Consider the following 72,089-nt stretch of genomic DNA (forward strand, 5'->3'; position numbering starts at 1 on the left):
AACACACTAAGATAATATAACTAGTGTAAGGGAGTATCTTGGATACTTCCCCTATTCGACGTATGTCTTGCACCCCTAGTGAATGAATTACGATCCCCGAGCATATAAAAAGACGGGTCTTAAAAAGTGCATGGGCAAAAAGATGAAAGTAACAAAATAGCGTAAGCCCTAAACCTAGAGAAAATATTATTACTCTTAGCTGGAATCGTTTTCTCCGAACGCAGCCAGACCTGAAAAAAAGAAAGTTAAGGCCCCTAAGACAACAAGTAAAAAACACCCTCTCTCTTTAAACGAAGGAGACAAACGAATTATCAGATAGATTCCGGCTGTTACTGTGTGGACGAATGAACTAAAGATGAGACAGGGGTAGGAGCTGCTATGACTGCTGGCAGCCATGCAGAAAAAGGTAGTTGAGCTCTTTTGGTAAAAGAAGATAAAATAAAGAGGAGCATAATTGATAGGGAGAAGTATCTTAAGAATATGTAGTCTCAACTCCTGGAGTAAAATATCAGCCCTAGTGACCATAAAATTAATACATCCCCTACTCGATTTCTTAAAATAATAATTATTCCTCTAGAAGAAGAAGTATAATTTTTGTAAAATATGATTAATAAATATGAAGTAATGCCTAACCCGTCTCAACCTAATATTAGTCTTAGTCCATCCGAAGATATGATTAACAGAACCATAGATGAGATGAATCCTAATATTATGTGTATGAAACGATTAGCAAAAATTTCGTCTCTTATTTAATAAGAAGAATAAATTATCACTTGAGAAGAGATTAAGAGAACTAAGAAAATAAAAGATAGTCCTAACCAATCGAGGCACACTTGATAATCCAAGGGCAAGAAGGATATTTTTAATAAGTAAATTTCGTCTGATAAAAACAATAGGAATGAGCAACAGATACTAATTACTCCGGTAATTAGTAAAATATAACCTAATACGAAATATAACAATACTGTCAGAGATGATTCTCCTTTAGTTCCACAAACTAATATTCTCTTTAAACTACAACAGTAGACGAGAATTAAAGTCAGTAGGGGAATCAGATGAGCTCTTCCGATTAGATATTCCTTTAAGTTATATTCTAATCAACTAAAAATATATAATCTTTCCCATGATTTGTGCTAGAGTATAAATAAATACAATAACAAGATGAAAAAAAAAAACATAAGGTTCCAGATAAAGCTACTACTATCCAGTCTAAACTGAATGCACCGATAAAAAAATATATTTCGGAAAAAAAGTTAAGTGATGGGGGCAATCCTATATTGAAGAAACTAAGACCGAGTCATCAAAAACATAGATATGGAAAAAGAGAGATTGTTCTGCGAGTAAGAAAGAATCTACGACTTCAAATACGCACATAAAATAGATAACTTAAATAGAATAATCCAGAGGAACAAATCCCGTGAGATACCATTATTAAAATTGATCTTATGTTGGTGTAAGTACAAGATATAAGTATACCTAAAATAACAAATGAAATGTGGGCTACAGAAGAGTAAGCAATTAAGGATTTGACATCAGATTGACGTAAGCAAATCAAGCAGCTGAAGATCCCACCTACTAAGCAGACCCCTATTAATGTTGTTTCTCTATAAATGTTTAGTCCTTGTACCAAGTAGAGGCCGTAACCCCCTAGCTTTAGGAGAATAGCAGCTAACACTATAGAGCCAGTAACTGGAGCTTCTACGTGAGCCTTAGGTAATCAAATGTGTGCAAAATAAACTGGAAGTTTCACTAGGAAAGAAAGGATAGCTAACAAGAAGATTGTCTTGTCTATGAAATTTTCCCAAAATTGCAAGAAGGATGACGAATAAACGCTCGTGTGAGCAATAATGATGAAGAGTAAAGGTAAAGAAGATAATAAGGTATAAAATAAGAAATAATAGGAAGCAGGTAGCCGCTCTGGCTGGTAACCTCACCCGAGAATTAAAATAATTGTGGGAATTAGAGAGCACTCAAAGAAAACGTAGAACAAAATGAATGACTGCGTAGTAAAAGTAAGTCATAAGAGGACAAACAAGCTTACAAGGATAATTCTACAACTTAATGGCCAACTTGGCTTTAATCTAATAACTATTAAAAAGAAAATTCCTGAAGTTAATGTTAATAAAGTAATCCCTCACTCTAAATGAAATTCTGATATTAACTTATATATTAATATCAAATATGCTAAACTTGAGGTAAAGAACCACTTATTCATTTAAGAACTGCACTTGATCTGATCCTGACAAACGTACTAAAGATACCAATACTGATAATCCTAAAGCTCCTTCACAAACTGTAATTCTAAGAAAGATGAATGCGTTAATTATTCTCATATAATTTGAATATATTAATAATCCAAACAATAAAAGAATGAGAAATTCTAATCTCAATAGAGTTACTAAAAGATGCTTATTTCTTGAAGAGAAGATTAATAATCCTAAAAAAGTGATAAGTAAATTATTATAATTGACTGAGTAATTAAAAAATAATGTCGGTCTTGTAAACCGAATTTAGAGGAATCTCTCGGTCTTCAAAAGAGTTATTAACATCTTTAACTTCCAAAGTTAATATTTTTATTAAACTACCTTTTGACATCCTAAGATCTATTGTTGTTATTTCTATATTCATACTTCTAATAAATCATCCTCTTGCTTTTACACTCTTGTTATTCGTTCAAACTTTATTGATTTGTATTATACTTAAAAATGTTTCCCTGTGAATTTCATTAATTCTTTTTTTAATCTTTTTAGGAGGGATTCTAGTAATATTTATTTATGTATCTTCACTGAGAGCTAATGAGAAATTTGCTATTGATTTAACCTCATTCATATGAGTGCTCCCTACAATTATCTTCTCTTTCTTAGTTTTGAATAAGAATTTCATGTTTATCAGCTCTTCTTCGGGATACCTCTATCCTGCAGATTTCATGGTCATCAATTTTAATGTTAATAGACTTACTGTATTAGCCTACTCGTTTATAGTGGTGTATTTATTTTTATCACTCCTGCTGGTTATTGATTTTTTGAACAGCAATAAAAAACCTTTACGGTCAATGATTCCGTGATCTTAGAAAATAAAATATTATCTCTAAGTAAGACGCAACCTACCCTTAAAATTATTAATTCTGCCTTGGTGGATCTGCCTGTGCCAGCCAACATTTTTGATGAAACTTTGGGTCTCTCCTGGGTCTGTGCCTTGTTATCCAAATTGTTACTGGGCTTTTTTTAGCGATACATTACACAGCGAGAGTAGACTTAGCTTTCTCTAGAGTAGCCCATATTTGCCGAGATGTCAACTACGGTTGACTGCTCCGGACTATTCACGCCAATGGTGCCTCTTTTTTCTTTTTTTGCATTTATTTTCACATTGGTCGAGGAATATATCATGGTTCTTTTCATTATTTTGAGACATGAATGACTGGAATTGCTCTTTTATTTCTTGTAATAGCCGCTGCTTTTTTAGGGTATGTTCTCCCGTGAGGTCAAATGTCCTTTTGGGGAGCTACTGTAATTACAAACTTAGTATCTGCCCTACCTTATATTGGTAATGATGTGGTGCAATGATTATGAGGGGGATTTGCTGTTGATAATCCCACTCTGACGCGATTTTTCACTTTTCATTTTTTAATCCCCTTTCTAGTGGCCGGTCTAACAATGATTCACCTTTTATTCCTTCATCAAAGAGGTTCTAATAATCTTCTTGGAATTAACGCCAACTTAGACAAGTTACCATTCCACCCTTATTTTACTATTAAGGATACCGTGGGATTTATAGTCCTTATCTTTTTTCTTGTAGCTCTCTCCTTAACTAGACCTTATCTTCTGGGAGACCCGGGCAATTTCATTCCTGCTAATCCATTAGTTACCCCAGCCCATAACCAACCGGAATGATATTTTCTATTTGCATATGCTATTTTACGATCTATTCCTAATAAACTAGGAGGGGTAATCGCCCTTGTTTCTTCTATCCTTATTCTTGTGTCCCTTCCCTTTACATTTAAGCCTAAGTTTCGAGGTCTTGAGTTTTATTCTGTCGCCCAACCTTTCTTTTGATCCTGGGTATCAGTCTTCTTGCTTCTTACATGGATTGGAGCACGACCTGTAGAAGACCCTTATATTTTTCTAGGACAGATTCTTACATGTGCTTACTTCTCATATTTTGTATTTACTCCAATTATTATTAATTTAAATGACAAAAACGTCTAGTTAGACCCCTTGGCCGATTAAAGCATCTGTTTTGAAAGCAGAATAAGGTTGATTATGCAACCAGGGGTCTTTATTTTTAACCCCCTTGAGAAAAGCTTCAATAAAAACAGAGGAATATTAAAGATACCGGTAGAAGACTTTTCTAGCATAAATATATTAGGTTTTCATAACGATAGCGAGGGTAAGAACCGCGTCTCCAAAGATAGAAGTACACCACTAGACAAAATATAAAAAAGCTTATATCCCCAAATACTACACTAAATAATAAAGATATAAAAAGAATGCTAGCATATTCTGATAATATAATTAGAGCGAAGCCGACTCCTATATATTCTGTATTGAAGCCCGACACTAACTCAGATTCCCCCTCAGCTAAATCGAAGGGGGTACGGTTAGTCTCTGCCAGAATTGTAATAAATCAGCACAGTCCTAAAGGGAGACATAAGTATAGAGGTCAACCTAAGTAAGAGGATTTAACTAGATACCCTTCTAGATCAAGCTTTTTAAATAACATTAAAGGGGAAAGAATAATAATAATCAGAGATACTTCATAGGAGATGGTCTGTGCCCCTGCACGAATTCTTCCTAACAAAGAATACTTGGAGTTAGAGGACCAGCCTGCCACCATAATTCTGTACACTCTCACTCTCATTGCGCAAATGACCAAAAGAAATGATAGGTTAAATTTTGCGCCGTAAGAAATAAATGGGACTAGAGTTCATAAAAAAAAGGAAAGAAATAAGCTGAACACAGGAGCAACGAGATACGGTATAAAATTAGAAATAAGAGGAAGTGAGACTTCCTTACAAAATAGTTTGATCCCGTCAGAAAAAGGCTGTAGGATCCCCAGAAAGCCGACTTTATTTGGACCCTTACGTAATTGAATATAGCCCAAAATCTTTCGTTCTAATAGTGTTAAAAAAGCAACTGAAACTAAAACCATAACTATTTATAAAAAAATAAAATAGATCATTTAAGCTAGTGCTATCAACTAAGGTCTCCTTATAAATAGATCCTAAATCTAACGCATTTATCTGCCAAGTTGACATAAAATCTCAAGAGGTCCTTTCGTACTATCATGAGTGGGTTTACCTTGGGGGTAGAAACTAACCTGGCTTACGCCGGTCTGAACTCAGATCACGTAGGGGTTTAATAGTCGAACAGACTACCTTGCTAGGCTGCTGCACCGAGTAGGGTCCCTGAACCAACATCGAGGTCGCAAACTCTTTTGTCGATTTGAACTCTCAAAAAGAATTACGCTGTTATCCCTAAGGTAACTTGGTCTTTATTCATCTAAGGATTAGTGGTCATTTATTGATGTATTTATGTTGTAAGTGTTTGTTCTGTTCTCACCGTCACCCCAACCAAACATTCTTTTACTTTGTCTAATTACCTACCGTAAGACAAAAAAATTAAATGTAAAGATCTATGGGGTCTTATCTTATCGCCCTCCAAGTAAATTTAAGCTTTTTCACTTAAAGATTAACTTCATTTTAATCGAAGAGACAGACCATCTCTCGTCAAACCATTCATTCCAGCCTCAAATCAAAAGGCCAATGATTATGCAACCTTCGCATGGTCAGTATACCACGGCCCTTTAATTCATCAGTGGGCAGGCTCGACCTCCTAAAATTAGGAGGCGATGTCTTTGTTAAACAGGCGGAGATGAGTTTTGCCGAATTCCTTTGGGATTTTATGAGGAAAGTTATGTTAGGTATATTTATAGTTCTACTAATTCTATCATTATGATTGCTAAATTTATGTAATTAGCATCGGCTAGTCTGAATTAATTATTTTGAAATTATCATTTTAGTGACAATGGTTATTAAACCGAGGCAACTTTTAAGCCTAGTCATGTCCTTCTTGATATTATTTTTGGCTTAAAAACGGCACTAGAACTTTTAATTTCCGTTTGAATGAGCCATCTCGGAAAATTATAGGACCACTGGGTCGATACGATCACCCGTGGGGAAAACGTAAAAAAAAAAACAAAAAAAAACACGCATCCGTGATCTTTCTTCTGGCAAATAATACAAAATTCCGCATTCATGTAGATGGAATCTTTGAAACTTCTTCAACAGGGTTCTCGAATTTACAGAATCTGATGGTGTGATTTTCATTAAGATTCTATGACTTTTAGCGGGTGTTTCCCTCTTTTTTCGAAAATAAAACAAATTTTGTCAGACTCGTAACTTTTGATTGGTGGGATTAAACTTGATGAAAATTATATATTCAAAATCAGCATAAAAACCCAAATCTTTTGGTGCATCTATTGGTATCAAAGTTCCGTTTTTTAGAGTTTCGGTTACTATTGGGCCGGGTCGTTCCTTACTTTCAGTCCGTTACCACAAACTGTTTGACAGCGACTCAAAAATGTTTGAATTTTTGTCCTGATTCTTCAAGAACGACAACTAATACACAAGGGTAGTTTAATTAGAAAAAGAAGCTTTTTAAAAGTACTACAGAACTTAGCGTCAAGAGCGAAGGATTGAGGAGGGGACAAACACCTAATATACGGAATAATTTCTATTCGTTGCAAGTTTTCATGTTGCTCCTTATCGTCAGTCGAAAAAAAACAACCTTTTTTTAGTTTAGTGTAAGGGTCAAAACACTATATATATATATATATATATATATATATATATATATATATATATATATATATATATATATATATATATATATATATATATATATATATATATATATATATATATCAAGAGTTGAGTTCCCTGTCCCAACTATTCCAATGAGTGAGAATAGAAGAATTATAAAAATGAAAAAAAAAATCAAAGGAAATTTCAGCATTTAATTGGATAGAAGGATGAGTTTCAGTAATAGAGTGATATCAAAATTGGGTATATCAAACAAATTCAAGCAAATTTTTGGGCAAAAAAAACAACAAACTCCTTAGTCCCTTCCCCCGACCTAAAGTCGGGGGTTCCAATGGTCAGAAAGATTACATGCAAACTGATAAATTCTTCGTACGTCAAATATTTTAAATTGGATAAGTTTTCTTCACTTGAAGTGAAAAAAAACACCCGAGTCTGTTCCTTGTGAGTGAAAAAAGAGGATTTAAGACTCTTTGGAATAAAGACAATACTTCTAATTAACTTGAAACCCGAACAATTACAAGAAAACGGGTCAGGTTAGCCAATAGCGCTTGTATAGTATGAGGGGATTGGGTACAAATCCCAGCTTAAAAGTATTTAGGAAATGAAAACAAGAACACTTACCCCGCCAGGCCATCTTAGGTTTCTTCATACCTGACAACTGCGATTTTGTGCAATTTTTCTGTAGGTTCTTTCAAAATCATGAAGTTTTTAGGGCAGTATTATATTTTCGTCAGTGTTGCAACACTAAATTGCACTGGGCTTGAAATCCTTTGTCTCTCAGGACGGCGTTCGGGTCCTAGTTATTTGGTTTAGAACGTGGGTCACCGGTGTGACTTTCTAAGCCTAGCCAAGAGTCGACCTAGCTCAAAACGGGAGTCCTCCCCTCAACACACATTGCACTCCCGGACGAACGCAGAGAATCAGCAGATCTGTACCTGCACTGCGCAGACCATTGGTCAGCATGAGAAAGTTGTTGTTTTTTTCTGTCGCATTTAATTATGAAAAAAAAAATCAGCATGAATAATCCGTTGATTCGAAAGACAGCTACACCTTAATTTTTTCAACGACATACTTTTTAAGCACGTTTTTTTTGCTGTATATTCCGCTTTTGATGGCCAGTACTACCTAAACCATACCTGGTATTTTTGAAAAAAATTATCTCAAAGTTTTTTTTTTAAATAGATATGGTTGTACAAGTGTCCACCTTACCAATTCAAATGTTCCAACTTCATTTTAATCGTCCTTGGTGCCTACCAAGTAACGCCTTATGAATTGCAGAAGTTAAATTTAGCCTAAATTTTAAAACTAAATCTAAAGGCTTTGACAACGGCGTTATGTCTGAGCCCTGGGCAGATTCAAATAAGCCCAGTCTATGGTGAAATAATGCAGTACATTTAAATTATATTATAATGTTCACAAATAGCCCAAGTAAATACAAACATGGCCTAAAGACTGAAATAATAAGAATACAGTTTAGTGGGAGCTCTATTCAACGTCGTTTTGTTTTTTACAAATTAGTTGTATAAGTTACAAAAAAAACTGGTACTAATCCCAAGATAAAAATGTATAGGCGTTCTTTCCTTGGACTATCTGGGGATGACAACGTCAATTCTCAAAAAGGAAGAAACCAATCTTCCATAACTTTATCACAAGCCTTTCTCCGAATTGTGATCCTAATTAAGAGTTGAAGTGAGTATCGTCGATTCGCAGATTATTACGTCCAACACAGGACGCGTACACAGGGGCTTAATACTTAGACAGTGCAAGAGAGGGGAGGAAACAAAACAGTGAATTAAATGAAAATAACATGTCAAGGTAATCATCTGGATATTTCGAGCATCCAAAGTACTCTATCCCACTCCCTCTATGCATGTCCTTAGAATTGCATTGCAGTGACTAAGATTTAATTACAGAATCTTCAGTATATAATTCATCTTTTTGGAAGAGCCTTTTAAAGAAGTAAACCTATTGATCCAAAAAGAGAAAAGTGATGTGAAAATTATGTATGCAAAAATGTTGTAATAAAATAATACAACTTAGTTCCAAAACATCGCAAAGAAAACTATCCTAGATATCAGCTGTTTCACAAACAAAATACTCTTTTCACCTTCATCTTTAACTGTCATTCACGTTTGACTGGAATGAATCCATAGAAATAAATAAATTACGACACAAAACCTCCTAAAGCAACGTGATTCATATCAAAGTTCGTCCCGTTCACCTTCCTCCTCAGGCATCTCAGCGCCAGCACCGCCACCTTGTTGATAGAGTTTTGCGATAATCGGTTGCACTATATCTTCAGCTTCTTTTTTCACCCGTTTGAATTCTGATGCCTCGTTATCTTGATTATCTTCTAGCCACTTTATCTTCTCTTCGACCACCTAAAATAGCAATTTCGTTAGCTACAGATAGACTATTTGATGCTAGGGATGGGCAATACTTAAAAGTATCATGTATCGATGTTCGATTACTCGTTTTCGATTACAATGTTCGATGTTGGATCAATATCCGATTACTCCATAAAACTAACAATACGAGTATGTTATAGAGTAACATGAAGCTAAAATTTGTAACAGTTAGTAAAATTTGTAACAGTTTTTGAAACATTTTGCAAATCTCTTAATGCGAATTTGAACTAGTTTATTTTATGGTCTGGTCGTATTATTTATGTATTTGAAATCCCCCTGAAACAAGCAAATTTGCGAAAAGCTTACGGCCGTAAATAGTTTCAAAAATTAGGAAAAACTGTCGGTTTTTCAACGATTTAACCTGTTTTCAACATATGTTTAACCTTTAAAACCTTTAAATCATTTGATTTTTCAAAAATGCAGTTTGGTACACGGATAGAGTTGAAACTCAGTTATTGACCGATAGTGAACTAGTCAACCATAAGAGAGCATCAAAATAGCTTTACGAAAAATTACACGTAAAATTAAGAACGTGCTAATAACCTTAGGCAAAATAAGTCTTCTGGTTCTCACTGTGCACAAGATAAATTTACGGATATTAAAAACATCAAGACCTTTGAAAGTATCGATACGAGAAAAACATAAAAGAAATCAGATATCTGAACAAATTTTTGCATTAAATTTAATTTTGTAAAGAATTTTGTAAAAAAGAGAAATGACCAAAAGAACTGTTTATTTTAATATCAAATCCAAAGCCCTTCAGAGGAAGGAATGGAATGACAATAGAAGAAAAATTAATAATAGTACTTATAGATAATGTTCCTGGAATTTCTCAATTAAAATTCAACCCTTTATAAAGAGACCTACAAAAACGCTTCTCCCTACCCCCTTTTTACATTTCGTTTTAAATTAGACAGTATAAACAATAAATATACAAAAGTAAAATAGAGGGAGAGAATATCGGGAGCTAGCAAATAAAGGATGTCTAAAAGGGAAATAAAATAGTAAATTAAAGATAGAAAAATGGCAATAAAGATAATAGAATTTAAAACAGCCAAAGGGAAATGAAGATGGTAAAACACAACAATAAAATGAATAGGGCAAATATAAAAAAAAACTAGCAAATAAATGATAACTGAAAAGTAAACAAGAAAAATATGCAGTAGATTCAAGTGATGAAGATCAAGCGTGGGCATACCCAGCTTTGACTAGCAAAACCTCTGTATTTGACAATATTGGCAAAACACTTCTACAACGTGTCATTGGATTGCTGGCGTTTGCTGATAGGATGTGGATATCTTGATCATCTTACAAAACATATTAAAAAAATCAAATTTAAATTTTCTGGACCCTTCTAGAGCTCCTCAATTTCCTATACTTGTGATTTTCTCCGTAACTTGTAATACCAGTACCATTTGAAATTGTAAAATTTCTTTCACATATATCTTACTCCACTTGCTCAAAACTTGTTTGGTACAGAAAATTTGAACATCCGTCTACCACCGTTTCTAAATTCTCAAATTTATCAGGAAATAATGACCAAATAATTGGTCAAATTGGGAAACAATTAGTAAAATAATGATATTGACTAAGTTCTTCTGGAGCACGATATAACAAGCTATTAACGTTGGTCTATTAAACAGGGTATTCAATAATAGCATTGAATCAAGGATGTCAAATTGAATGAAATATTAGTCTAAATCTTCATAATTTCATAAGAGTAGGTCACATTCCTAAGGTGATTAGGTATGTGACCTAAGTGTGAGTAGAAGCAATCAGTTTTAGGCTATACATAACATACCGATAGGTTTAGGCTTAAAAAAGAAACGCCACTAAAACAATGTAGACCCCCCAACAATAGTTTATTAAACCCCCAGTAGTTTATGAACCTTTAAAGTACCAAGGACAGAGAAAATTAATTCCGATTGTTTGAATTGGTTAAGTGGCAACTCACACAACCATATAATAGACATTAATAAAATTGAAAAAACGACAAGACTATTTTTGGTGGTAAAGACCTCCATATACGATTTGTTTGTAGCAGCATGAGCTATAAAAAGCCGAGGTAATAATCAGCAAAAAAACATCTGCACCCAATTCAAAAAAAGCACCAAAGAGATTAAGAAGGTGCAGTTATTTTGGGAAGTAAATACATCGCAGATGTTTGAACTGTTGGGGAGAACAGCCTTGTGAAATTTATTGGTTCAAAGTGACAACCCTTACGAAAATATGGTACTGCCCTAAAAAGAACCCGATTTTGAATCAACCAAAAAATAATCAATGGAAACCACAATTTTCGGTAATGAATAAGCCGAAGATGAGCCACGCGGGGGTGGGAGGGGTGAAACATTTTTTTATTTTGATGCCCTTGGCACTCCAAGGCATTTTGATACCATAAATGGAATGAATCACATTTTAAAATTTTGCTGTAGCCAAAGTATCCACACATTATAGAGAAATTTAGAATAGGGTGAGGAGAACAACAAAAATGTTCGGAGGGGGGGGGAGGGGTTGATACAGGCTAAGATTTTTTGAAAACAAATTTACAAGTCAAAGACACATTTCGAGTAGGGGAGGAGTCGTAGTTTCCAGAATTTTTATTTACCTCTTCAATTTTGGATTTATCATCATCTGATAACTTTGCTCCAAGTTTATCCTTGTCACCAATCTGATTCTTCAATGAATAAAGATACGATTCAAGTTCATTGCGAGATTCCACCTTTTCTTTAAGAGATTTGTCTTCATCTGCAAAACGTTCGGCGTCCTTGATCATGCGTTCAATATCTTCAGGGGTGAGACGGTTCTGATCGTTTGTGATCGTGATCTTTTCCTTATTCCCAGTTCCCTTATCCTCAGCCGAAACCTAGAAAATAAAACATAGGTAAAGTGGATCGCCCCAGTAAGTGCAGAAAGTTTTAAACCAATGGCTTTTATAAATATTTTAAATTAAGACTTCGCGGTATTTGTTAATAATTCAAAATACACTCAAAACTTTGCTCTGCAAAATCTGACAAAAACCGGTTTAGCTATCTGTATTCGGAGACAATTAACTTAGGCTCAGTGAAAATACTATGTTATAGGTATATTTTAATTAAATATTTAATATAATAGAGTTGGTATTTTGGCTAGGTTAGGTATTTAGGTATACTAAGTTCTTGGCGGGTCGCTCTCCACAATTTTGTTAATAAAGTATTGTATTTTCCTCACATTTTGGTATATTTCATTAGAATAAACCTAACTTCACTTCTTGGGTGTGTTCTGTATAATTAACAAGTACCGAATCTGTAAACGAAAAGGCGTCTAATGTCGCTGTTGCGAAGACACTAGCTGAAGATACGTGATATCAGGCTCGGCTACAACCAAAGAAAAGAGAAAAATACTTTCAGGGAAATAAATTCAGTTTTCGGACGGTTCTAGACGACGATTTTACATTTTTCGGATGATTTTGACACTACAGAAACTCCCCATTAGCTGCAGCGAATCAAAAAGCGTCTAGTAATAGGAAATACATTTTTTATGACAATAGATAAACTGAAAATTGAATCTAAAGTTTCTAGACTGTCAATGAAAGCTATTCGTTTGAAAAACGAAAAGTCCCAAAAATCATGAATTATGAAATGAAAGGCTCAATATGAAAAGCTCATTTTTCCAACACTTTCAGAGGAAATAAAAGTAGATATTTGGCAAAAAAAGGAGCCAATCGATTTGACAAAAGCTGTAAACTGGTGATTAAAATTAAACATAATCAAATGTACAGGTAAATACATAAAAGTAGAAAAAAAGCTTAAAGTAATCAATAACCATGCACCAATCACGAATTATTGTTATTATTTATTGAAAATTCATCTTTGTACAAAAAGAAAATGACGGAGCACTACAAAGACAAATAAAAAGAACCAAAATATCGCTATACAACTATGACAAGGTAACTACAATTGAAGACGGTGGCTCCAAGGAGGTCTCAAAATCTCGTGGTCGTGTTTCTTCATAAGTTTTAGCTATAATAGGATCTGCAATGTGGTGACTTGATGAGTTTTGAATTGCATGTCCAAATTGCAAATCTAAGTAGGTATTTTGCAAAATGGAAAAAAGTGGAACAAATTTTCAATTTATAAAGATTTGTATAAATGTTCCAGAAGGGTGCAATACAGAGGATGTGGGAGAGAACAACAGTATTGTACAGTGTTTCGGGATAATGTCGATTGAAACAAAGCTCAGCAGAGACTATGGAAGCATAGGCAGCTGATATGCTCGTTGAATGACTTCTGTTGTGAGATGCCGAGTATAACAAATGGTGTTTCTAGTGGGAACACCCAAGGGGATTTGGTCAGACGGGCAGATCTTTGAATTCCCAAGCACAATTTCACGAGGAAGTGGACCCTTGCAGTTAAAAAGCACAACTATAGACTTAGCATCGTTAAATTCAAGACCAGATTTTAAATATTCCGCTTGTAGTTTTTGAAAAGTTTAGGAAATTCTGTCCTAAGTTGGACTAATGTTAAAAAAGTCATCAGCATAAGTGACTTAGGAGATATTGAGGCAAGATAGAACACAAAATATAACAAGATAATTTACTGATTCCTCATTAGATGCTTTCAAAAAGTTATTAAAAAACCATTTAGAATTAGACTAAAATAATATTTAATAAATTAACTTTTAATTGTTATTCGCAAACAAAATTAAAATTATTTAGAAATAGTATTTAAGTGAAAAAAAAACTTAAAAAAAGCAAAAAGTAATTAAAGTAAAACACGAACACTAGGAAAAAATAAAAGTACAATTACAGTTTTCAAAGATAAAGACGAAAGATTTACGTATATTTTGTTGTTATAACTGGTTTTGTTCAAATTAAATAATTAAAATTGTATACTTAATCCCTGGGTACTTCTATGATATAGCCCTTCCCTCATATTCTCCTAATGTCTCTCCGAAGCTAAATCCTAATGAAATATACCTAATATAACCTAATGAAATATGAAATATACCTAATATATATAAATAGGTAAGATGAAAATATAGTACTGTAGAAAAAAATGGGCTATGTATTTGCACATTAGGGAGGGCGGGGGAGTATGGCAGGTCTGCATGCAAAATGTGCATATTTGGAACTGTTTTCTAACTTCACACTGTCCAAATACTTTACCCCTCCCCCCCACCTAATGTGTAAATATGTAGCCTAAATTACGTATTTTCCATCTATTCTGTCACTTCTCTCTGTCTTGTCTCACGCTAAGCTGAAAGAAACTACCAAAAAAACCGGTTCTATAATGCGTCAATGAATGAACTACTAGAGCGGTAGGGGGTTATCATACGAGCATCATTTACTGATAATTGAAAAGTAAATATAGTGCGTTAAATTAATCCAATAGACAAAAATGTATCATTTGTATGAAACAAATTGACACGTAAAAGAATAAATTCTAGAAAAATTGCTGCTAAACGTCACAGTCGGTTCAAAAGCATTATGACTCAGCAACCAAGTCAGAATGTCACTGGAAAACATGATACAAATTGAACACTACAGTATATTTTATATACTACTATATATAAAAATATAGTTAATACCAAAATACAAAAGGATGTGTATACTATATCGGTAATCAGCTTCTTTTTCATTAAATGACTAGTAATAACTACTTAATCAAATTGATAATTAAATACAACAATATTTATAGCATGTGGATAGTGTATACTCGACTGTATAAAGTTCACAAAAACTCTTCATCTCTATCTAACATCTATCTATTTATATAACCCTTTATATATATATATATATATATATATATATTTTAGCCTTTTTCCTATCCAGTTTCTAAAAATACTAAAAAAAATAGCAACCACAAATAAGGAATGCAACAATTGCAACCACGAATAAAAAACATGTTTTGTCAACCTCTAAAAGGCTTTCAACTTTTTTTCTTTCTTTTATCCTTTCTTTTATGAAGAGATAGGAAATCAAAAGAATTTATCCCAATATGTCACAAGATGAACACAATTTAAGCTGAATTGATCGCTCCATAATCGAATGAAAATTCGATTTCAAGTCGCGCTTTCTTTTAATAATAGCTTCATAAAAACAAAAAAAGGGTAGATAGTTATAACGGTAAAAGATCGCTGCTGTAATTCAAGTCTGTAATTTTCTTGGCAGGTTCAAATATCTAAACAGGTTACCCAGAGAGAATCATGAAAGAAGAAAAAACACTTACTTGTAAGATTCCATTAGCATCAATTTCAAAAGTCACTTCAATTTGAGGGACGCCACGTGGCGCAGGAGGGATACCTGTCAGGTCAAACTTTCCCAAAAGATGATTATCCTTGGTCATTGGACGTTCGCCCTCAAACACCTGAATGGTGACTGTGTTCTGATTATCGGCAGCTGTTGAGAAAATCTGCGACTTCTTCGTTGGGATTACTGTGTTCCTGGGAATCAATTTGGTCATCACTCCACCTACAGTTTCAATGCCCATAGTCAGGGGATTCACGTCAAGAAGGATAATATCCCCAGTCTCCTGTTCACCACTCAAAACTCCAGCCTGGACGGCAGCGCCATATGCTACAGCTTCGTCGGGATTAATGCCGCGACTGGGTTCTTTGCCATTGAAAAACTCTGAAAAAAGAAAATTGGAAAATCCTTGTAGACAATAGAAAAAATAGAGACAAAAAAGGCTTATTTGATACTGCTAGACAAAGTCCCCGGGAGACAAACTACTTTTTCTTCCCTCCTTTGATACTCCTCCCCTTCCCAACGGAATTATTTTGGTAAAAAAATTACAAAACTTCAAAATAAATAGCGGATTTCAAGACAGGAGCGAAGTACTGAAAAGGGTGTCATAGATCATTTCTTACAAGCAAAAAAGAAGAAAGCATAAGCGATTTAGTGAGAGTAGATCTCAATATTTACTGAATTTCTGTAGCTCCTTTGACGTACAACTAATTTTTTACACCGTTAGTACGACGTGTGATGAGCAAGACGAAAGTAAGACATTTAAGTAAGACGAATGAGCAGAGATCCTGCACTGACAATCACAATTAAACCCCTACAGAGGCTATTAGCTTGTAATATTTGTGGAGATATTGCCGTAAAAAAAATACCGATCTTATGTTTTGTCCTTAATCGTTTCATATCCCTATATTCTTATAATTACACAGATGACATATCAGTTTTCCGAACTACCTTACCGATCCTACGGTCACGTAAATATATCTTACAAACTACAACAACAACATTTTTACGATAAATACATGTTTAGTTAATTTTCTTAAATAAGACGGGCCTTCAGAATTTTCTATAAATGCCAGTTCAACTATTTTGAATTAGCTATAATGATAGTTTTAGCGGAATTAAATGATTATTAATATTACAAAATGAGTCTGGAATTCACTGAAAGAAATCATAAACAAAATCTAGTACAGGATTAAAAGTGAAGTTTGCCAGAAAAGGATTAGCAGCACAAAGGCTAGTCATGTTAAAACTTAAGAATTCTGCTAACCTTATTTTGCATACGAATTTTGATATATTTTTATTTCACAATACTTCAAAAAAAAAATAATAATTACATACCCATAATACCGTATTAAGGTATAATTAATTTATTAAATATAATATAATGTTAGAAAGCTTTATACAATATCATAAACATAGACATAAAAATCAAGATACAAGATACATAAACAAAATAAATAAATTCTCACCTTTAACGAGTTGCTGTATCTTAGGAATTCTAGTGGAGCCACCAACAAGGACAATTTCGTCAATTTCAGTCTTTTTCATTTCAGCATCTTCCAATACCTTTTGAACCGGTTTCAAAGTTGATCTAAAGAGGTCAATATTAAGTTCCTCGAATTTTGCTCGGGTCAGGGTTTCAGCAAAATCATCACCTTCGAAGAATGAGTCTATTTCAATTCTAACCTGAAAGAAAACCAACGTTTATAACCATATCTTTACAGTTAATGGGTACTTCAGAATGTGATGTGGCAGTGAACTCAGTATATAAACTCTAGCTCGTATATTAACCGGGATATTGCAACCCAATGCTACAATCTACTCTGAAAATCCAGGATGTCCCATTAGTCCCGAAGTGACCAGTATCACTTCACTTATGTATTATTCTTTCAGGATAAGGATTTTCCAAAATACCTGAAGTTTTATAATAATGCTGTAATATGAAAAAATATACCTACTAAAATTTTTAAGTCACAAGTAAGGTATGGACCAAAGGGTATGGGTAAATTGTATAAGAGTGGAAACTACCGCTCTTGTCACAGAAAAATTCACTATCTCCAACTAGCACTTGCCAATAAATAGGCAAAATTAGTGTAGTGATAAGTGTCTGATCTCAATTAAAAAAAGTTAAAAAAAAAAAAAAACATAATTGAGAAGTTAAAAAACGTGACGAAACACCAAATGCTAGGTAGCATTAGTACTTTCTTTTTATACAAGTGCCTTTTCCTCTTTTAATCTACCTACTCTTTTGATTAGACTTCAGTTCGACAAGCCAGTTTCGTAGCATGAAAAATAAGAAAACTATCCTGAATAAGCCCTATTTATGGCATATCTTATTAAATTGATGATGATAATCGAAAGGGTGAAACAGTTGAACTGCGCACTCAACTCAAAATTTATCCAATTGAAGTGGGAAAAGTTGTTAATACTAGGAAGACATACTTATATTTTTTATTTCGGCTTCGCTGAAATTAATGCTGATACATCAATTAAACAGCAAGTAAATTCAAAGATAATCCTATGATTCAAGAAAAAAAAAATCAAATTAAAGATTCAGCTATCACAATTCAAGAATAAAAAAAAAACTCGAATTGCTGGAATAACAGAACAGTCTAACCCCCTTACAACCCCCAATTGAAAGCCCCAACAACCTTCTTTCAATAATAACAATTGGATACTAGATTATAGAAAAATGACTGCAAATGCTTTTCTTGCGCAACAATTGGACAATTCTTAACCCCCCTCCCCCCGCCCAAAGAAAAGCTCTAAGTCTATTGAGAAAACTTCAACTAAGGTTGAGCCTATTACAAAAAATGGTTATAACGACGAAACGTCTTGAATCATAATTTCGTTTGAAATAGGTTAAAGATTTTTCGTGAAGTTAACTTTTCTGAGAGTGGTAAATAGAAATTGGGATGCTCGGGTATTTTTGAGAGAGTTGGTAATTCTTTATGTCGCTCACAATTCTAACCCTAATTACTTGAAGGAAATACGTTCTGATTATGGATGGCTAAACAAATTCAATTCGAACTCAAAAGGTAACTTCACTCCGGTATCTTGGTATAACTATTGATGAAAATCTATCTTATAAAGAACATCGTAATAGATCACGCGTTAAATTCGCCCAAGGAGTTGGTGTAATAAGGAGGCTTCAGCATTTTTTCCCCTGTGAAGTTCTAAAACTCATTTATTTTGCCTTGGTGCATTCCCATATTACTTATTGTCCCCTGATTTATTTGGCAACATTCAAATATCATATAAAACCGATACACTCTTCAAAACCGGGCTCTTCAAATTTTGCAAAGATATTTACCGTCGCCTTCTTCCTATCCAAATAAACCTAAAACTGAAACTATATATTTATTAACTAATATTTTGCCTGTTTCAGAATTATTCACTCTTCATTCTTTTTTATTCAAGGTAAAATATGACCGCTTAGAACTTCCTTCGTACTTTCGTACGAAAAATTTTTTCCCTGAGCAACCTGACCATGTTTATGAAACCTGTAATAAATGGAGAATGCAGCACCTGAAATTAACCACTGAAATATCACGGTTCTCGCCATATTTCACGATCATGGCATCTTTATCTACCATATATTGACTACAGTAAATCTCTTCCAAATATAAAAAAGCAACTTCATTCTATCCTTATAAATAAGCTCAAGAATCAGTGACAAAAAAAAAATCTTAAAGTAAATAGTTGTTTGTTTGATGTTGATAAGGTGGGCTCATTTTTCTTCTTTTTTTTCTCAAATAAGTTGCCTGTCATCGGTCACCCTCGCTTGCACACTGTTTTTGTATTGTTTTTCGGATTGATATTTTCCAAGTGTCAGTTGTTTTGTGGGTGGGTTCCCGTCTAGTGGTGAGTCGTGGATTTATTTATGTTTATTTTATTCATTTGTTTTTATTTCCTTTTTTTGTCAAATAAGTGATCTATATTGTTATACCGGGTCTTTGTCAATCGACCTTGTGTCTCCGGCTTGACCCTTTTTTTATATTGTGTGTTGTACAGAAGTTTGAATAAAAATCTTGAATCTTAATACAGCCCATCTATCCCTACCACAGTGGCTTTAGATCCATCATCGTTGTCAAAATTGATCGATTAGTTATACCACTCAGGCTTAAATAGTAAATATCCCTTAACAAATTAATATGAATTATAATAAAAATTAAGTAAGTTTATCTTTGTTTTATTAGGAATTTTTTTTAGTATGTATTAATAATTACAACTGAACCAACAAACAGAGCGAGAACATTAACTAAACGCGATTTTTTAGCAATCTCGTCCATGACAATCAACTCTGGAGAACAAAAAAAATGCTTTGAAACGATAAGGGAAGCAATAAGAAATAAGATAAAAAAAGAAATACTAAAAAATAAAATAATAAGAAAAAGTACAATAACAGAAAGTAATAGAAAAAGGTAAAACTTAAAAGCCCAAAAGAAATATGAAAAAGCAGTAATAATTATAAGAAAAAGGTTTTAAAAAGCAATAGTACAGGTGAAATTAAAAGAAAGTAAAGGAAATAAAAGAAAATTACTTGATGCGCAGAAGACAAGGCACGCTTAGCCTTTTCAACCTCACGTCGTAGTTTTTGAACAGCTCTGTTGTCTTTGCGAACATCTTTTCCCTTCTTCTTCTTGTACAATTTAATAAAATGCTCCATAATTCTTTGATCAAAATCTTCACCGCCCAGATGAGTATCTCCATTTGTAGAAACCACCTCGAAAACTCCATTGTCGATTGTTAGCAATGAGACGTCAAAAGTGCCACCACCAAGGTCAAACACAAGAATGTTTTTCTCTCCTTCTTTCTTATCAAGGCCATAAGCAATGGCAGCGGCAGTTGGTTCATTAATAATACGCATAACTGTCAGGCCAGCAATCACACCTGGAAAATAGGGGCAAATAAATGCATGCTATTTTAAGTTTTCAAACATGTTTTTTGTAAATTAAGCAAAGCCAAAATGACCAAACAATGTCATATTAAAAATCCTGGCCTTTAAACACCTATCTGAAGAAATGTCAATCGAAAATTAGAGTGGTGCTTCATAATGGTATATTATGTAGGCATTTTACCTTGACAATCAAAATGACAAAAACTACCGATAAAATAAGTGCCATTCAATAACTGCACTGGTATTGTGTATTAAATAATACATTCTTTAACTAAAGCGATTTTTCAACGAATTTTTCAGCACAGAACCGAAACAGAAATCAACCAAATTTGCAGGTCAAGGCATTATTTTTTTCTTTCTATTGATTAATGGGGAAACTCAGCTGCCAAAAAGAAACTATATTTATGTTTAATCATCGGGTTTTAGCGCAACTGTGGCCAAATCTTCTTGTTCGATTTAAAATGTCTCGGTTTTGTAACATTATATTTTATTAAAGTATGTTATTTGTACTGAAACAAGATTTTCTTTTCATGTAAGAATTTATATTAAAGGTTTTCGCTGCTTTTTTATATTTTGTAGGTAGTTTGTGACAAGTCCTGATCTTAATTTGTGTAATATCCCCTGGGAGAAAACTAAGCCGATATTAATGACACTGAAAAGTTGCATTGACAATGTGATGACTGATGACAACATATCCACTTTGAGGATTCAGGTGATCATTACATAACATCACATTAATGTTTTTGAAGTTACTGAACGAACTTTGATAATGCCAAAGCGTTAAGTCACCAAACAGGTTACCGAATGTTTTGTAAATATAACGTCACATGACCGTTTTCAAATTTAACAGCATCAAGGCCATAAACAGGGGGGGGGGTTGAACCCGTCCCTAGAAAATGTTTTTGCGACTCAAAAAAAGCAACATAAATTAGTTTAAATAAATATTTGATGCGTTTTTCAGTACCCCTCCCCCTAGAAAAAATCCTAGATACGATCCTGACCGCCATTGTCAATTATATAAACTAATATTTAGCACAACACAAACTTCTCACAAGAAGATTATAGCCCATATAAGAAGCATATAGAAGATTATAGTATATTTGACAAAAGTCCAACAAATATACTAGCACTAATCTAGCTAATAATACATAATGAGGAATATACATACGAGAGAGGAACAAATGAATTTGATAAATTTGACATAATGCTCTATCATTTCCTTCTTTCAATAAATCCTCAGATTAATTCCAATATGCAAGCCAGAGAGAGATATTTGGAAAACTGTATTGTTATTTGCAATAATAGATTACTACTTTTGAAGCATATTATTTATAATTAATTAATATCAATAATGAGTAATATAAATAAATTGTAATATAAATAAGTAAGAAATAGTAGGCTAATATAAACAAAGAAAATATTAATAGTACTAAATGATAATATATTTAAAGTTATTTTCAAAGCCCCGAAGGGACAAATTCAAATTTTGGGGTAAATAAACAAAAACAGGACACTAACCTTAAAAAAACAGTATTACCAATATACCTAAACACACAGTTAACTACACATTAGTAAGAAGTGTGTAATCAATAATAAGATTATCATTTCGAATATTCTTGTGGAATAACTGGTTGGATATAATTCATACCCAACCTGTAAGCACAAGAAAAAGAAGAATAAAAAATTTCCAGTCACAAATCATCAAAGAACGCTTATTATGAGAATAGCCAACACATTTCCAGGGCCAAAGCTTATTGCCCATTTCCCATTCACAGAGAGGATCAATTGTGTTTGAAATAAGAAAAGAAATATGCAGATCTTAGAATTCTGGAGGGAATTTTGTGAGAAAAAGAGAACAGGAAAGGGTAGAAGGGAAAACTTCCTACTGAGACCCACCAAAGGACGCTTACATATTGTTTTATTCGACATCCATATTCTTTTTTTTAACTTGACTCCATGAAACATACTATTAAATTTATAAAAGTTTAAACTTAAAACTTAAGAGGAGGGTCAACATAAATTCCCGGGTCTATTACAAGCCTTCCGCCCATTTCACACTTAGGAGAGAGCATAAATCATACTTAAAAGAAGAAATACATACATCTTCAGTGTGAAAATCATCAAAAATCAAACTGTCAAATCAGGACCTACTTGCAAGGTCATTGAAAGTGCCCGTCAATGGCAGAAAAAGCTAATAATCTTACCTGCATCTTTAGTGGCTTGCCTCTGGGCATCATTGAAGTAGGCGGGTACAGTTACCACAGCATGTGTCACTTTTTTCTCCAAATAAGCCTCTGCAACTTCCTTCATTTTACCAAGAACCATGGCAGATATTTCCTCAGGAGTAAAAACTTTAGTGCCTTGCTTCGTTTCCACTTGGATATGGGGTTTGCTACTCTTCTCAATCACCTAACAAAGTCAAAATAAAATTAACCGGATGCTCATACCAACTACATGACAAGCGAAAGCTTACCATGATGTGGTGATTAATTAAACAGGATTTATTAAAGAACCTGGCAAAGATCTTACAGCACGAAAAGTATAAAAAAGAAGAAAAGTAGCACATAATGTTTTCTGAAAACTGTGAGGAAATAGTTTACTCCTATCCCCTAAACAAAAACTGAAGTCTTTAGCCTCCCTCCCCCAACAAAAAAATAGTAAAAGTTTCAACTCGATTCTCCAGCCACGAGGCAAAAAAAGGTTGTATTTTTATGACTGGGAACCAACAGGACTCTGAATGTAGAAGTAATCAAAAGAAAAATTGGCTTTGGCTACATAATTTCATGGCCTCACAGGATTGGCTAGGTGTTAAAGACATTTACTGATCATGTAAGATTATGCCTTCATTCAAGGACATGTTTAGAAAGGAATCCCTTTTTGACTTTTAATAAAATTTCAAAAATTTCCAAAACGCTTTTTTTCCCTAAAAGGAACTTTTGGATTGTGAGCCCGAAAATTCCTAATCGTAGAATCATTAAATTATTGTATCATTATTGTATCATACGCCAAAAATCTTTCTTTATACTAAAACGATTGGAAATTAACAAATTGCCCGACAGGAATCATTAATTAGGAATTACTTGAGGACAAAATATTTGCCTGGATATTCAAAATTTCATGTTAACATAACTATGAATAAAATTATAATAAAAAAAGAAAAAACTGCTAGGGCATGAAAACTTGCCAATTGATAATGAAGACAATTGTGGCTCATGATTTTCAAAAACATTTAAATAATGTTAATTATATAATCTCCTATTAGTATGCAGAGCAATATGTTTCAAAAATGGACCAGATATGATGTGCTTTGGATATAACATCTATCAAGAACATTTGCTCTTTCCTGTTGGTAAAAAATAGTATAGCTAGCATAGAAGGACAATCTTTCAATATAGAAAAACGAAGAAAATAATAATTTAAAAAAAAATTCTTTTAAGTTGAAATTCAGAGTTTTATTTTTAACAATCGGAAATAAATATATAAAAAAACACACTGGGACTGGAGAATAAACCTATGAGCATTTTATTTTGGAAGGGATACAAAAGTTTAGTGCGCACAATTTACTAATAATCTATCTGATTAACTACCTGACATTTGAAAAAAAAGAAGAAGAAATTCATCAGTAAATTAGCATTTTCTGGTTGACACACAAGACATTAAAACAAGGCCAAAGTACTAATAGCCTGAATATAAACAATCAAGTTAAATAATCTATCCAATTAACAAAACCAACTATTAAAAATTCGTTTCCCTGTAAAATGACTGTTTTTAGTTGACATTACACAATAAAAAAAGGCTCGAGTGCAAATAATCAATGGGCGAACTAAATAACTGCCGCCTCCCCTTTATATACATGAAAATGTGGTGACATAAATGAATTTTTGCAGGTTGTTCAGAGTTCATGAAGAAAGTCTATATTTGGTAATGCTCTTAAAGACAATAAAATGGTTAATAAAAATTACAGAGGGAAACATTTGAAGGAAGTCTTAAAAAAAATTGAAAGCAGCTTTAAAACAATCAAACACTTAGTTATTAATAACTAATTAATTAGTTACTATTAATTACTAAATAATTATTCTTTAAGTCTAGAACATTAAGTTTATTAAATTAAAAACAACGCTTACTTTGAATGGGAAAAGTTTAATATCACTTTGTACGGTTTTTTCACTCCATTCACGGCCAATCAGACGTTTAGCATCAAAAACAGTGTTCTCGGGATTCGTGGTCAACTGATTCTTAGCAGCATCACCAATTAAGCGCTCGCCATCTGCAGTGAAGGCAACATAGGATGGAGTGATTCGGTTACCTTGGTCATTTGGAATGATTTCAACTCGGCCATTTTTGAAGACACCAACACTAAAAGATATACGACATTTTTGTCTTGCTCAAAATCAGTAAACAGATGTCGCTTCTTAGCGACTTCAAGTAGAATGAAGGCGTTGACTGGTGGATAAGTTTATAATTTTTTGTGAAAACTGTTTGAAAAAAATATCAATCGATGATACAGAACAATAGCAAAAATTCATTTTTATACTAACATGTTTTTGTACATTTTATAAAATGTGTTTCTTTTATGTGTTCTGACACCAACAGTGACAAAGAATATAAACACTTAACTATGAGAATAAATTTTTACATTTTACAATATATGTTCTAGTCTTTTATAAGGTTAGTAATTTAGACTAAATTGTGCTTTTTTTGCAAGTTCACCTTTTTTATGTTTTCTGACACCAACTATGAACAAAAATATGTTCAAGTCTTTTCTAACTCTAACAATTTAGACTAATTTTTTTAACAAGTGTACGTTTTTATGTTTTCTAACACTATTGTATATAATATAAAACAGAGCATGGTAACAGATTCTAGGTAACAGATATTTTTTAGTGTGATTGTACTGTTTGGATATCTGTACTTTGACATGATAATTGCAAGAGTTTGTACTTTAATTTTTACATTTGATACAAAACATCCAAAAAAGTGTCAGTGTAAGTCAGTACTGCTGTTTGAAATCCTCAAGGTTGTAACTACTTGAAATTTTATTTCATCTGTCAGTTCAAAGTTATAATTGTCTCCTGGAACCAAATATTTTTGGCTCAACTTTTTAATAAAGAACAAACTCTTGTCTATACTAATTAAAATATTTAGTATAAAGAGCAACTTCAGAGATTGGTGAATCCATTATAATAAAGAGCAAACTCAAGCCCAAAGGAACTGAACTCTACAGTTCATTCATATCATGTTCATTATTTTAGCTAAGAGGTAACTAAAACGAACATTTTTTTTAAATTTTAAATTTAAGATATTTCTTTAAATGAAATATATTAGAAGTTCTCCCTGATGGGGAACTGAACCCTGGTCTCCCACATGACAAAGGATAGCATTTTATTTTTCAAATAGAGAAGAGTTACAATGAAGAACAAACTCTTGCCCATACTAAGGGAAATATTAAATAAATTATCATATGCATGCCAATGCAAAACATATAGATAAGATATATAAAGGATCAGTATAGTTCAATGCATTTGTGGACATTTGTATCATGATTGTAATATATTTGAAATCTAGTAAAGAAAAATCCACAGCATAAAGTAGCTAAAAGTCAACTACAAAAAGGATCAATATAGTTCATTATAAATGTGGATTATGTAGCTTTATATTTAAACGAAAGGTATTAACAGTAAATTTTTGATCACAAATGTACGAAAAAAAAAAGATTTAAAATTTATACATAAAGAAGTTGACTTTAAATGGCATATAGAGCAAAAAAGCGGTAACAGTAAAAGTATTTGTATATATCTTAACAATTGATTACAACAATTCAAAAATTTTAAACAGAAAAACAAAAAGTTTCAAGCTTAGTAGACAATCAGTCTTAGAACCATTATTGCAGCTCTAACTGCAATCTAGTAAAAGGCAACCCACAGCCCATTGTGACTTGAAGTTAAAAAACAGGTTTTAAAAAATCATGGCTGCAGATCTAGCAGCAACATAGTGAAAGGAAAACTGTAGGCCATAGTAACCAAAAGTTGAAAAACGTATTTTGAACAAAAACTGCCCAATGAGAATGAATTCAGGAATGGTTTATAATAAAGAACAATAATAAAAAATAAAAATAATAATGATATATAAGAAAAAACATACCATGAGTAGGTTGTTCCAAGATCAATGCCTATAACAGTTCCTATATCTTTGTCCTTTTTGTCATCTTTTGCAAAAGCCACAGCCAACAGGCTGAGAAGGGCCAAAATTTTCATTGCTGATGATCACTTTACAGTCTATATGCTATATGAGTCTATATGCTGGAAAGGAAACAAGAATGACAGAGCTTCTAAATACTCTATCAAAGAAAAAGAAATTCCAAGAACTATTTGAAGAACAGGAATAGAGAATTGAAGCATTTCAAAACCATATTGATCTGAAATTATTTTTTGGTGAAATGATTTTGAAAGCACAAATTCAAATTTGGTTTCATAAATTAAGAAGTTGTAGCCAGTGTCATGAAACATTGAGTATTGGATATAACTGTTTCAAAATGTTCAAGTGCCAAAGACATTAAAATGGAAATATTTTTTGACCCATGACTCCACCTTTAATTTATTCATACATAAAACCAGGATTTTCCACAATTTCTCTTTTGTCTGTGATACACCTAAAAGATTTTTTGTTGTATGAATCCTCTCCATGTTGCAACAACTGAGTCCTGAAAGTGACAAGCAGGAACCAACAAACCCAACCAACATTTGTAACACCAAGTTTATCTGCAGTTGATTGTTGAGTGATGCAACAATCAATAAATAATCCACCCATAATATTTAGTTGGGGTCTTGAGCAAACATGGGCTAGTGGGAATATGTACAAATTATGCAACAGAAGTGAATTTAAAAAAAAGAAAATAAGGATTTCTATTTATAGGTCAATAATAAACTAGGTACTTGTATGATATACCCACTATCACTCAAGATGTAGTCATGATAATCCTAATAAAATATACCCAAGTGTGATAAAAAATAATTGTTTTTTATGACTTCACACTGTACAAATACTCTACACACACCCACCCACCCCTAATGTGCAAATAGAGCCTAAACTATATATTTCCCATCTATTTTGTCACTTCTCTTTGTCTTTTCTTATGCTAAGGTGAAAAAAAACTAGCAAAAGAAACCAGCTTACACTGCATCAATGCATGAACAACTTGATCAGTAGAGGTTATATCATATAAGTACCATCAACTAAAGGAATAAATATAATAGAATAGGTTAATTGGTCTTTCTGAAAAGATCTTTGTGTAAGCAAGTAATAATATGAAGCTTTAATGTTGAATAATGTTAGTAATATCCATATTAATTTATAGTTTAGATTTATGGCAGTACTTGTCTTTTGCTAAAGCAATCAGAAAAGCTTAACTTCTAGTGCCCTATGACACAACTTTCACTAATAATACACAACTTTCACTTATTTTCTACTGATTTTTTACACTTGTTTCAAACTTGGTATCTATTAAGCAAAAAACTACCTATGTCCATATGGTAGTCTTTTTCATCAAAAATTTAGTTCTGGGTTTTCAAGTTTTCAAAATGTAAATGGATGCATGAGTTTCCACTTCACCAATTTAAAGAATCTCATTTCATTTTCAGTGTCCTTGGTACTTCAAAATCACTATGGTTTTGGCTATTCCTTTTAAAAAATAGTTGTAAGATAAATGGAATTTATTTTAGTTGACAGTAGTTATTTTGAACATGGTGTATGATAGAAAAAGAAAACTTTCAATAATTATTTTGATTTTACATTGGTTTTCTTCAAAACAAAAATAGTTCAGTTTTTGCTCTGGGCAACAAAAATGTTGTAAATTTTGAACATTTTATGGCAACATCTGCAAATTTCCCCAGCAATTATACAAAGTTCTCAGCAAATCCTACAAAAATTTGCATACAAATCATGAAAATTGTGGCTGTTGGTTTCTGTCTCACTTTATTGTACCACCTGACTGCATTTTGCTTTCGGCTACAAAAATGCTGTATATTTTAAACATTTTATGGCAACATCTGCAAATTTCCCAAGCAATTATACAAAGTTCTCAGCAAAAAGGTCTCAGTTTGTCAGTGTAGTCTAACTGTATTTTTGTAAGTCAGTCCAAAATTGTATTCCATAATTTTTTCAGATATACATACCACAAAAAAATTGTACACATTCTAAAAACAGACTTGGTTCTAGTGTGGCAAGGTTTTTGCTAAAAAGAATTTGACTCTATAATATATTTATTTAAACTTGATTTAATTTGAAGGTTCAGTATATATGAATTGACTACAATTTAGAATGTGCTAAATTACTTGATGAGTACTGCCAAATTAGGTGATATGTGTGCAAGATTCTTCTTCTAAAATGCAAACATTGTAATAAAAAGAGCAATAGACAACCATTTGATTCTCTATTCAATATATTTTACAAATTTTATAGTTGCAAAAGCAAGTTATATCATTTGCTATAAATTTACCAGCTTAAATAGCATGGCCACATGAACTAGCTTACAAATATTTTAAATGTAGGCTATTCATGTCTACAATTAAGAACCTATTAGGCTATAGCTTACATAGGCTATTTATGAAAGATACATTTTGACAAGAAAGAATCCAAAATTAGGCCACAGCACTGTCAAAGTACTGGAACTCTTATGCCAGTAAATTGAACATTCTTATTAACTGAACATTAAGATGACTAAGAAACAGTAACTTTAAGATCATAATTTCAACTTGAGTCTAAATATAGGCTGACCTTCATTTGGTAAAATTCTAGTTAATTGATTTCTTGCTATCTTGGAAAGGGTTTAGGTTAGGATAATGGAACTTTCAGAGATGGGTCTGCAGGCTATAGTATGTCCCAGGAAGGTATTTTAAAGTACTCACTTCCACTCCTTCTCCCTCTAGAGGGCCCTAAAATTTGCTTACATGACAGGTCTATAACTAGCCTATTGAAATTTTGACCAAACAACATTTACCTTAATTTTCAGTTACTAGTTGCTTTTTCTCTGCCTTTAGTTCTTAAAATGCAATTCCTGTTATTTGAGTAGAATTTTTAGCCAGATCAATGTTTTTTTTTCAAAATTTAGGAAATGTATTTGCATATCTTTAAAACCTTATAAAATGGAATTGAGCAAAGTTATGAAGCTGAAAACAAATTTGTTGTACTTCAATTAAGCAGAAGATCTATTTTACAAGGTTTCAGTTTTATAACACACAAATTTTTAAAGATTGTCAAAGGTCAGGGCCCTCTAGAGGAAGGAGTGGAGGTAGTTGCTTCAAAATACCTTCTCAGGACATAATTTAGTCTGTAGGCTATATTAATCCCTGAAAGTTTCATTTTTCTAACCTAAATAGCAAGAAGTTAATTAACTAGAATTTTACCCTTTCATTTAAAGGCTTGTACAATGCCCAAATATGGGTAGGATATATCCTGATTAAGATGCACCTTGGATGTTGTCAAGGTGATGCCTAGGCTAGTTGAAGACAAAACTAAAGCCCGGTTGTGACTTTTGAAATAACAGGTCTATGGCAATAAAAATCTATGCAAAATATTACTCACCAAATTAACCAAGAATTTTAGAATAAACTCGCGTTTTGTAATCAGTCTCTCCTTCAATTCAGTACTTTATTCTAGTATAACAATTTTGGGAATGATCTGGAAGGAAGAAATCTTTCGGAACTAACCACGAATCTTCGTGTTGAATTGTGATTGGTTAATTTTGTTTAGACGTGTCCCGTTGCATTAGCTCCAGGTACATTATTATCGCCGTCTAAATTATTTAGTTTTAAAGATGGCGCGACGTATAAATTTTTCGATTTTTTACTATTTTTCCTTCAAATTTTCGCGTTGAATTCTAATTGATTAATTTCATTTATTTAATTTTAATTTTTGTGATGGTGGGAGATGGTGTGGACTTGGATTTGAATTTCGAGGACGAAGTGGTAAGTAAAAATAACACAAAATTATTTAATTGGATTTCTTGTTTTTTTTTTAAAGAAGAGACTCTTTATTTGGTATTTATTTTTGTTTTAACCCCTATGTAACGGGCCATGGAGCCTTGTAGGGGTAGAAAGTTATTGTTGCCCATTTATTTTGATGTTAAGAAACTGAAATGAACTGAACTGCTTAAACGTGTCCCTCTCCACTAGCTCAAAGTACATAGATTATTTCCATCTAAATTACTTGGCTAGAAAAATAGTGTTATATATATTTTTTAAATAAAAACATTTTTTGTTGTTTAATAATAAAATAAATTCTTCTTTATTTTTTATTTTTTTAATAAATTTTTCCATTAAATTTGTCCTATTTCATAGAGTACCATTAAGATTTCATTTCTTCTATTTTAGTTCTTGGTTAATGATAATGCGCAAAGATTACCGTGTACATTTTTGGATGAAATATTTTTAATGTCTTCCTATCTCACAGAATTAGACAAGCATTTCTCCTTCTTTCTTTATATCCTAGGAAAATATTTCCGCAGATTAGTAATTTTGCTAATTGTCCTGTAATTTTATACACTTGGTAAGGTGCCACGGACGTTTGTAAAATAAAATTCCCAAATTTTTCCTTGGAATCCATTCTTGAATGCAAGCCATAGGATCCGTGTAAGTGCCAGTACCTAATAGTCTAAGCTGGGGACCTACTGAAGTACCGGAGCTGCTATTAAAGTCCCACACGCAAATAAGGTATAATTAGATGGTGTTGGATTAGGCTTTTTTAAGAAGTGTGAAACTGATTTTTGAATGCCTAGAGACGAAATGGCGATTTCAACAATTCTAGAGCTGTAACGAAATAAAATAAAGATATAAAAAGAAGAACTAAAGAAACAAGAAAATTCCCGTTTCACAGGGCCCAAAAAAGGTTCAACCTTCTTTCTTCGTGGTTTTATGTGAACTTTGGTTACAATTACTGAATGTGACTGATGATTATGCTTATGATTTTTGGAGTAGGGGAAGTACCAAGCGATTTCTGAAAAACTCTGAAGAATGAATGTGGTAATTATAGAGGCATTAGCTTAGTTTCTTTAGGAAGCGAATTCTTTAGTATGTTGATGCAATTTAGATTTATAAATACTGTAAATAAAATTTTAAGAAAAAATTGCGTGATTTTTGAAAGGGGAAAGGATGCGTTGACAAAATTTTCACTCTTAGTTTTATAGATTGCGAGCAGGCGTTCAATTTAGCAGATAGAATACCTTAAGTGAAAGTTCCTTCGGTGTTATACCATATAAATACAATAAAATAATTAGTACTATGTACGATAGTAACATTACTGCAGTTAAAATAGGAAATAAGTTTAGTAGCTGAGTTCGTATTGAATCATGAGCTAAGCAACGTTTAATTTTTGTTGGATTTTTGAATGCCTAGAGGCAAAATGGCGATTGCAACAATTCTAGAGTTTTAACGAAACAAAATAAAGATGTAAGAATAAGAACTAAGGAAACAAGAAAATTTTCATTTCACAGGACCCAAAAAAAGGTTCAACCTTCTTTCTTCACGGTTTTATGGTTTTCTTATGGAGGATTTTAATTAGAGCTTTCGTAAAAATTATCCACCACCATCTTTAAAAAACTCATTTACCACACTATCAGCACCTGGGGTATTATTTTTTTATAGTCTTCTTAGCGCTGTTACTAATTCTTCCTCACAAAATACATCTTCTGTCACATCCAACATGTGACAAACTTTTTTCATTTTCCTCTATACCTTATCCTGCAACTCTAGGACAGTTTGGCACATTCTCAAACTCTCTCTTTAACTCTCTCCTTCTCACTAATCGTGGGCCTGTACCCATCTTTACCTGGGATAAATCTATATTGGCTATTTCTTTTCAATTTACATCATGCCAGTACAGTGTTTTACAATAATGCCGTCTAGCTGCATCTTTCAGACCTTCGGCATTTTAATGCTTCCTCCAATTTTTTTGTATTCCTCTGATTTTCATATGATTTATCACTCAAATAATTCTTGTATAAGTACCTCCATATTTCTAAATCCATATCTATATCTAAACTTAAATACTTTATATCCTTGACTTAAACTTTAAATATCCATATCTAAACTTAAAGGATTTCCAATAATATTCCTAGCTGTGTTTCTAACTTTCTTCCCTAAGATACCATCAGTGGCTTCTCAAACTATTTTTCAAAAACATTCCGTTTTCTTATAAATCGTCAAGATTTAAACTCTTTAGTTTTGTATTCAACTATTCATGGAATATTTCTCCCAAATTCTTATCCTGGAGACAACCAACATCTTTTGGAAGGTAGTTACCTTTCCTAAATTTCAGCTTTAAATTAATCCTAGACACTACCAGATGGTAATATTTACTTTAAGCATTAATAACAGAACTTCTATTTACACAAGTATATTGTATCGATCCTCCTAGTCTTCAGTTTACATTAACAAAATAAACAAGGGTAGCTGTCTCATTATCATGTGACAATTATATCACCTTGTGGGCCGTTTTATGACCAAATACTGTGTTGGTTATAACTAGATTGTTATTTCAACAAAATTGCAGCAGTCTGTAACCATTGCTCTTTTCTTTTCCTACACAAAATCTACTTGGGTTAGGATACCATCTGCCAAGAATTTCTACCGACCTGAACATTAATATCCCCTAAAAAGTAGCATATTTCTGCCTAGAATCCTGTCTATTCATCCCTGTAGCCAAGTGTATCCTGAGCCTCTTTTAACTGGGGGGGGGGGGTCATTTGACGGTTATTCAGTTCGGGTCTGTTTGCACAGATATTATGCTTCTTATCCACGCTTGAAATTCCAATGCGAATGTCAGAAAAACTACTATTCAAGCTTATTGCAGAAACCACAAATACGTCATTCAAAAGAAATCTAACGTTAAACTGAAATCTATGTAGTTTTCTCCAATGCTCTCTTAGCTACGCCGTTCAAACTGGCCAATTCACCGACAAAAATACAGTCTAATAAAATTAGTTATTTTCTCGTTTCCAAGGGCACGGATTACCTAATTTGAGTAAGATAAAGGTGTAGTAGCTCCAACTTTTAAGAAACTTCAAAAGCTAGGGGAGAAATCTACAGAGGGGAATCATTGGGAGATGGAAATGGAACAATAATTGAACCAAATTCGATCTACGCTGCATGGTTGACGTGAGGTGTTGCGGCAACCTTTGTTTGGCTTTGCTGAGTAAAGTATTGTGAGAGCAACACTTTGGTTTTGTTTCCTCCCTTCGATTAAGCGCCGAAGTTGTTAATCCGTTAGGATCTTAAATTAAATACTAGGTTCACCAACTAACGTGAATGTTGTTTAGCAGAACTGGCAAGACATGATAACAAACAACAAAGAGAGATAAAACTCGACAAAAAAACACAACGAGACTACGGCCAGTAGAGTTTTCTCACATGGCCGCAGTCTCGTTTGAGGTTTTTTTTTTTGTTGAGTTTTATCTCTCTTTGTTTTTTGACACCAACTCGCAAAAGTTGCGAACTCCTCATTGCAAATAGCCAAAGTTGCAAACCCCTCATCGCTGAAGATGATTGCAGCCTAACAGCTGATTATTACTCACAAGCCCCCTGCATGTCTTACAACTGGAACCAAATTGGTTCTACCATCAAATACACCGTAAATAAATAATAGCCACACCAGATAGCAAAAGGTATGAACCCGTGATCGCCAAAGATGATTATGGGCTAACAGTTGATTGTTGCTTAAAACTCCCCTATATATCTCACAATTGGTATTGGCCTATTTTTGGTTTCGGTTTGTACCTTACTACTGAATTTGTCAACCTCTTTATAATTTCGAACTGGTATATCTCATGAAGGTATTTTTCTACCAAAAAATGGATGACATATACTTTGATCAGCTCATCAAGAACTATCGACTGCCGTTGAAAGAAAAATATATCTGCCTTAGTTCAAAAGTTGACTTTTTTGCCGTAGGCCAAGTTTCTAACGTCATCACTTAGAAATGAGCAAAGGATAAACTCAAATTTCTTTAGCAATGAGAGAACATTTAAATGGAAGAAACTTACTTTGATCAGCTCATCAAGAGCTGTCTACTGCCGTCAAAAAATAAATCAATCTGTCTTAGTTCAAAAGTTGACTTATTTGCCGTAGGCCAAGTTTCTAACGTCAACACTTAGAAAGGGGCAAAAGATAAACTCTAATTTCTTTAGCAATGAAGGAACTTTTAAAGTATAAAAGTCACATCTGATACCATTCTCTACCAAAATCCCAAGTGCAAAAGAACAAATGATAAACTGAGCTGAAATCACGAACAGAAATTTGTAGACAATAGATTTTTGGCCCCAGGCAAGAGGTCTACGAAGCTTTCCAAAATGCACAGTCATATTCATCAATTCGGCCTAAGGTTCAAAACTTTCCATTAGAACCGCAGAGGTTAGATCCTTACCACTTTCTAGGAATAAGCTGAAATCGGGGTGCTAGGATAAAAAAAAAATAAAGTGTTGCTCTCGAAACACAATGATATAAGTTCAAATCAAGTCGGGGACAAATTCCCATCCATAGCCTAAAAGCTTTCGAAGAAAATTAATTTTTTAATTTGTTAAACTATTGACGCAAAATGTTGTTTTTTTTAGAAATTTTCTTTCGCGATATTCCATTTTAAATTATCTGCCATTTTATCCATTCCTTTGCAATTCTCTGTTAATTTCCTCTATTTGTTTTGTAATTTAACAGTCATTTCCCATGCTATGACGGCGACGAAAGTTTTAGTTCAGAACCAACTATTTTAACTAAAAATGTTTCCAAGAAGCCAATAATCGAAAATATAGTTTTGAACTTTTACAGCAAAAAAGTTTCACTAATGCTTCACGCAAACAGGACCGAATCTAAGATGTGAATCGTCTACCTTTCGCTACGATTAAACTTTGTGTCAAAGATTGTAAATTAATTGTTCTGTCAGTGGTACAAATTTAAGAATTTTCTATGGGAAACTATGCCGAAATCGGTTACAAACGATATCAAAATAACTATACTAGATCATCGAATTTAAAACTGATGGATTGAATGTGATGAAAATACCGAATCTACTGAATTTGGTCACTAGTGGGAACCAAATAAACATGCCAAATAACCGAATTTGAAAATAAACAGACTCAATGTGGTGGAACTACCAAATCTAATGAATTTGGTAACCAAATGAGAACCTAATAAACATGTTAAATTACAAGCAAATGTGACAGAACTATCAAATCTACCAAATTCACTAGCTAAAAGGAATATAAAAGACATGCCGAATCACTAAATTGGGAAATGGACGGAAAATAAATATAAGAAAAATATATTAAAATGATAGTGTCAAATGTGATAGTGTCAAAAGTGTCAAAAATGATGTGTCACAAACAGTGACACATACACGTACGTGAGAAAGAAATTATAAATTTTCCAGAATTATTAAATTAGATTTTTATCGTTATTGTTGATTCCTCACAAAATATTATCGCGCACATACGTGACCTTACACATACGTACCTCATTTTCTGGGCTTCAGCAAGATGCCTATTTCTGTGCAAATTTTCGTCTTCAACGAAACTTCACCGAATCGAAAAATGCCTGTGTGGTGCTGCACCCCCCGTCGGGACACCCCTGACAGTAGCTCTAAATAAAATTTACCTGAGCCACTACTATCTCTATCAGTCAGTTCTACAATACAACATACTACTATGACTGTTACCTTGTACTTTTTCGTCACAAAATGAGCGACTAGTATTCTATTATTAATACCTTCCCACCCTAAAAAATACTTGGCCGCTTCCATATTCATTATGAGCCCTACTCCCTGCTTATGAATCCCATCCATCCTGGCTGAGTAAATAAATTCTATTTTACCTAATTTTATTTACTAAAAATTACTATAATTATTTAATAAATAATAAATAAATTAATAAATAAAAATAAAATTATTTAATTTACTATAAGACCACACAAGCTGGATATCTCTCTCAGGGATAGGGACGGAGAAAGGATCTTACAACGGAGTGGAGACTCCAAAACATATCACAACACCAAAACAGCTCCAACCTTTTGTGCATAGTTTATAACCGTCAGGGCATACGTCTATTAAAATTGAGCCGAACTGCTATCTTGCAAGAAATATAACCTAAAACAAAGGAGGAATAAGAACAAATTTCAATTCAATAGAAAATTATTATTATGATAAGTTCAAAGTACTTTTCAAAATTTTTCATGGCAATGCTTGTTTTCTTTTTCCGTTTTGCTCTTTAGTAGTTCAGAAATCGAAAGCAAGATGTCCAGAAAATCAATTTATTTAGAACCAAGCTCCTACAAAATCTCGTCTGTATTTGATCTTCCTCAAGTTTCTAGAGATTGGTTCTGTTACGTCAGATAATTGAACCGTGTTCATTCTTTACAAGATAAGATCCAGGTGAATACCTGAGCATCAATAACTCTCCCACAAGTCCACCTAGCATCAGGAGTCTTTTGAATGCTAACTTCTACAACTATTTTTAATTGGACAGATAGGTGTTCTGCTGTACGATCGTAATACGATTTTTGTCGGTCTGGTTCAATTGCTTGCTTTTGTTGAAAATCTGAATGGTTGATGATTTTCTATTGTAACTGATTTGAGGTTAAAGGGAATATCGATCGTAATTGCCAGCTCATTAATAACCCTGCAAGGGCAGTGAACCCATCAATGGGAGTGTTTCTATATTTCAATATTCCAATGTAAGGGTCTTGTTTTCCTAGTTTTGCTTTTGTCATTATCCGTTTGCAGATTTGTATGCATTTTTTGACTAATCCATTGGATTTGGGATAGTGTGGGCTTGAAATTTTGTGCTGGATTGCCCACTGCTCTGTAAATTATTTGAATTCTAAGGAGCTGAATCAAGGACCATTGTCGGTGATTAGTACTGAGGGGATTCCATGTCTTGCGAACTGTCCCTTGAGCTTAGTGACTATGGCCGCATATGTTGTGGAATGTAACCTATCTATCTCGAATTATCTACTACAGCAATCTACGGTGACGATGAATTCATGGCCTTCCCTCTGAAACAAGTCAGATGCTACGCGTTCCCAAGGTAGTGACAGGATTTCTGAGCAAACCATTGGCTCTGTTTGATTACGATTCATTGTTTTTGTGCAAGCTTTGTAGTTTCTTACCAATGTTTCTATGTTTTTTTCCATTCCAGGACGACAACTGATCATTCTTCTCTTTGCTTAGTTTTATCTAGACCAAAGTGGGACAAATGTAGTTTATGCAGGGTGTCGTGTTTGAGTTTTTCAGGGATAATATTTTGTTCATCTTTGAAAGTAATGCCTTCATTGGTCGAACGTTCTATTCTAACCTTCCAAAATGGTAAGATTGATGTATGGTATAGTTTCCTTTCTAGTGGCCATCCTTCAGAGGTGGTTACTTTTAGCTGTTGGAGTGTAGGATGTATTGAGGATTTTTTTGTAGTCTTCCTTGTGTTGCTGAGATGATTTGAATAATTGAGTGTACATATACTTCTATATCTTCGTGTAGTTTTTGGTTTGTATATGGTAGATGTAGTCTTGATAGGGTATCAGCAAAAGGAATGTCTTTGCACGGTCTTTAATGGATTGTTAGATCGTATGGCTGAAAGTGTATCATCAAGCGTTGGATTCTTGGAGGTGTTTTGTGCAGAGGCTTCGTTGGAATATTTTCAAGTGATCAGTTCAGGTTCAGGTTCAATCAGGTTTTGTTAAAAAAATGAAATAACTAAACTTAAAGTACACTGCTCTGTGACAAAACTCACGTTGAGACCCATAAACATAAAATATTCTTCACTAACACGCAGTACGGCTCCCACTTCACTCTTCGACACAACCACACGCCTCCTCAATATATAATTTTTTTTAATCTTAACCATAGGGTTCCTCCCTCCCTCCCCGGACGTACAACCACCTCACCTGAATATACTAAAAAATCTAAACTTCATCTAATTTAATTTTATCTTTGTTTTTATCTTTCACTTATTGACCTTTAACTAAATATTTATTTAAATTATTTTTGCAAGACCCGAGGGAGCTCCTACATCTGAGCTCTTTTGGAAGCATGTTCCACACTTCAGCACACGCTACATCCGGGGAAAAATCTGAACGTACTGTTGGAGTTCGTCTCACTTGAAGGTCAAAGGCAGAGCGCGTGTTTCGATTATGTTGTTCAGACATCAACCGAAACAGATTGTGGAAGGGAGATCGAAGTAAACCGGATAAAAGTTTAAAAACAAAAACTGAGCACGACAGACGGTAAAGGGAACCAAGGGCCAGATAGTCGTCTACATTCCAAATAATTTTCAATGCATGCTTGCGGGGTGAGTAAAGTCTCTTCAGGTGTGATTTGAAGGTTGACTGCCAAATTACGGCACAATACTGCAGGTGAGGTTTCAGAAGTCCGTTGTAAAGTAGACGAAGGGTTTTTTGAGGAAATATATGCTTCAGTTTCCTTATGATGCCAAGATTGCGAGAGCGTTTCAGCTCCACAGCCTGGATGTGGTTTAGAAAGGAGAGGTTTTCGTCCAGGAGTACACTTAGATACCTCGCAAGACCCGTTTCTGGCCGCCTGATCGTTCCTCGAGAAGTTGTAATTCCAGTTAAATCTGGATGAATAGTTCCAATCCTTGAAAAGAATAGCACACATGATTTGTCGACATTTATTACAAATCGATTTGCATCCATCCAGACGTAAGTTTCTTCTAAGACAATCTCTAGTTTTCTCTGGAGTGACGTCATGCCAGAGTCACAGGAGGCCATTGTAGTATCGTCGGCGAATGCTAGCAGCTCACTAGAGTCGTTGTCAGTATTTGAAGTGTCTTCACCGCAGCAGAGTTTGCAGCACCGTGAGGTCCTGAAATTTGGGTTCAGAACACGACTTAGGTCATTCACATGAATCAGAAATAACAGTGGACCTAGGATCGATCCCTGTGGCACACCGAAATTTATCACGATATCGTTCAACGGATCTTCTCCTATGTACGTGCGCCGATTGCTAAGGTAGGACTGGAACCAATTCAGTGCCTCTCCTCTAACGCCGATTTGTTCTAGTTTACCTAGTAGAATTCCATGATCCATACTGTCGAATGCTTTTTTGATATCAAGTAAAATAGCAGCTGGAAAAAGTCCCAGGTCAAAAGCTTTGTTGATAAATAAGCTCAGTGACGTCAGCGCATCTTCAGTTGAATGTCCAGGTCTGAATCCAAATTGTCGTTGGTTGAGGAATCCCTTCGCTTCGAGAAAAGAGTAAAGGTGTTTCTTCATGGGTTTTTCGAAGACTTTGGAAAATACCGAGAGAATTGAGATGGGTCGAAAGTTAGATGGGTCATCTTGAGGGCCACCTTTATGGAGAGGTACTATTATGAGAGGTTTATCAAATGTGTGAACGGTTGTAATATAGACGGCAACACTGCTTTCAACACTTTTGTGTGAACGCAGTCGAATCCGGACGCAGATGTACCTCTCAAGTTTTTGACAATCATTGAGACGTCGAGGGAAGTTACGGGAATGACTGCCATTGACTTAACACACGCTGGACCTAGAAAATCCTTGTAGGATTTCGCTTGGGATGTTACTGTGTTCGCCGTTTTCTCTCCAATGCTGGCGAAGAAAGTGCAAAGTGCTTTCGCAACTTCGGTTTGCTCAGTAAAGGTTTTCCCATCAACAGTGAGTTTGGAGGGTAGTTCAGGTTTTTGGTGGTTGAGTCGTAACAGTGAATTAATTGTCTTCCAAACTTTCCTTCCATACTTACCACTTTCAGCTAGTTTTGTATTAAAATATTCTCTTTTGGCCTTCCTGAGAATTTGGCTTTCTTATAAGATTCATAGATTTCTAGGCTAGCTATACTTGGTCGGTTACAGTATTCAGCCCAAAGCTTGTTCTTCTTATTAATACATCTGAGTAAACTCTCAGTAACCCACGGATAAATTGGTGTATTTTTTCTCCCATGTTTAGCTGCTTTTTCTTAAAACAATGTGCTTTGTATAAAGTTGTAAACGTATTATGGAATGCTTCGAAACCTTCGTTCAAATGTTCTTTTTCCAGAACACTGTCCCATGTAATTTTCTCCAGTTCATCACTTAATGACCTTAAATTTTTTTCACGTAGGTCAATAATCGGTATGTCTTCTCTTATTCTCAAAAATGATCTTGCTACTTTTAATGTCTCGAAGATGGTGAATAGGGGGAAATGATCCGAAATATCACTGACGATGACTGAAGCTGAGAGTGGAGATAAAGTCGAGAAAATATTGTCTATTAGAGAATGAGTATTTTCCGTAACTCTTGTCAGGATAGTGATTGACGGGTAGAGGGTAGATCCAGACGTGAGCGTGAGGAGGTCTTTGGCGCTACTTGCAAGGGGATGGGACAGGTTGATATTGAAATCGCCCATAAAGACCACATCATGATTCTGTTTCTCCAGCAGCTGGAGTGTGTCCGATAATATATCCATAAAAGAAGAAACAGAGCCTGATGGGGATCGGTAAATTTCTCCAATGATTACTTTTCTTTGTGAAGGAAGCGACATTTCAACGAAAAGTGATTCAAATACACCCTCCACGTTCTAAGTCAGTTGGTTATTTCTATAAACTGGGTATTCACTCTTTGTGTAGATTGCCAATCCTCCTGGTCTTGTATCTTTTCTATGTATACAATTCGATGTGTGCCCGGGGATATCTAGCAGGCTATCATTCTATCTCGTCAGGAATGTTTCGCAAAGTCCAACAACATCAGGCTGTACTTGCCGACACATAGTCATTACATCAGTCAGTGATGAACATAATCCTTGACAGTTCAGTTGAATTACACTGAGCTCAGATTTGGAGCATCCTTGGGCCATATTTATTATTTGAATATATTTAGTTCGAGGAAACTTACTACTACTAAACAAAGAATAATCTGTTTCATTACTTATTACTCGATCGAAAATTTCTTCCAAATTCAAAAACGATTTTTTTAACTGTTCTAGCCTATTCTGAGCTATCGGCAAGGCATTGCACCCCGGGGACAAAGAGTGGGAACTCAAAACTTACCTAAATCTTTCGGAGGAGTGCGGTCGTATCTTGAAGCGAAGTGAAGAGCCGTGAGAAAAGTGCACACCCGAATGAATTTCTTTCAAACTGCAATAGTAAACTAACGCAAACAAACATGAATAACTACAAAACACAGGGAAAAAAGGAAAATGAGACATTTTTGTAAAACGCATCAATTACTTAGGTAAGCGGAAACAACTTATTGATCAATGACATTCTTGCCCGCTTTTGCTATTATAACCACAAAAAACTGAACTCTAAAATCTTTGAGAATCCGAATCAGGATCGTCAGATTGTGCCGTTATTCTCACTGTAAACGGATCAAAGCACTCGTCTGAAAATTTAGACCAATCAGAACTTTGCGACTTTTTTACATTCAACCACAGTCTTATTCCTCGTTGAAATAAGACGTATTGGAATAGATTGTATTGGTGAAAATGTTTCACTCCAAACAAAATTGTAAACAGTTTTTCTCGAGTTGCGAATAATTTTGCTCTGATTTCTTTAGAGACCTCGAAACATACCCAAAGATATTTTTGGAAGCGTTGAATTCCAACTGGATTATATCACTGGTTTTTAATGAAGTGCGCAAGGTTGGATGCAATAGTCTGTTCAATTTCTTTCAAGCTTGTTTCATGGTTTTGTTCCCAAGCGAATATTTCATTTCTTAGTAGGTTACTTAAAGAGCGATTTCTTGTGATTAGATTGGGTATATATCTTGTAAGGAAGTTTAGTATTCTGAGCAGGGTTTGTAATTCTTCTTTGGTTGAGGGTGATGGCATTTCATTAATAGCTTGTATTTTTTTTTTGGGGGGGGGGGGGGTCAGGTTGTATTCCAGTGTTGCTGATTATATGTCCAAATTAGCACACAGAATTAACTGCAAAATTATATTAATTTTTTTTAAACGTATTCCTTTTTGTCTAGTTCTTTCTAATAGTACTTTTAGTATCTTACAGTGATCTTCAGGTGTATTGCCATATATCAGGATGTCGTCTACTAATATTTTTACTCCTTGTAGATCCTCAAAAATCTCTTCCATTTTTTTTTCTGGAACTCATCCCGAGAGGGTATGAGGCCAAATGATATCTTTTCCATCTATATCGTCCATAGATGGTACTAAATGTTGTAATATACGTAGCTTGATTAAACCATTGAACAACATCAAGAGATGGCATCGAGCTTAGAAAAGATGGTAGCACCTAAGAGATCGGCTATCACATAATCGAAAGTAAGTATGGGGTAGTGAGATCTTTGTATTGCTTTATTCAAGTCAACTGGATCTATACACAGTCTTACATTTCCTTCTTTTTTTCATCATTACCATTGAGTTTGCTCATTCAGTTGTTTGATCAACCCTCAGTATGACGCTATGCTGCTCTAGTATTTCTAGCTCTTCTTTTAGTTTATATCTTATAGCAATTGGGAATTGTTTGCTTGGTGTACAGTTGGTATAGCCCCATCTTAAAGGAAAATTTCACAGGTACATTCCTGTGAAATTTGTTTGATGCCATTGAATAAATCTTGATATTTTTTTTAGTAGCATTTCAGCTGTGTTTTTTCTATGTTCAGAATAATTTTGATTCGGTTCATTTCTATCGAGACCCACAGCCTTAGAATTAGTACGGAATAATCTTCTATTAGATAAAATTTGTAGATTTGGAATTCAGAATTGCACTTATACAGTAAGGAGCAGGTACCAATGGTTAGGATTCTTGATCCATTGTAACTTTTGAGGTTTTTAGTAGTTGGTTGAATCTGTGGTACTGGATACATTTTTAGCAAGGCTTGGCAGGGAATGACGTTAATTTGTGGTCCTTTATCAATTTTAAATTTAAGGCTTATTTGTGCATTCAGTAGCAATGGAGCAAAAATTTCATTACTTTTTTCCTCTTTAGTTATTTCATTTAATAGGTTTTCTTCATTGCTTGTTGGCTATAGTGATCATTTCCATTGTTTCCCTACAACAAACTTTAGCAAAATAATTGAACTTTTTTGCACTCTGAACATGTTTGACCTTTTGCTGGGTGTATGTTAATATGACCTTTCGTAAAATTTTGTCCTGCTATTCCATTTACTTTGTTCATAGAATCGGTTGCCTGATGAGCTGGCTTACGTGTTTTAAATTTTCTTCTTGTGATTGCATGTACTTCTTATTTAATTTTTTGTCTTGGTTTTCATTGGATTTTTCTTCAAATGTTTTCAGTTGTTCTTGGGTCGTTTCATATATCTTATAGATATTTGGAGTCTTCTCAAGTATTGAGGAGTTTTCTTCAGCAAAGAGTATTTCACCTACTTTGGAATTCAAAATACCCCACATAATTTTGTGTTGATCATTTCTTCGCTTTCTCTGTATTCACATGGTTTTGCTAATATTTTTAGATCTGTAATATAGCTATCTAATGTCTCTCCCTCTTGCTGATTTCGGTTTTGGAATATTTATCTTGCAAACTATTTTTGGTACACAATGGTTTCTTATTTTTTTCAAACATGGCTCTACTTTGTCCTTCTCTTTTTCTCAAAATTTTAGGGTCTTATTAAAGTCTCTACCCTTTTCACCAATCCATATTAGGTTGTAAGCAAACTCTATTTTCTCTCTTTTTTCAGCTAATGACTGATGACCACCAGTCTTGCATGCTCTTCAAACTTTGTCCAGTCACCTTCAAGATTTCCTATATCTCAGTTTATTGATGGTGGCGTGACTCTGTCCAATTTGACATCGTACAGAAATTGGAAGCAAAATTTTGAAAAAAATCAACTTATTTCGATCCAAGCACCTGCAAAATAAGCAAGCATTAGTAGATAATAATAGCATATGCACAAGCAAGGTATAAGCAATTACGATAACCACGTCTAGTAACTGAATAAAATACTACATAGTACAATTGCAACAAGTAGGTCTCTGTTGCCTTGGAATAAATTAGCGCTATCTATATGATCATAATCGCGTAAGTGACTAATCACCTAAGTGTTTACCTCAATAGACAATAGATTATTCCCTTGCCTTGTCATTCTTAAATACCTTAGCCAATACCTAAAATAGGTGAAATATGACTGAAGGAGGATTTTCGTTCGAAAATTGTAGGAGGTACAGTATATTCTGCTTAGAAACTATATTTGGTAAATAGTTAATTGACTTCTTGTTAGGCTATCTCGGAAAGGGTTTAGGTTAGGAAAATGAAACTTTCAGGGATGGGTCTAGAGGGTAAAGTATGTTCTGGGAAGTTATTTTAAAGTACCCACCTCCAGTCCTTCTCCCTCTAGAGGGACCTGAAATTTGCCTGAATGACAGGTCTATAGGCTACCTAGGCCTATTGAAATTTTGACAAAACAACATTTTACCTTAATTTTCAGTTACCAGTTGCTTTTTCTCTGCCTTTAGTTCTGAAAATGCAATTCCTGTTATTTGAGTAGAATTTTGAGCCATATCAATGTTTTTTTTTTCAGATTTTAGGAAATGTATTTGTAGGCTATATCTATATTATAAAATGGAATTGAGCAAAGTTATGAAGCTGAAAACAATTTTGTTGTACTTCATTCAAGCAGAAGATCTATTTTGCAAGATTTCACTTTATAACATGCATATTTTTAAAGGTCATCAAAGGTCAGGGCCCTCTAGAGGGAGAAGGAGTGGAGGTTGGTACTTCAAAATACCTTTGCTGGACATACCTACTTTAGCCTGTAGACCTATCCCTGAAAGTTTCATTTTCCTAACCTAACCCCTTTCTGAGATTACAAGAAGTCAATCAACTAGAATTTTACCAAAGATTGGGTAAAATTCTAGATCAAGGGCTTTTATCTATTCTGGGTAAAGGTACATATAGCAGCTCTCCTAAAGGAGACATGCTAAAACTACAAGAGAAGCAATTTTGGATTGGTAAATTTATCCTGGTTTTGGTAGGCTAATAGTGCATAATTAGGGCTTTAAAAAAAAAGGTTAAGAAAAAGGTAAATTTCTTGTTTAGCTACTTTTTACTGTCATGGAAAATATTTGCTCAAGAAATTGAAACTTTCAGTAGCCTAATGAATCCAGGGCCAAAAATATGCTCTGGGAAGGTATTGCCAAGCTTCTATGTTGACCCTATTCTGATTTCTATGTCTTAGAAATTTGCCTACTTGACAGGTCTATACCTATTGACATTTTGACAAAACAACATTTTACCTTAATTTTCAGTTTCTTTTTTCTCTGGTTTTAGTTCTGGAAATGCAATTTCTATTATTTGAGTAAAATTTTAAACAATGGGCTTTTTCTTAAATTTAGTAAATGTATTTGCAGATGCTTGACATGTTGTAAATTGGGATAGACCAAAGCTGTGAAGCTGAAATTTTTTTTTATTATGTTGCAAGAGCAGCACTTTGGTTTTGTCCTGTTTTTTTTTTTCCTATGCTGCCAATCTCAGCTTATTCCTGGAAACTGGTAAGGGTCTAACCTGTGCAGTTTTTACAGAAAGTGGGGACCTCAGGCTGGATTGATGAATATGACATTACATTTTGGAAAGCTCTACAGAACTCTTGCCTGGGGCCAAAAAGGATGGTTTTTGCTTGTTCACAAGCCAGAGCCTATGGTGTGCAAAGTGAAGTGGAGTTATATAGCCTATTTCAGAGAGGAGTATCCAAAGTTGTGTAGCCAAGCTTTCATTTCATCAAACCATGTTTCTGCTTTTGAGTGGAAAGCTCCATTCTAGCAGGCAAGCAGGCAGGAACCACTTTCAAATTGAAGATGGACTAAATCTATAAGTGTTAAATATATGCAGCAGTTACCCCGGCCCCACAGCCAATATATCTTCTTTGAGTGATAAATAGACAAATTTACAGAAGCAAAAAAGTGGCAATTTCCCATGGGTCCAAAAGTGCTGCCATGATTTTGGCTGGGTTTATCATTTTTTTTTTTTGGACTTGGGATTGAGGTAGAGAAATGTTATCAGATGTACCTCTTAAACCTTAAAAGTTCTGTCATTGCTAAAGAAATTGGAGCTTACCCTTTGCTCCTTTCTAAGTGGTGACATTAAAAAGTTGGCCTACTACAAAAAAAATCAACTTTTGAACTAAGACAGATAGAATTTTTTTGACAGCAATCAATAGCTCTTGGTGAGCTGATCAAAGTATATGTAATTCATTTTTTGGTACAAAAACTCCTTCATGAGATATACTAGTTTGAAAGTTTCAAGGGGTTGACAACTTCAATAGTAGGGTATACACTGAAACCAAAAATAGGCCAATACCAATTGTGAGACAAGTAGAGGACTTGTCAGCAAGAGTCGGCTGTTAGACCATAATCATCTTTGGCAATAAGGGGTTTGCAGGTTTGGCTAGTTGGTGTACCTATTGTTTGTTTCCAGTGTATTTGATGGTAAGACCAATTTGGTTCCAGTGGTAAGACATGCAGAGGACTTGCAAGTAATAATCGTCTGTATGGCTACAATCATCTTCAGTGAAGAGGGATTTGTAACTTTTGCTAGTTGGTGTAGCCTACCCATACTCACTGTAACCTAGAAATAAGTGTTTACACAACAGGTACAAACAATAATGTAAAACAATTAGGTGGTTTCATAATAATTATGAAATTATGTGTCACCTATGGTATTTTAATCCTGAAAAGTTACAGATAGCTTTATAATACCAACTAGATTATATAGGATATTGTTCCAAGTTTTCATCTGTCATAATGTATACCATTTAAAAGGATAAAGTTCACCTGGCTGCAAAGTCAATTTAGTCTCTTCTTTCAATATTCTTTTGTTATTGTTGTTTTTTCAATGCTGAGGAATAGCCTTTGATTATATGATTACTGATTGCATTCTTCTTTGAATATAACGTTTTAAAAGCTTTGATAGGCTGACAACTTCAGCATTTAACCAATAGCAAAAAAATAAAACCAAAGTGTTGCTCTTGTAACACTTTATTGGCAAAGCTAGATAAAGGTTGCTGCAAAACTTCACGTTGCTCAGGCAATGTAGGTCTAGTTGTCCTTCATTTAAGCAGAAGATATATTTTGGAAGGTTTCCAATTCCAATTCCAGAATTTGTATGAAGGTATACAGACTGCATACAGTCCTTTCACCCCTTTGACTTCAAGATGGCACTAGAAATCCTTCTTTTTCATCCTCCTCTGTTTGGTTTGTGGGAAGTGCGAGTACTTGAGCTGTCTGTCCCCAGCAGTATAAGGCCAAGAGGCCGGCTGGTACCAATACAGCTCTTCCTACTCACTCTTGCTCTCTTCTGCACAGTAGATCTTCATTAATAAATTAGCTCGTTTTCCATTGTCTTTTTCATAATTTGGATCATCACCCAATAGATCAGCCTTTCAGTATTGGGAGGTAGTTGTAAGCTAATGATGGAGTCAAACACTTCTTCAATCTTTAGTTTTTTACAAATTATCTTAATCTTATTAGTTTTGGGTGCAAGTATATGGCAATCAAAAAATATGTGTTGGGGAGTTTCCTCTGTTGTTAAACACCACCTGCATAGTGGAGAATGATATAAATTCCATTGAAATTGTACAGAATTCAGAAAAAAGATATCATGATTTCAGTCTATAGTACCACACTGTGTCTTCTGTAGAACAAAATGGGGAATTTTGATTCTGGTTGGGGGTCAATATTTGCTAGCCTGTCAGCAGTCACGTTATGAATCAGTCCTTTATGACTAGGAATATGCTGGAAGCAAACAAAAATACCATATTTATTTAATCTTTGTAGATCATCTCTTATTAATTTTAAATCTGAATCAGCAGCCTCATAATTTATTTTTCATATTAATTGAATTGCAGAATTTGAATCTGTAAGGATTAACACATTCTTTGATGAAAGGTTTAGTCTGGCCATAGTTTCAAGTGCTTTCTGTATAGCAAATAACTCTGCTGACAGAATTGAAGTGTGGGATGGAAGAGTTGCTGATATATTCAAGGAAACCTGAGGAATACACACCCCTGCTCCTGCTCTTGATCCTTTTACTGAACCATCCGTGAAGGCTAGAATATGTTCAGGAAAGCGTGAGGATATCTTATTAGCAAAGAGTTGACTGACATACTGATCTGAATAATGTGACTTGTCTTTAGAAACTAACTGAAGATGACATTCAGGAGCCACCATTTCCCATGGCAGAGATTTTTGAAAAGGGTAACTATCCGCCTGTTCATTTTTCGAATTTGGGTAATCTTTTAGATACTGGCTACAAGAAGATAGTAGGTGTTGGGGCTTAGCAGGATTTCCAAAAGTGGAGGGAAAAACTGCATGAATTTTGCCATATGTTTGTATTTTTGTGAAGTAGCAGTTTCTTTGCATAGTAGCCCTGTCTTTCAGAGCAGGTAGTCCAGAAAGTTCTTTGAGCTTAACCACTGCAGTATGTTTGTGGAGCCCCAAAGCAATTCTGATGGCTGAATTTTGGAGTGTCTCAAGGGTATTGAACAAAGTAACCAGAACGTTTGTAAGAAATTGAATGCCACATTCCAATTTAGATTGAATATACGTTTTGTAAAAGTCAATAATCAACTTTGGTGAAGATCCCCATTTAGATCTTTCAAGTCATTTTAGGATGGTTAGCCATTTTAAAATTGTCACTCTTAACATCATTAAATATGGTTGCCATTTTAAACAAGAATCATGCCCAGTAGCCAAACTGATGGCTTATAGACTATCACTCTCTTCTATCCTTAAGGGTTTTGGAAGGGTTACTTGTCGTTTATGGAACAATTGCTTTGTTTTTGGTATAGAAATGGGCAGTCCAAAAGCTTTAGAAAACAGGCACATATCATATATGTCTTCCTGGATGATGTTTTGGAGTAAAGTTATGTTCTTATGTCTGTTCCACACAAGAAGATTGTCAGCAAATTCTCCATGTTTTGACTGGCTTCTAAGTTTTAGTTCAGAAATACATAATGTAAATAAAAGAGGGCTTATGACAGTTCCTTGTGGGAGACCATCTTCAACTTGCTTTCTTACAGACAGTATTTCATTAATCTGTACATGAAAGGAACAATCACATAATAAATCCCTTATAATTGAGATCACCAGAAGTGGAAAATTTTTATTATGCATAATTTGTTGTAACTTTTTGTGTTTTACATTCCCATATGCATCTGTCCAATCAAACAATACAGCAATACCAACTTGGCCCTCCTGTAAAGCATCTGTCATATCTGTTTCTATTCTCGTTATGTTGTCCATTGCACTATGACTCTTTCTAAAACCTGTCTGAAATTGGGGTATTATTTGATTTACCTCTGCAAACCATTCTAATCTCCTTAAAATCATTCGCTCAAATATTTTGCCCTTGGTGGGGAGAACTGATATTGGTCTGTAAGATACAGGATCTTCTGGTGGTTTTCCAGGTTTGAGGATTGGGTGAATAAGTGCAATTTTCCAGGGGGTAGGAAATTTCCCTTCTCTCCATGCATTGTTACATACTTCCAGGAGTTTAGCTCGAAAATTGTCAGGTGTTTCAATCAACCATTTGATGTGTATCTCATCATATCCTGGGGCTGAATTTAAGTTGCATCTTTCAATAGCTGTCTGTAACTCAGATAACGAAAAAAGTAACATTAACAACCTCTTATGCTGTGCTACAGAAGGGAGGACACATACAGGTGGATTTGGCAAAACAGTGTCTAGAGTTTTTTTCATGAATGTGTTAGCAAAAATATCAGCTTTTAGAAAATCAGAAGTTATTAGTTGACCCTGGTGTTTTATTTCATATTTGCAATCATCAAGTGTCATTCTCTTGTCGTTCATCTTGCTTACATATTGGTGAATCTTAGATACTGCAGTTTGATGATCTATGTTAGTCATAAATTTCTGCCATGCCTCTCTTTTGGCCTGTAAACATGTTTTTTTTACTTTTGCTGAGCTACGTTTATATTCAATTGCAGTGCTCATTGATGGATGTCTTTGAAATACCTTTTTTGCTATGTTCTTAGCTTCCACTGCAGTAGAGCATAGTTCATTCCACCAATTTTTAATTCTCTTATTGCCAGTTGGAACCCAAGTGTTGGGACTTGTCTTGGGAATTGCTTTGTGAGCAGCATCCATCATAATTTTGTTAAGTATTTTTACTTTATCATCAATTTGGGAAAAATCTTCAAGTAAATTATAATTGGCTTCTTACATAGATAAATTATATAAATTATAGATAAATTATAATTGACATATTAGAGATTGTAGTCTTAATAGCGCAGTGGTCACTTTGTAGATCTGTTACTCTACTTATTGAAACCTGGTCAACAGCAGCAGCAGGACCTAGTTGAATATCAATGGTTGAAATTTTTTTATTTTTTATATTATAATAAGTTGGCAAATTATATGGTGTTAGAACTGCTATGTGATTGTTTTCTAACAGTAATCTTTCAACATTTTTCCCAGCTCGGTTTGATTGTTCAATATCTTCCCAATGAGGGCTATGAGTATTTAGGTCACCAAAAATAAAGGAGTTGTGACCCTCTGCTTCTGTTGATAAAATATTATATATATCAGTACATAGATTTAATTATTAAAGTGTCTCCTGAGCTTAAAGTGATTGATACTCCTACCACATCTATTTCATGGTCATGTTGCTTTAATGGAAATGGATAGTGAACTATTTTCTCAGCTATAAAAATGAGCACTCCACCTCCTTTTCTGCCAGAATCTCTATCTTTTTGATAGCATTTGTATCCTGGTATGGACACTTTTTTCAGATTATTTAAATGTGTTTCTTGGAGACAAATTACATCCACTTTTTCTTTATTAATATACAAGCAAAGTTCCATCATTTTTGTATTATTAAGTGAAAAAGCATTCCACTGTAACACTATCAGTTTATCTACATCACTAACATTGTTAATTAGTTGGGGGAGTTGTTTTCTAATCATTGGGGAACTTGAATATTTTTGGCTGCAACAATAGCAATTAGTTCCTTAAATTCATCTGTAACTTCTTTCAGCAATGATTCTGGAAAGTTCTTTTCTAGTGTTTTCTCACATAGTTGGTTTTTCATTTGTGTGTCATAATTTGATGATTGAATAAGCTCATGGGTAATAAGAAATTTTGTCTAGTTGCTTAGTTGATTACCAAATAAGATTGTGGGTGTTGGAGGTTTGATGTTGCTTCTTTGAGGTCCATTACCCCTAATAGATAAGATGTAGGTATTTTGGGTTGAGAGGGGGATACACCTGCAGGAATTCTTCCTACTTTGTGGTCAAGTCTGGGGAAAGGAGGGTTAGCTATACTTATGGGTTGCTCACTAGTTGATAGGGAGTAGGTCTCATTGAAGTTGGTAGCAGGAATTTTTTTCCACACCTGCTGTGGTTGTCTTCTCAGCTCTTGGACTGGAGCTGGTCTCCTGGAAGGTGTATAGACAAAGTTTATATGAGGCTGACTAGGTTCTTTCCTTATAGCATTAGCAATTATGGGTACTGGTATTCTTTTCTCCTGTGCTATTTTTACAATCTGACTTCTTTGTTTGTATTTAGCACAAACATTTCTGTCATTAGAAAGATGTGAACCTCCACAGTTAATACATTTTGTTGGGTTATGGCAGTTGCTTTCAGAGTGACCCCTTGATGTACAGTTATTACAAACAACAGCAGTGGCAAATGGACAGAATTTTTCTGTGTGCCCTAGTTTCAAGCAGTGTCTGCATTGTATAGGTTTTTCATCATAGAGTCTAAAGGCAACTCTTCCACCAAACAAGAGTAACTTTTCTGGTGAATAGTCTCCTTTAAATGCACAAAGAACAGAGTTACTTGCTACTAAGTCATTGTTTTCATTTCTTCTATTTAGTCTTGTTATTGACTTCAGAGGGTAAGATAAAAGGGAACTATCAGTAAGACCCTCTTGGATGTCATTGTATATAAACTGGGTATATTATAAATGACCAGTCTAGTTTCTTTTTGAATTAGTTGTTCTTTTGGCTTACAAGTTACTTCCATATTACCAATATGTGTCAAGTCCAGCAGAGAGGTTGGACAAGCTGCATCATTGGCAAATACTTCAGCTTCTCCATTTCTGTTAATGAATAGGTCAAATTCCTTTCTTAACTTTTTGAAAATGTTCATCCTCAAAAAGTCAATATGTTTTTTTGGTTCAAATTTTAGGGGTTTGAGACTGGTATTTTTCTGGACAGGTGAGGTTACAACAGCGAAAATTGGAATGGATAATTCATAACTGTGGGTTGGAGCTGTTGACTCATCTGTTGGTACTGAAAGATTGGGGCTGTCAACCTTTCTCTTTTTGTTATTCTTTTTCTTGAGTTTTTGAACTACTTGGAAGTCATCCCATACCAGATGGTTCTCATCATCTTGTAATTTACAGTTTGGTTCACACCACTGAGGTGAATCCACATAAATTATTGTGTCATCACTAGATGTAGATGGTCTTGATGGCTGTCTAGCCATGGCCTTTTCAGTTTTATCATTATCATTATTTGCAGGCTTAGTGACTTGAGAAGGAGATATGGCAATATTGCTCTTAGGCTTAGCATGGCTCCCCTCTAGATAGGGATCTGGTGGATCTAGCTTAGACATAAGTCTAGTAACTTCACAATATCTGAAAGGCGCTAAACTTTTTAAATAAAGAAATGACAATAATTGAAGAAAAGATAAAGCTTTAGATACTCTACTGCCAAAGCAATATAATTATCAAATATAATATTTGTAAATATCCATTTACAAATCTTGTAATATCCAAAGAACTACAATTTCTTCAGATTTTTGAATAACCTAACCAGAAACAAACCACTTCAAAAATTTGAATGGTTTCACTTATGTAGCACAAAGATTTTAAAGGTCATCAAAGGTCAAAGCCCTCTAGAGAAAAAGAGTAGAGGTAGCCTAGTGACTTTAAAATACCTTCCTGGGCCATAGGCCTACTTTAGTCTATAGAGACTTATGCCTGAAAGTTTTGTTTCCTTAACCTAACCCCTTTCCAATATAGCAAAAAAGTAGCTGAACTAACATTTCTTATGTCATAAAATGTAGAAAATTATAGCTAACACATTTTGAAACTGCTTCCATTATAGGCCTAGACTTGCATATACAGCCAAAACCATATATTTCTAATGCTTTTTGCTATGTATCACTCTTGTTTCAACTTATACCTACAAATTGAACCAACACTGACAAAATCAAGAAATAGAAAAACACATGGGAATTAGCCTAGATAATCTGTACTATAGGGTAGAAACCAGTTTGCAGTTGAGCAAAATCATGTAAAACTAAATCCTCACATCTTGTTACCAAATATGATTTGAGAAGAATTATATATATCAATGAACAGTGAAAAATCTCAGCTATGCATCAATATGGTTATTATAAAAGTTGTTGAAGGTCAAATACTTCAAATTATTAGTTTATTGACTTACCTAGAAAGACTTCTTTTTAGAAATACCAACTATCCTATTTTGATATCCTTTCAGTTTTATTCACATGTTTACAGAATGCTGATTATCTTCTAATTCTAAAAATTTAAATTTAAATGCTTGATATTTATTCTAAAAAATTGCATATTTATTCTAATAAATCACAAAGTTTTAATATAATTTTTCTTTTCAATTGCTTGTCAAAGCAGAGACCACATTTTGAATTTATGATGACAAATTACTCCCACTGGGCTGGCCCTAATGAGAGGTGATTGGGTCTACACTTGCATTGTGCCATGCTGTAGTAAAATAGGGACAGTCCAAAAACCCATCTCTATTGTTCCAGAATACCAAAGAAAAAGGTCTTTCACCCTATATTTAAACTATTTCAACTAGGCTATGTTCAACCATGCTGAACAAAATAGCTATCTAAAAAAAAATTATTTGATGTGTTTTGGGAAATGCTGGACATGGAAGTGGCTAGTTGCCCTCCAATCACCTTTGACTCTTAAAGGGTACTAGAACTTTCAATTTCAATAAAAAAAACTTATATTCCCCTGGGACATAACTTACAACCCTTGCCTCCAGGTTCTGGGGGGGGGGGTTATGTCAACCCATAGGGTTTTGTTATATGATCTGGTAAACTTCTAGACACTCTACTGTTGGCTACCTTGGAAAGGGGTTAGGTTAGGAAACTGAAACTTTCAGTAATGAATCCAGGACAAAATCATACTTTGAGAAGGTACTGTCAAGCTACTATTTTAATCTTCTTCTGATTTCTAAGTCTTGGAAATTTGCCTACTTGACATGTCTATGTGTATTTGAATTTTGACAAAACAACATTATACATTAATTTTCAGTTTTCACGTTTGCTTTCTCTGGTTTTAGTTTTGAAAATACAATTTCTGTTAATTGAATAAGATTTTTTTTTCTAAATTAAGAAAAATAACGTACAGGATCCTCAGTGCCATTAGAGACATGTCCCTGCTTCAGCACTCTCTAGATTGCTGTCAGTTGGCTCATCAAAGTTGTGTTTCTCTGGGTCAATGGCTATCTGAATTCTGCAATTTAACCCAAGGGTAAGGTTTACCCTTGTCCATGAGTTATTTGTGTAAAAATATTCTCTCCAAAATCAATCCAGATCATTTTTGAAACTATTTAAGGTTTCAGATTTCTAACTTTTTCCAGGAGTGAGTCTCAGTCAGCTACTACTTAGACACTCCAGAAAGTGGCAATCTCTTTACTGTCATAAGTTTGAATATTTTGTCATTGTGTTCTCTTGTGGTATGTATTTTTGAAGGGTGGAATTACTTCTGGAAAGACTGTATCTCCAGGTTGTGCTTTACTTTGTACAGCTGTATCTATTCTCCTCTCTCATTCATCCATATTTCAGGGTGGGTATGTTCAGTTTGAATAGTCATTCTTCAAAGCTTGAGTCTTTTGAACCAGGAAGAAGTTTAGTGGCATGTCTTTGGACCCATTCCTAGACAGCCAAGTCTGTTTTATAGTGGAGTCCCCAAATCATGTTCCTATACTTTATTATAGGTATAACAATTCTCTTGTAGAGTTTTACAAAAGTATGGTTGTCCAAGTGCTTGAAACATCATCTGATCAGCCTGATGAGCTGTGATGCTTTAGAAATAGTTTTCTGGGTGTGCCCATGAAATTTTAGCTGCAAAGCAACAGTAGGCCTAATGCTAAGATCTCTTGCAGAGCCAACAAGTTTCAGTGATATTCTGCAGCCTGCTTTGTCATTTATTGTTAGTGTATAGAAGCAGTGCATCATGCACAATGCTTCTAGAGACAATCATTTTTGCAAGATTTTTGGCGAAATCATCTGCCATTATTGGGAGACATCTTTCAGCTTATAAGTGACCACAGAATTCCTGGGTTATTTTAAAAGATTAGGCTGTGTTGTGACAGAGTATACCTGGCACTTTGAGGGTAAATCACAATAGTCCAATTTTTGTTAAGGAAAAATCCCTCAGTGATAATTTATTGCACCCCCTGGCATTGTATGCCTCTAGGCCTGTGCCTATTGGTAAATCCTGGACTGACCTCATAGCCCTTTCCTTGAGAGCTCTGAGGGGAGGGGGGCATTGTAATTGCCAAAGACATTATTACTGAACTTTTCAACTATGCTGAACAAAAATGGTTATCCTGGAAATGATGGGGGGGGGGGAGGCTGGCTAACCTCCAATCACTTTTGACTTCAAAAAGGCACAAAAACTATGGAATTTTCCCAATCCTGAGTAAAATTAACTTAAAAGAATACAGAATAGTTATTTCAGATATTGTGATTTTCTTCTTTTCATTCCTCCTTGGGCACAATTCAGATTCTAATTAATAAATGTAATATACCTGACATGACATTAAAGATGAAAAAGCTACACAGGAAATTCTCAAGTACTGCTCTTGATTGACTTTCTCCTCACATTTGTCTTGTTTAATTTTTTTTAGTTGAAGTTTTTTTGGTATGTTGGTGTGTACTCAATTTCTTTTTACTCAACATTCTAATACTTATTGTACAATATTTTTCTGTGTAATAGATAAATTATTGTTGTTAATACAGATTATTGTTTCTACCCTATTTTTATTGTTTATAAAATGGTTAATATGTTAGTATGCAAAAAAGGGCCTTGTTGTCAAAAGTATAGACGTATAGAGCAAATTTTGACCTTTGATGTCTTTCCAGTGTAAAACAGAGGTAAAAAAGAGGGGGGGGGGAAACGTAATAAGTATTTTCAATCAGGTTTTTATAATAAATCTTATGATTTTGCTGGGTCGTATTACTTGGTGTTTTTTTTTGTGTGACAACATTGAGTTTCTATCAGTTCCCTATACACTTTAGTAGATTGTAACATTTGAAAAAGCACTGATGAATAAAAAATTCCAGCTGTTACTCCAGGGTTTTCCATGTCTTAGTATAAAGATTAAATCACTGTTACTTCCAGCTTCAGATATCTAGTGATGCAACATAAACTGCTTATGATTTCTGTTTAGTTTACTACAGAATGTTACAGTTTTTTCCTCTTTGTCCTCATAACCAACTTCAAAATACTTGATTTTCATGTACAAAAAACTAAAGGATTGTATGTGGTATAATAGACATGCACTGGCCAAACTTTATTCTACTTTCTGTGATCATTCTGTCCTTTATGCTTCAGGTCTTTTCCCCCTTCTTATTAATGGTAATTTAAAAAGGATCTGGATAAAATAATTCAAATTTTGCAAATTTTTTCTGTATCTTCCACCTTGGACAAAAAACTGCATTATTTTTAGCACATTTTCAGTTCCTGATATAACTTTAAAGTTGGAGATTCTACAAAGACAACTCTCCAGTACAGCTTATGTATGCTTATCCTCTCACGACCATCTTATCCATTTCTTTCATTGATTTTGTTTGTGTATTTGTTTTTCTCTTTGTGTTTTTTTTATTTATTCTTACTCTTCCATATTTACTTTTATGTATTGTGTGGATGGAAAATAAATAAATATATATATATATATATATATATATATATATATATATATATATATATATATATATATATATATATATATAATTTTATATATATATATATATATATAAAATTTTATATATATATATATATATATATATATATATACATATATATATATATATATATATATATATATATATATATATATATATATATATATATATATAATATTTTTATGTATACATTTTTATATTTTATGAATAAATTGTGTATATATTTATGAATGTATTATATATATATATGTATATTTTTGTATGAATTAGTGTATTGAAAGATACAAGGAATGACTTCTTCAAGGGATGACATTCCTATTTCTTTGTAAAAGTACTGGATTCAACATGGTTGTTCTTAATTAAAACACCTCCATCTCTTGCAGGAATGCTCTACTTGAGAAGCAAGGATATGTTGCACCTCGTGCTTTTAAAACAGGAACAACTATTTGTGGAGTGGTTGTTAAAGATGCTGTAATCCTTGGAGCTGATACTAGGTCTACTGCTGGCTCCATTGTTGCTGACAAAGTGTGTGAGAAAACACATTACATTGCCCCACACATTAGGTGAGTTTTCTGTGTATGGGAAGATTTTTCATACTTCCATTTCCATAATATGCTACAAGTCAAACAATTAGATAATTACAAACTGTGGTATGCATTTATCATAGATAATGCATCAATTGATAAATCATCAGCATATTCCCAACGATCTGGCATGCTTATTGCCTGATCGTTTATCATGATTAGTAAGAGAAGTGGACCCAGTATTGTGCCCTGAGGCACTCCACAAAATATAGACATTTCATCAGAAAAAATTCATCATTTCATCTGTGCATACAAACTGTTACAGCCTATATAACAAACAATATTCTCTAGAGACAACAGGGCTCCATAAGTTGAGCATCTAATTGTCTTGAAAGATTATGGCAACTGTCAAACAGGTTGAAGCTAAAATATGGCAGCACATACCAGGCTGACACTCATCAGATAGGGTCACTTATCATCCCCTTCAATTGGTGTGGTCACCAAGCCCTTTTCATGGTATTGCTCTGAAGGACTGAAGAGAGCCAAGCATCGATCATGCAACATCATCTTTGCATTGCTTAAATGGTTCTTTTTATCATCTATTGATAGTAGTAGCAGTAGCATGCTAATGCCACTACTCTTATTTTAGAGGGTTTGCTGCCAAGTAAAATAGTTGAAACATAAGTGTTAGATATACCTTTTGTAATCCATTTACCAAAGATAGCTGCAAAAGACGATAAGCAAAAGCTTTCTGCACTGTGGCAATAATAAACCAATAAAACAATTTAGAAGATTTTGCATAAAACAGTAATGCATAAATACTTTTACATAATAGGTTTGCAAGCCAGTTCTATCCATGACGGTTCCATACCTAATATCCTCATGGTTTCCAACTTCTGTGTGCTGAGCCATACCCTTATGAACTAGAGTATGCTTTTCATTTTTTTTTTTTATTCAAACAAGTTTATTAGTATAAGAAAATCCAGTGTGACAACAAGCCCCCTAAAGTAGAAAGTGCTTGAGAAAGCAACCACTTGCATATTATTCATGCCAATCTGTCATGCCAATTCAAAAATGAGGTCAACGACAATAATAATAAAGAAGGAAAACAAAGAAAAAAATGAAAACACTAAAAAATCTAGACGAAATAGATACAAAGCAGATGAAAAAAAAGAAATCCTTATATCAGAGAAAAACTTTTTCTCAAACCTTTAACATTACAAATATTTAATAAAAGAAAACTTCTTTAAACGGTTTTTAAATTGTGATTAACTTTCAGCCTGATGAGTGGAATCTGGCAACGAATTCTAAACTTGGGACCTATGTTGTTTGGCGTAGCTCTTGGTAACATGACTTGCTCTCTTTGTCTTTTGTGGCTCAGATGTAAGAAAATTAGCTCTAATTAGTATTATTTACTTAATTTACTATTTACTAATACTATTCCTTTAGTATAAAAAAATCTTTTAAGGGAATCTAAATTAAGAGAAGTTAGTTTTTAAGCAATATTTCTTGAATTTTGTCGAGGGAATACCCTATTCCCTCTTGCTGAAACATGGTTATATAATTTGTTTAATAATTAAAGCCTTTTATATAGTTTTAAAATGCCTGAACTTTATTTTCAATTCAATTTATTTCCAAAACGGGCAGCAGACAAGCCAAATATTCGTTTAGTTTTCAATACGTAAATATATATACAATCTATAGTCAACACTTATGAAATAATTTAAAATAGTTCTAATCATCCACTTAAAATCAGTACACAATAACTGACTAGTCAAAATATAATAAAATATAACTGATGAAGTAAACAGCAGGCAAGCCAAATATTCGTTTTAGTCATCAAAATACAAATACATGTACAATCCATAGTCAACACTTACAAGATAATCTAAAATAAATCCAATCGTCCACTTAAAATCAGTACACAATAGCTGAATAGTCAAAATATAATATAACTAACGAACTAAAGCTATAGCTATTCTTGCTTAGTAGCAGGAGCATTGAAAAACCTTACAAATGAGGGAACAAAGTTTTTCAAATGTCTGTTTCAAAACACATTGATTAGCTGTATACGAGGTACAGCTTCTTCCACTGCTCTTGTGGGTCTTTCTCGTCATGGTTTGAAGTCAGGGGAAGTATGGATTGATGGGATGTGCTGTTCAACACCCCTGTACCAAAAGCAAGAGACAGTTTTTGTCAACGGCTAGCAGGAAAATCTAGGCCAAACTGTTCAACGAGGGCTCAGTATGGGACTTGGGGCGCTTTTGAAATTACCAACAATGTCCAAAATTGAATTCTCTCAATCGCGTCCAAACTGCTCCTGCGTTAGGCCGTAATGCCAAACGGGGGAACAGTAGTCAAGGCAAGACTGTATAAAAAAGCTATAAACCCTAAAAAGGTGATCTGAAGGAATTGTATGTCGAGACAGCAGCTTCAGGGAGCTAATACCTGCATTAGCTCACTGGAGAATCATTTCCGTCCGTTTCCCCCACTTTAAGTCAGCAGTAAAATATTCCCAAGCAGTTTAAGTTCAGTTACACGGCTTGAAGGAGGAAAGGAAGGGTAAAATTCGAGGTCACTTTTAAGCAAAGAAAAAGTCAGCACAGCAGACTTCCGGACATTAACAGCCATCTCTGTCTTTAGCAGCATCATCAGATATATCAGCCATGATGGTAGCTGCACTGCTTTGGATATTTTTGTAGCACAGTTCTGCAATAGATAAATCATTAACATATTTCCAGCGATCTGGTATGCTTATTGCCAGCTCGTTTATCATGATTAGAAAAAGAAGTGTACCCAGTATTGTGCCCTGAGGCACTCCACAAATATATAGGCATTACATCTGAAAAGTTGGTTTGTACTTAGTCTGCCTTGTTCGATTTGCAAGGAAATTAGCTATAATTCGCGCTAAAAAAGAGTGGACATTAAACTTAGAGAGGGGCTTCTTTATCAGTGCACTATGACAAATTAGGTCAAAAGCTTTCTTTATGTCAATTGCTATCAGATTAATCCCAGCGTTCAGGCTCATCCAGATGTTTGAGAATTATATCCAACATACTTACCAGATAATGGACAGTGGACGTTTTGGGTATGTTCCAAACTGTCTATGCTCAATAAGCTCAATTACCTGCTTCTTTAACCAAGCAACCAAAATCTCATAAACTTTGCTAAACACAGGTGTCATTGTAATTGGTCTAATTCGAGAAAAATCATTTGCTACATCTTTTTTTTGGGATTGGTGTAACATATCCATTTTTTCAAATGGATGGGTAATCACCAGATTTTGTTATTAGATTAAAAATATGGGCCAAAGGGAAACATGTAAAAACATGTTCAGGGAAAGCTTAAATTAAATCTACAGGGATATCAGCCGGTGTTACACTAGTTCTTTTCAAAACAGTTAACTTTCGTTCTACTTCATTTGGCGATATGATAGGGAAATCACAGAAATCAAGTGGAGGACTTGGTATTTCATCTTTTGGTAGAGGAGGCATTGACTGTAAAATATTAGCCAGGTGGATATTCAGCTTATTTGCAGTTTCAAATTCTTTTTCATCTAAAGTAAAATCCACTCCTTTCTCATTTTTCAACTATATTTTTAATTTCTCTGTACTTTGTTGACTTTGCTTTGACTTAAACAAATAATTCACTTTTCTTTCAGTATATTCATGGGCCACATTTCTTGTCATTTTCCGAATTTTGTTTTTTAGTTTATTTGCTTGTTCACGTTTGCCTTCGCAGAAAAGCCACTTTTTTCTAGAATGAGCGTCTTTATATTCTTAGTGATGTAAGCATGATCTGCAGAATGATGTTTTGAATTTTTTCGGGAGAAGAAGAAAAAGAAATAAAAAATCTCAGTGTCATTACATGCGCACTGTAGCTTCTCTTGTAGCAGACTTGCTTTTGATTGTGTACCTTATGCCCTCATTACCATAAATCTCATCCCAGCTCACTTGACTAATCCAATTACCAAATTTTAAAAGGCCTTTGTCACTTATTGGTCTGCTGGTCACTGTTGTAATTTTGTATTCAATCTAAATTCTGTGGAGAGGATTAAGCTCTAGAGTAAAGTGGTAACTCCCACCCAACAGTGCGCCAGCAACTGTTTCTCTGTAAAACTCATGTAAAAAGAAATAAGGTCTAACATGGTTGGCTTTTTGACTAGTTGTTTAAGACCAAGTGCTCTGTTGATTTGCTCAAGTTTCAGTTCATTGGCATCACCAAGCATAAATATTCCGCAATTAGGGTATTTACTAGTTACATAATCAGCACTTAATTGCATTTTTTCTAGAAATAACTTCCGGTCATTCGCATACTGGTCCGGTGAATAATAATATGAACAAACAGCAATTCCAGTGAATGTGCGTAAAAGCCGTTTAGGCTGCAGAAAAACCCAAATCAACTCATCATACTTATTAAAACACGGGACTTCAATTAATCTTGCTTTAATTTTATTATGCGAGTAAATCATAACCCCGCCTTCCTTTTTCCCCGTAAGATGGTCATCTGGGCGAAGCTTAACAAAACTATTATAATCTAAAATTTCTAGTAATTCAGGACACTTCAATAACAACTAGGACTGAAGCTTTAACTATATTAATCAAACTCTCTAACTCACACACTTTATCCATGCTCAAACTTTCTGCGTTGCTCTAAAGAAAATTTGGGAAATTAAAATCATCTATATGATAGTAAAATAGATGATAAAGAAATAAGATGTATCGGTATCAATAGATGATAAAAATCATCTATATGAAATAACAATACTCTTTCTCCTTTTTCCTACAGTTTACCTTAACAGTAGCCGTGAAAGGTTCTGTTTTCGAAACTGATTCTAGACTCCTATCCATGTATTCATCCAGGGTAAATGTAGTAAAGGGGTTCCAAACAGGGCACGTGACTGAAAAGGCTTTTGTGACTTGCTGTTGTTCAGTGGGAGTGCTGTCTGGTGCTGGGCAACAAAACGAGACTGAGGCGGGGATAGCTGGTTGGGTAGACACTGAGGAGGGAACGAAATTGTGTGTGAGCGAATTTGGGAGTGTATCTAAAACTCTGGCCTTTGTTACGTGGGAGAAGTCGGACGCGTCCGAGGGAGCTCCAGAGGAACCGAGTTGTAATGATCTTGATACAGGCGGGGGCTCCCTCCGAAACATTTCAGCCAAGTTAATTATGAATAAGCCCCAGTTCATAACATGCATGAACTGTTAATTGAAATATTTAAAAGGTCAAACTGTGGTTTGTATGGTTATTATTTGTTGATTGATGATCAGGGCTGGATTTAAAGCTTTCACGCTTCTAGGCCAAAACATTTTTGTTGCTCCATTCTTACGAGATTTTCGAGGAAATCCCTGAAAATTCGGGGATAGTGGAAGCACTGAACAGATCTGTCTGTTCAGCTCTGAGGTACAAAACAGGTACTATTGTGACAGTCATGTTCCAGAGCCCTTAACTGGAGGTTTACAAGAATCCCTCCAGTTCACTCCCCCTATGAATTCCCTTAGTAACTTTCATAAATAGTCTACTCACCAGTAAGCTACTAAAATATTAGCAGGCTACCACACCCTCGTAGATAGGTATTTAATGGCTCAATTATAAGCTATTGCTTATATTTACGAGGTTTTAAAAAATTGTAACCTTCATTAGAATTCACAGATTTCAATGTTAACTAATTTATTGGGAGATTTTGCACTGAACTCTTTGACATGGTTGAAGCATTAGCTGTAACCTAGTAGAGCTGAACAACGAAAAATAAAATAAAAAGAGAGGTGACACCGAACCCTCAGTTGCCATTCTTGGGAGAAATCTGACAGTTTATAAGTGGCCACAGAATTCCAATGTTGTTTGGGATTATTTTTCTGTGAATAGGCAATGTAGCAGTGGAATGTACTTGGCACTTTTACCATAAATCATATCAGTCCATTTTTTGTTAAGAAAAAAAACCTAACTGTAATTTACTGCGCCCCCTGGCATTGTGCGCCCCTAGGCCTGGGTCTAGTGGACTTATTTGTAAATCTGGGCCTGTTGGTGATATTGTATCTAATATACTGTATTGTGGCTGTCAGCACAGGGACCGTTAAGTTGAACTATCATTTAACAGGCAAAACCTATTTGGTTATTGATTTAGATTGATTATTTGTTTTTGATCAAGTACATTTTGGCAGGGCTGTTGGTGCTGGCACTGCTGCTGACTTGCAGATGGTTACACGAATGGTTGAGAGTAACATGAACCTCCTCAAAATGCAGATGAACAGACAGGTTCCAGTAGTAGCTTGTATTAGGATGTTGAAACAGTATCTCTTTCAGTATCAAGTAAGATTGAATTCTTTATCTGAATCTTAAATCTAGCATTTAAAATTAGTAAATTTACAAATTAGTTATCTTAAAATGCATGTGTGCGTAATTCTTGTTGCCCTTAAGACTTGTTTCATCTATATATATATATATATATATATATATATATATATATATATATATATATATATATATATATATATATATATATATATATATATATATATATATATATATATATATATATATATATATATATATATATATATATATATATATATATATATATATATATGAATGAGTATTGATTCACAGTTCAAAGTGAACACACCCGGTTTTAATTGGATATCTTATGAACTTATTAATTCAATAAGCCCTTTTTAGCTTAAGAATTGTGAACTATTTCAAAAATCGGCTATAAGCCTTTATCTAATGAAAACTAGTTCATTATAATTCAATGTTTTGCAATAATTGGTTAAGGATATTAGTTACGTATAACCCTGGTCTACATAAGAGGATTATCAAAAGAACTATTTGTGCATTAACTTTTGCAAAGAATTGAGTTATTGCTATTGAACCATTTGAATCGTTTATTTCAGCAAGCGAGCAGAAGAGGGAAGTTTCTGTTGCAAGGGTCGTAGTGTTGCAATTGATATATAAAATTGGTGTGTTTCAGGCGTGATGCCTGTTACCAGTATTGACGATAATTCTGTCCTTGTTTATTCGCCGGTACTGAATTTTTCACAGAGCAATTTGCTAATTGGCGCAGAGGATGAAGTGATTAAAAGGCACGGAGTGGAATTTTTGACACTAATTCAGTCAAGATGACAAAGACGTTATTGTAGCAGCTATGTCTGGGCCATGAAGATTTCTCTATTTGGAAGGAAATAATGCACTGGTTAGCAATTTCAGCGACATAATTACTCTATTGAAATCTCTTGACGAGACTGACACTAATGTTCCGACTTTCGTCATAAAGCGCCTTACGGAAGTACCTGCCTCCCTTCTACAGCCTATACCTCCATATTCTCAAAATTTAACGACCTCCATCAAGTTTTTATGGGATGTTTTCTGAACTTCGCGATTAGGAAATGAGCTTCCCACAATTACCCGGCTAACTTCAGTGCTAGATTCACATGCAACTGTTATCGTCTCGAAGGTGCCGGACGCCTTATCTGATCCTCTTAAGCGAAAAGCTGCTATAGACCAGATTACTGAACATGAACTAGTACGTAACGTAAAGCCCATCAATGACAAGTGGTATATCAATATCGACGAATCTGATACGGAGGACTTCTGCTTGTCAATCCAGAACGTAATCTCCGGCACTTCAACAACAGTGGCTTCGAAGCGGTTTTTCGGTATGTCACGTAAAATTCCTACCAATGTTGATATTACGGTACTTGGAAGCCAACAAGGTATCAAGGATGCCAAAAGATTGGGCCAATCCACGTCTGTGCAACTCGAGCTTTTGGATTCTGTTGCTCAATCTACGTTTTTCAAGTATGGCCTCAGGGTGGGTTATTAGATTTTTTCCTTTTTACGAGTTTAAGGACCTATTCAAATGCTCTCTTAACTGCCAATCACTAGACCATCTGTAGAACTCCTGTCCCAGCGTTCTCCAAAAATGTGCTCGTAGTTGAGGACCGCCCATATCAATTAAAGATGAGCAATGCATTGCTGATCCCAACTGTGCAAACTGCAGCCAGAAACACCCTTCCTATAGCTTTTCACGCCCTGTTGTTAAATATCGGATAAAGCGCAACGCCACCCTTCAACCGTGGGTGCATCAGTCTCAGTCATTTTGTTTAATATAAACGGCACAAAAGATAAGGATTTTACTATTGATGAATTATACGGCTCCTACGATTTGGTATGTCCCGGAGCATCTTCTCACTACTTAAAGTTTAAATTTTTGTATCGAAGTCAGCATCTTGTTACGTTCATGAGTCCAGCAAAAGTTACTGGCGGTTGTCCTTCCGGTGGACTAGCCTGTGTCTTTAAACAAGACAACCATATACCCTCCTCAGTACTCTTCTACTCCGACGAATTTTTCTTGGCTGTGCGTGTCGGCAGTACCGTGTTTGTAAACTCTTATCTCCTCTATGAAGGATGCTCGATCAGATCCTTGACTAAGTTTGCAAAGGCTTGTGGTCTGCTGAAGAATCTTGTGAATCAGGTGCTGTCAAACTCTCTACAGTATATGATAACTGGTGACCTTAATGGTGATATTGATCGATCTTTTGTGAGAAGTGATTCGCTTTTTGAGTGTCTTCCATCGTACCTCGTCTTGCCCAAATCTCACAAATGTTTGTATGTTCATCCATCTGGAAGTACAAGTGATATTGATCATACTATTTTCTCGCCTGGTATTATCTCTTCTTCTGCTACTGCTCATGTTATTGAGCAAGATACTGACCACATGCCAGTTTCAGCGACATTTGCAATGGATATTGATCCATCGAAAACCAACTGTTCACGGCAAAAATCGAAGTGGTGTGAAAAAAGCAACTGGAGCAAAGGAAACATACCGCACTACATCTCTTCTTTGACCTTCCTTCTTTCTACCATACGTGTTCCATGCCATCTTCTTCAGCGCCAAGTACCTACAAATGGTAAAGCGGATATTGAATGTTATTAGAACTAACTTGTGATGTGTATTAAAAAGACAGAAGAAGCTGCCATATCTCGGCAACGTGTTCGTAAAAAAAACCAAAAACCTATCTTGCCAATGCATCCTTGTTTAAAATCGAAAAAAAAAAAAAATAAAATGAAGCGAAACTAAGGCTCCAGATATGGAATGAATGCAGTCGGCCAAGCTTTGGGTGTGTGGTTGAACTCAAACGTAAAACTAAAACCTAATATAAACGTTATCTGAGGTCGGCATGTTACCGCGGTATGGATTTTCCTGTGAGTAGGAAAGATTGGTTAAAAGCGACCAATTCTGACAAGTTAAATGATGATACTATGACAAGTAACCGCCTTCCACCTTCAGCTTGGTATAAGCATTATTCTTCGATTTTTCCGGTGATCAACAATTTCATGCGTTCTGTATATACTCGCCTTTTTACCCCCCTCCTCAGTACAACCCTTTCACAACGCCGTATAGTGCCCATATCCTTTTTTTCCGTAATTGATGCTGCGAAAAGTTTAAAATCTGATCCAATAGGTAAGGATGGTATTTCTAAGATGCATATGCCAATTGATTGCACCCCCTTATATCTCTACTTCAGCTTCTTCTTCGAATGTGTCTGTGTACTTCAAGCGTACCCGAGAGTTTTCTCTGCGGCACTGTTTCGTCAATTATAAAAAGGGGAAAGTCACCAGCTGATTGTTCCTGTTATCGATCTATTACTGTTTCTTGTAACATTGGAAGCTATTTTGATGACAGTAGTCAAATATGGTTCTGAAGTATGGACGCTCCGAAAAGCGGATGAAGAGTTACTAGGTGTTTTCCAGAGAAGTTGCCTACAGATTGTTCTGGGTATCCGGCTCACCGACCTTTTCAAACAGTAGGTTGTACGAAAAGTGGTGTTAATTCCCGCTTTCTAGGGCTATAATGAGAGGAAATTTGAGATTGCTAGAACACGTTTTGTGGATGAAGGATGACGGATTGCCGAAGATTGTCCTTTTCGGCCAACCGTCTAGGGCTAAACAAGGGCTTCTTCAGCTTTTGTAATTCCCGACCCCATTTATGATTGCGAGTTTCTTAACACCCCTAACAAATAAATTAATATTTTTGATGATATATTTATTAGGTAACAGTATACATATGCATATGAAGTATATAAATTTAGAATTCGTATTGAAACATATAAAAATCTAAAATTGAAATTTGCACAAAATCTGATAGAAATTTTTTTATTATAGTTTCAAAAACAAAAGTAGATTCTGACCGTCTTAATTCTCTCGAATATATCCAAGTAGTTTCGTGGTAAATATTAAATTAAAGTTTACGTTAAAAATTTAATGAGATGGATGTGCCTGTTTTTTATTGCATAACAAATCAAATCTTGGTGTAATGTTTGAAACTGCTGGACGTAAGACCTCTTCAACATTTTTTATCGCTGAACGATATTGGGATTTAATGTGTGTTAAAGCTGAGAAAGTAACTTCACATAAATATGTGGTGTTGAATGGCAGAAGTACATTTAACGCCATATCGGCGATTGTGGTAAATTTAATTCTAGTTCCGATCCAGAATTCAGTCAAGGGCTTTTCTTGGAATTGTAGTTTTAAGTACGAGTCACACGAAAGCTCAGAAAATTCCTCTTGAGCTTTAAGTGGCAGATGATCAGTCTCACTTAAGCCAATCCAAAATGGCTTTTGAATCCAAACCTATTTTTTGTAAATCAATATTTAATATAAAATATGTCCGGAACTGTATTTCTAGCGCTTTTAAGTGATCTACAATAGTTTTTGCAATAAAAGTTTTACGATGAATTTTCTCAATTACAAAATTATCGACACTGGAAAACATGCCAAACGAATTTTTTTCGACCCTACTTTTCCAAATGCTGATCTTTTTAATAAAACTTTCAATTTTATCGTTTGAAGTAAATATATCGCAATTTTTTCCTTGAAGAGACAAGATCGTTTAACTTTGCAAAAATATCTGGCAAATAACACAGCTTGGATAGCCACAAGTCATTTTGAAAAAAAGCAGCGAATTCACATTTTCGTTCAGTTAAAAATATTTCGATCTCGTCCTTTAATAACAATAACCTTTTTAAACTTTGACCTCTTGACAACCATCTTACTTCTGCATGTAATAACAAAGTTGTGTAGTTGGAATCCATATCCTTACAGATATTTGAAAATAAGCGACTGTTAAGGGCATGGCTCTTAATAAAAGTTATGACCTTAAGAGCATCCTGAAGCACATCGTTCAATTCTGGTGCTATCAATCAATTAAGAAGCGCCCAAAGGATTTTACATGCCGGCACTGTATGGTCCCGTCGGTCGCGAAAGGGTTAAACTGACTAATTCGGAATAACAAGCACTTCGTTCACAATCATACAATGGCTAAATGAAAATAATATGAAATGTTTATATAGTTTCTTCGAAATAACACATAGAAATTTTGTTAATAATATTTATCAGGATTATTTCGGTTTTAAGATATTGACAAAAATAAATCAACATTTATTTTTAATTTCTATAACTTCTTCTGATTCATAGTAAATTTATACAAGATATTATAATGATCGGAATAGAAATGCTGGTATTAACAGTCTTTCCGAACCAGAAGATTTTATGATATATTTATCTACGATGGTTGTTATTTTTCTTTATAACAATAATTTTACATTTTTGTTAAATTGTATTTTTATCACTCGCGACCCCATAGTTTAAGAAGCCCTGGGCTAAACGAAAAGCAGGTCGTCCGTGGTTGGGGTGGGAGGATGCCATAAAGAAAGATTCAAGGAAAATGGGAGCTTCTTGGGGATGCCGTCTGGATAACTGACTGGAAAAGGGATACAGTAATTGGAAAAATAAGAAGCCTTTTAATTTCAATCTACACCCACAATACAAAGTTAAAAAGCGACGAAGAAGGAAGGGGGTGCAAATTAGATAACTGACTGGAAAAGGAATACAGTAATTGGAAAAAGGCTGGGAACTGCTGAAGTAGGGCAAAAGGAAAAGTAGGTCAGTCGCAAATGGAGTGGGAAGAGGTCGTAAATAAAGATTTAAAGGAAATCGGAGGTTCTTGGGAGAGTGTAAAGAGGGAGGCTTTAAATAGTTTGAGGTGGAGAAGGAGCATGTGCGGCTGTGTTGGCCTCAGGCGGCCTGATGCTGCAGTGAGTTGTTAGTAGTAGTTGGGGCACATATATAGGCCAAATTAGTAGCCAATTCCAGCCTGTTTTTACTCTCTCTTTAGTTTAATATGAATGAATAACCTGGTTTGTTCGCCCCTTTGACTAATACCTGCTTTTAAAGCGAATGATTATGAAAGGATATTTAAATAAACTAAATTCCTTTGAGTCAAAACATAATTTTTATATTTTCAGGGGTACGTTGGAGCCTACTTGATTGTTGGCGGAATCGATTCCACTGGTCCGCAGTTATACAGTGTCTCTGCGCATGGAAACTCTGATAAAACACCTTTCTTGGCCATGGGCTCTGGATCTATTTCAGCCATGTCGATCTTGGAATCAAGATGGAAGCCTGATTTGACAGTAAGTTCGTCGGTGCATGTAATGCTCCCATTGAAACAAAACTATACCCAGTGACGGGAAATTTCTGGTTTGATCACGCCTGAACAACGAGGGGGGGGGGGTTTCCCTCTTACTTTAGTCTAAGGGATCGTTTCCTCCATGGAAGCATAGAAAAATATGTACCTGAATCTTTTAGTCTCATCATTCTGCTTTCTCTCTAAATATGAAAATTTTAGCAATAATCACTTTTGTTTATATAATTGCTAAAAAGTATCTTTCTCTAAATAACCTCAATCAAGAGTGATAGGTGAGTTGCCATTGCTCAAAGTTTCTTGATTAAGTTTGTTTGTTTGCTCAAATTGCGCTGATCTGGTTCTCATCAGCGTATCTCTCTCCTGCGACCAAAGGTCCTTTTGCTCGTTTACGAAAGTATTCGCATCGCTAAAAACTCTTCTCTTGGTGTTGGGAACAATGGATCGGATTTTGACGGTTCTTGTTGTTGGTGTTGGAACAATGGATTGGATTTTGACGGTTGTTGTTGTTGGTGTTGGGAACAATGGATCGGATTTTGAACCGTGACGTAAACTCCACCTCAAGGACTTGCTACCTCACAGCTATCAACCTTTGGATTAAGATGCACTCCATTCATACACACATAACAGAGATTCATTGTCTGATATTGACCGTGTTTTTTCCGTTTTCTGCGTTAAGTCTGTTCAAATCGGTCAGAATGAACCACCTGCCTCTTTCAGCCACTGTCACCAGAGTAAACTTACCCACCAAAATAGATAACCAAAAGAAACGGGGAAAAAAATAATCCCAATTTACAGATTCATAACTTATACTATATTAATTATGCTAAGATAATCTAATTATACTAAGATTTTACTATTGGCAGCCCTGTCACAATAACTTTGTCATTTTTTGGTAATTTACCAGACAAGTAGATAAGGAAATTCCATCTGCCGTTAATTTCCCCTTTACTAAGCCCTTTAGCATGAACTAAACTTTACTTGTTTATGGTTCATGGTAAACGGACCATGAATTGGTAGTTAAACCATGTGCTGGTATAACTACCAATATATTTGTAGTTATGTCATACCATACCCACATTGGTATTGGCATGACCATTCCAATAAATGGTCATATATTGTCAGAATTTTCGTTTGTTAACTGCCTAAGTAACGAAAATATGAAAAAGATAACTTTATTCCCTTATATATCTATACTTATTTTTTCACCCCCCATATTCGCTTGTACACCCCCTTAACTCCAGATATTTTTACATAATATGTTTATTCTTCTTACTTTACTGTTTAGAAAGCAGTGCAGGTCTCCCTGTACACCAGGTGAATTTTTTGAGCCTATATAGGCTTGGGCTGTATATTCAAGGAATTTCATTTTATAGGCAGAAGAAGGCATGAAGCTGGTCCGCGATGCAATTGCATCGGGTATTTTCAATGACTTGGGCTCTGGCTCCAATGTTGATTTATGGGTTATTACCAAGGAAGGAGAAAAGTACCATCAGCCCTACGACGAGGCAAACAAAAAGGGAACTCGGTAAGATGATTTTTTTGATTTAACATTATAACAGAACATAGGAAGCATGAGGCCTTTCCCCCTCCAATTTGAAAAACAATAATTTGCTAAAATATGAAAAATTGTAATTCTAAAAAGGGAATTTTTAATGTATCAGACCAAACAGATTAAAAGAAGATATTGTATCTCCATTTATATAGAAAATGGATTGCTATTACCACTACTAACAACTCTATGAAGCACCCATCCTTGTTTGTGGAATTTCTACTCGCTTTAGGTGCTTACCAAAGCTAATATCTTCTCGATTATAGCTTTTCTGATCGCTCTTTACTTTTCATGGAGTTAGAAGGAA

At 34.5% G+C, this 72,089-nt stretch overlaps 2 protein-coding genes and 1 pseudogene across 3 annotated transcripts in view; 1 reads left to right on the forward strand and 2 right to left on the reverse strand.

Annotated features, from left to right (window-relative positions):
• Window positions 1–749: 749 nt before the first annotated feature.
• Window positions 750–2,215, reverse strand: LOC136035856 (NADH-ubiquinone oxidoreductase chain 4-like; annotated as a pseudogene).
• Window positions 2,216–8,808: 6,593 nt separating this feature from the next.
• On the reverse strand, window positions 8,809–30,104 carry LOC136035715 (endoplasmic reticulum chaperone BiP). Of its 2 annotated transcripts, none has more exons than XM_065717667.1 (9): window positions 29,931–30,104; window positions 26,493–26,650; window positions 24,476–24,707; window positions 22,556–22,760; window positions 19,995–20,344; window positions 16,921–17,137; window positions 15,435–15,835; window positions 11,834–12,091; window positions 8,809–9,201 (listed from the first exon to the last, which is right to left on the reverse strand). In XM_065717667.1, the coding sequence occupies exons 2-9, from the start codon at window positions 26,603–26,605 to the stop codon at window positions 9,022–9,024; spliced, it is 1,956 nt and encodes a 651-aa protein (XP_065573739.1). In that variant the 5' UTR covers window positions 26,606–26,650; window positions 29,931–30,104; the 3' UTR covers window positions 8,809–9,021. The 2 variants fall into 2 exon arrangements, with proteins under 2 accessions (XP_065573739.1, XP_065573740.1); XM_065717668.1 differs by having other exon boundaries at window positions 26,493–26,633; window positions 29,931–30,068.
• A 14,229-nt stretch (window positions 30,105–44,333) lies between these two features.
• The window catches only part of LOC136035727 (proteasome subunit beta type-7-like), a 31,353-nt gene continuing 3,597 nt past the window's right edge, over window positions 44,334–72,089 (forward strand). Inside the window, exons 1-5 of the mRNA XM_065717681.1 lie at window positions 44,334–44,467; window positions 57,609–57,788; window positions 63,911–64,058; window positions 70,052–70,219; window positions 71,607–71,758. Of these exons, the coding sequence (XP_065573753.1) occupies window positions 44,430–44,467; window positions 57,609–57,788; window positions 63,911–64,058; window positions 70,052–70,219; window positions 71,607–71,758 (686 nt within the window). The 5' untranslated portion in view covers window positions 44,334–44,429. The remainder of the gene's footprint in view (window positions 44,468–57,608; window positions 57,789–63,910; window positions 64,059–70,051; window positions 70,220–71,606; window positions 71,759–72,089) is intronic.

The sequence above is a fragment of the Artemia franciscana genome, chromosome 14 (assembly GCF_032884065.1).
Source record: "Artemia franciscana chromosome 14, ASM3288406v1, whole genome shotgun sequence".
In the NCBI taxonomy this organism is placed as follows: Eukaryota; Metazoa; Arthropoda; class Branchiopoda; order Anostraca; family Artemiidae; genus Artemia; species Artemia franciscana.

Excerpts from the sequence above, each read along its gene's own strand:
- LOC136035715 (XM_065717667.1), bottom strand. The coding sequence starts at position 26,605 with ATGAAAATTTTGGCCCTTCTCAGCCTGTTGGCTGTGGCTTTTGCAAAA. Across the intron at positions 15,836-16,920 it reads GATACAGCAACTCGTTAAAG|AGTTTTTCAATGGCAAAGAA; the intron begins GTGAGAATTTAT and ends TTCTTTTTTCAG. Across the intron at positions 9,202-11,833 it reads ATAAATCCAAAATTGAAGAG|GTGGTCGAAGAGAAGATAAA; the intron begins GTAAATAAAAAT and ends TTGCTATTTTAG.